Below are 72,089 nucleotides of genomic sequence, written 5' to 3'. Positions count from 1 at the left end.
AGCTAAAAATTGAGAAAAGCAAACGAGTTGCAAAGATGTTACATTAAGAGATATAGCACATTTTCTAAAAAGCAAATTTTAAAAACTGTATGTTAATCTTTGGTCAAACGAATCTTATGACAGTAAGTATGGCTATACTGTTGTTTCTAATTCTGTCTGTAATTTCCTCTTCCTGTTATATGTATTTATTGTGAAAAAACTTTTGTTGATACCATGATAGACACATTTATTTTTTTGTAATTCCTTTGTATTCACAAATTGATATAAGAATTAAAAAAAGAAGTGATACAAACCACGTATAAAAGCATAATTGTTTAAGGAATAATTTTATATACGCATATGCCCTTTATTTTCCTGAGCGAAATTTGACGGTCTTCAATGTAAAATTTAAAAAAAAACGTGTAAAAGTTCCGGCTGCTAAACTAGAGATACTACCCACGGAAAACATATAATTAAATTGAGTATGCAAACATGAATACACATAAAAAATATATAATACACCGATGAAAAACGAGCGCTCGGCTGTTCCAATAAAATACAGTTACAATATAACCGTACTCTAAATATGAACTGTACAATCGATGATAAAATGCAACTTTCGTGGAATGTAATCAAACTACAAGACTATAGTTCATTTACATTCTCCTGATTTTAATGCAGAACATTGTTTAAAATATACTTATTTAAACACGCATAGAAACAAATGTTACATTATCAAATTACAGTAACTAATCAATAAAACAGTCAACACATTTCTACAGTTGACATTCGATTGGTATATTGTTCCCAAAATGCATGCACCCTCCAGCAAAATGTTCTTATTGAAAATAATCCTGATTACAACTCTTGTTGTCGTGGTATCTACAACGAAAGCGCAGATTAGAAAAAAAATTCATGACACGGAACGTACGCTATCCGCAGGTAAATATCATTTCTAAAATATAAGGAAACAAAATTATTTGTTAAGTAAATAATTTATAATTTATAAAGATAAGATATATACGCAGTGCTTCATTACATATACTTAAGTTAAAATGACGGGTTTTAACTTGACGATAAAAAAAAAAACTGGAGTTGTAATATGTTTGATTGCAGTTAACGGTATATTAACAACTTGTTACAAAATTAAGTAATCGATAAAAATTACAGAATGTTTTGATAGAGAAAATCACATATTAAGCGACATAATGTATCAATTACATTAACATTTAACGTCTCCATCATACATACAGTGCACTTTTGTATGTTCCTTTTATATCCAATGTTCACTGGCATGTGTCCATTAAAATTGTGAGATGTATATTATTTCACCCATTACAACAGGTGTAATGCATTTAATTAAGAAAATATGTAATAAAAAATATATTGTGAAACCGCAAACTATCTACTAAATTATATCACAGAAAAATATTAAAACATTAAAACAATATTACAATTAGTATGCTTACTACACATAAAGAAACTATTTGTAAGAATATAATATATATAAGTTAAAATAGTTACATGTAACTTTGTCATTTTCGTATGTACAGTTTTTGTTTTCTTTAATTTCAACTTAAATGTATTATATACAACGTTTAATATAACGAAAGTGGCACATACTGAAGTCCCTGTTGAGTTTATGAAATAATTATTTTATATTATAATTTTCACAGGAAAGTTTAAGTATGGGCGAGGAAATATGATCAATAACTGGTGTCCAGGTAAGACAATTGTGTTAAGCTTCCATTTTAATCAATACATTTTCGATACTCATACTTCTCTTTAATTATCTTTTGATCGTTACTTTGATTTGGTTTTTAAATGTATTTACTATTTATGTATATTACTGATCCTTAATATCAATTCCTAAAATGTAAATTTTGGCATGCGCGAGGTCGCACCTATTTAAAACATGATTGATTTGTACGTGACAAGATGTGTGATTCGTTAGTTATAATATACTTCAGGGGTGGATCCAGGATTTTAAAAAAGGGGGGCGCAAAGTTTCATTTTTGAGGTAAAATTATCAAAATTATTGAAATATTCTTCTAGAAATGGTGCAATGTAGATATATCTTGCCAAGCAAAACGTGGTAAAATGAGCGAGAAATAACAGTTTCAAGCTGAAACCGCATAAATTCCCCCTGTCAATCTACAATCACCATAATTAACAAGAAAACTGTGAGCTTCTATTAATTCACTCCACAATAGCTCACCTGACCAATAAAACAAACAAAAAACTACTTCAGCCAGCGATTTTTGATTGCCTTTTCATAAATCTTTTTTATTATATTTTTCTTTTTTGGAGGTCGTGCCAAACTTTTTATATACGTTTTTTTCCGCAAACCACTTAAATCAGAATGAGATCATTACGAAGATATGTTTATATTCATTGGATATTATGTAGTACGAAAGTACGGGTTATGGCCTTGACCGTTTATGCATGCTTCGGCAAACTTTACAGGTTGCAAGTGAGAAACATATTGATACAGAGATATTAAATAATGATACAAATTAATAAACTAACCTGTCGCTTGAACCAGTATTTCTATCTTTAATTAAGAAAGAATCTAACCTGGACTGTTTTCTTGGCCGTGCAATGATAAAATAACCAACCCAACCGAGGGTAGGGCACTTTTACCTACTTCTTGGGAAAGTGAGGCAGGGCTGTTTTTTTAACTTCGAGTATCAACGAAATTGATTATAAAAACTACACTGTCCGAATTGTATTACTTTATAACTGCTAAAAGCCTATGATATGTGTCATCAAACGCAGTACCACGTTAGACACCTTTCTTGGAAGTTTTTATAGAAATTAATTATGAAAAACAGTAGGTCAGTTTGTTAGTAATCACGTTGATTCTGTAAACCTTTCTGTTTTATATACTTCTTTGAATGTTGAAACAGATGCAATGCGACGAACAACCCATGCTTTGCCAATTTAAGGGGGCGCACGCCTTATGCATTTTGCTGTGTTTTCTGTTACACTAATGTCCCATTAGGGTAAGAGTTTGATGCGCGTAAAATATTAAATCCCGCCATATTCTGTATATGCATCAGTCACGCTTTATTTGCGTTCATTAAATTATTATACCACGTTGCACGGTTTTGTTTAGTGTTTAATGTCGTATGGTTAAAAGCAGTTACTTATATCAATCTCATTTTGTTAATTTATGGATAGTGTGTCATTGACGATAAGAAAACATCATTTGTTTTACCTTATTTTATATAAATATTTACAAAGAAAACAAATGCAACTGCTTTAATTCAATCGAGCTATATATAAGCCTTTCGCATGCATCGTTTAAAAAAATTGCAAACAGGAATTAAGGTTTTGAGCCAAAAAGATTAAATTATCAAGTGGGTGAAATAAAAGGAAGCCAATAGGTATAATTTGTATTGCCTGATATAAATATTTTTTCAATATATTACAAAATACAATATATCATAAATAATTAAATACACAAATGAAAATACCTAAACATAGATATATAACCAAATCTTTTGGCAAACATCCGCCACTATGAATTTATAAACGGAAAAAAAAAATAACAAGGGAGGGAGGGTGGGTAATTTCAACGTAATATCAAATTCAAAAATGTAAAGAAAACACTTTGCAATAGTATAAATAAACAATTAACAACAAAGGAAAAGTTTATATCCAATAAAAAGAGCGAAATAATTTAGTGAGTAAATTTAATGCAAGAGTTTATACTAATGAAAATCTAGTTTGAACCAGTGTGATTACTGAGGTGTAAAATATAAATTTCACTGTTTTGCTAATTAAATAATTTAAATCTTAAATTAAACCAATCAATCATTCAATTTATATATGATTTTTATACACTCGCTGACGTCTGAACCTCATACTACTTGCTTTCAAAAACTTAAACATGCCCTACATTAACTTTTATACTTGGACAATATCTCATTGCTATACTAAAAACATTCTTATCAATGCAAAAAAGCCAAATTCCTGATGAATCTATCCAAGCGCTTGTAGTTGTTGATACTTCGACGGCCATTTTTCAACTGACAGACCGACTTCCGGCGATCGATAATATAGTTTGAATATGCGTGCCGTGTGCAAAACGAAACATCTCCTCTGACATGCCGTTATCGAATTACTATTTGTATATTTAATGCTTCTAATCTAAAAGAGTGTTCACTTTCGATATTTATATCATTTAAAATTGAATGTAAAAGTTTCTTCATTATGAAGAAAACTATCACATTATTAGATACATGTTCTGATTATTTTTTAAAATTGTACCTAGCTACTGCTTATATGTGATTTTTTAAACAGTTTAAATTCAAATAATTATTTTATGAAGATAAAACGCTTTAAACATGTTTTGTTTAAAATTTCACATGCATATATTTTCAAAAAGTAATACTAGTACATGTAATATGAATAAAGTAATTAGTTTTGGAAAATACACGACGAACTATCAAACCATTAAACTGTCAATACAATTAACCTTTTAGTTGCCAAACCTAAAGACTGTGGAGAGATAGACCCAGCACATTGTAAAAGTGGAGTTTATACAATCTTCCCACCAGGATTAAAACCATTTGACGTTTACTGTAAACTGACCAATCAAGGGAAAGCTTGGACAGTGAGTTAAAAAAAACCAGACAAAATGTTTGCTTTAAGAAATGCTTTAATCAATTTGAAAGTATACGTCTCCGATTCCAAACAATTATGACTATGTGTTTACTGGGGAATAACATACCATGACGTTAATGATTATATTTTCAATGATATCATCAAATATGTATAACATTCTGAAAAATATGAACAAATTTGATTGAATGCCTTCTTAGGTTCAACTAGTCAGTTAGTATACAATAGAAAAGATACATGTGTGTGCATTTACTCTACTTCATCTATAAAAGTATAACAGTGATTATCAAAAATAGCGGACAGAACATAATACCCCTGACCTGTAACTGTTATGATCTGGTATCAGTGACTTCTTCGAGAGATAATATACCAAGATTCTCAACAGACAAAATATAATCTATTGATTTGATAGGTACATATCACAAGTCGTTGGTATTTTATTTAGGTTATTCAAAGACGGTTCGATGGAAAAATAGATTTCTACAGAACATGGAAAGAATATGAGTTCGGGTTTGGTACTCTAAAAGGAGAACACTGGCTTGGTAAGTTCATACTGAAAACATGTAAAAAGTATTTTTTATCAACAATGTCCTCAAATTGTGTTTGGGTTTTACAAATACTATTGTTTAAAGATAGCTTAGAAAATATGTTATGGTAAAGTTGTCTCAAAATAGAATAAAATCTACAAAAACCGTCTTAAAAAGGTGTTAGACTTTATTACAAATCCTTTTCCTTTGTACACTGATATTTAAGTTTTCTTGCTCCTACATTGATTTTCTTCAATCTTTATTATTTATGTAAATACATTGAATATTGAAGGTTATTTGTTTAGCCTTATTATGTATCGTAAATATGCTTCATTTCTAGGTAATGACAAAATACATATTTTAACTTCCGGAGGCAACTCTGAATTAAGAATAGATCTTGAGGATTATGATGGAGAAGCCAGATACGCTTTATATAGGAAGTTTTCAGTTGGAGATTCTAAATCAAAATACAAACTGGCAATTAATGGTTATAGCGGAAATGCAGGTATGAATTTTCAATGAATGATATAACAGTTGTATTTATAGAACGCTTATAAGTATGCTTCCGTTTTTGGAACAAGTAATTGGTTTTCGAATGAAAAATTAAAACAGTAAAATCCTTTTTAATTTCACTTAAATGGGAGTAAAATTTTTCGTCTGCATAAAAATTTCATTTAAAGATCTTGACAAAATACCCGAAAAAAAACAGCAAAAAAAATAAAAAAAAACATAAAAAAAACACAAACAAAATCTGTTGGTTATTTACAACTTTTGTTGCAAGGCTCGAAAAATTTATCGAGCGCATTATTGCGCCTGTTTAATGTCAGGAGCCTCTGCTCATTGTTAGTCTCATTACGATTTTCAATTTCAGTTTCTTGTGTGTATTTCAGAGTTAAGTATGACGTCCATTATCACTGAACTAGTATACTTTTTTAAGGGATAAGTCGAAGAACGCCTTCGGGTTTCGGGAGTTTTTTGCTGTATTGAAGACCCATTGGTGGTCTGTGGCTGTTGTCTGCTGTTTGGTCGGGTTGTTGTCTCTTTGATACCTTCCCCATTTTCATTCTCAATTTTATAGATATTTATTCATTTCATAATCATGTTTTAATTAAATGTAAATATTTAAATATTTCAAAAGCCGTGTAATCTTTTAGTTTAAAACTGCATAGTTTTGTTTACCTTGTTTACGACATATGCTTGAAATGGAATAATACATTCATTCTTCATATTTTTTAAACGAGTGTTAAATGTTTACCTATGTAAACTGCAATGGTAACAACTCCAACTGTAAGACAATCTGTTTCCTACCTCCCATACTATTGTTATAGGATTTTGTTTTGATAGTTACGATTAACGTAACCATTTTTAAGTTTCGTTTCACAATTCCAACCTCGTAGGTGTTTACGTTGAAATGATTTCTCCTCTCTCCTCAAGCTGGATGGTCGTAGGTTTGAACCCTGACTGGGTCAAATCATAGACTTCAAAGTTGGTATTTAATATTGCTCCAAAAAGCACACGGCAACAAGGTGATCGGGTCGGAGACAAATTGTGTCCGTTATGTACAGTTACGTTTCACCCTGCGGAATTTATCCTATAACGGGTAGGTTAAAATCTGGGTAAGCGTATTGCTCTAATAATTTTTCTACATAAACATATTACATGAACATTGTTTCGTCCTGGATATGAATTTAACATGTTTAATATATCCTTGCACATGAAGCAGTATGCCATCATCATAACATGCACAATGCCTTGTTCTGCAAATCCATGTACTTTCGAGTTAATGTTTAAATGTTTTGCAGTCGAAACATCCAAACCAAACATGCATGAAGTAAAAGTAAAATAAACATACAATATGATGTGAAGACGATATTAAAGATTAAAATTTGTTCCCAGTTTTTGTTGGGGTTCGTGTTGCTTATTCTTTAGTTTTCTATGTTTTTTCATGTGTACTATTGTTTGTCTGTTTGTCTTTTTCATTTTTAGCCATGGCAACGTCAGTTTATTTTCGATTTACGAGTTTTATTGCCCCTCTGGTATCTTTCGTCCCTCTTTTACAGGAGATTGCTTACATGGTCAAAATAACATTCGTTTCTCGACTCACGACCAGGACAATGATCTTGAAAATGGCAACTGTGCGCTTTGGAGCAAAGGCGGAAACTGGTATACAAATTGTTATTCATCAAATATAAACGGAGCCTATCTTAAAGGCGAAACCAAACTCAAATATCAAGGGATGGTATGGCCTTGTTGGAGAGGATTCAGCTATTCGTTAAAATCGTCTACGTTAATGATACGTAGAACATAAATAAAACGTTATCTGATATATAAAAAACACGTGTTTCTTTGTCAATTTCAATTCCATACTTTTGATTTACACTATTCAGTTGCTTTGAACGTGCTTCTTTTCAGAAATGTCCTTTGCGGTCGTTGTTAGTCTAAAAACCAACCCGACCCCATTCATTGAGCGAGTGGTATACTACTATCACCTTGCCCGCTCATGACTTTGCTTTTGTGTGTAGAAAAGAGTTAATACTTGTTCAGATCCGACCTACGTAGTTATACAGGATAAGAAAAATCAAATTCTCTTTCTACTTTACGAAGCTTTGAAAAATGTTTATTTTATAGACTGGATAATTCGTTCCTTTTTACTTTTGTGTTACAGTAGGATGTGATAAGAAGTAAAATCACAAAAATACTGAACTCAGAGGAAAATCAATTCGGAAAGTCCATAATCACATGGCAAAATCAAATAACAAAACGCATCAAAAACGAATAGACAAGAACTGTCATATTCCTGACTTGGTACAGGCATTTTCAAATGTAGAAAATGGTGGATTAAACCTGGTTCTATAGCGCTTACCCTCTCTCTTTGATAACAGTCTCATCAAATTTTGTTATATTTACATGATGCGTTAAATAATTGATCTGATATTGTTTATAAGTTTTAATGTATTACATGCTTTTAGATCTGTAATCATTTCCTGTTTGGTTAGACCGTAATTGGATTTTTTTTGTAGTTATTGGGCGCTATGTTTTCTTCTTTCGTTATTAGACCAAAAATCTCCTGCATATAACATGTTTAACTAAGGTTCTTAAAAAAGTAAAATACAATATTTAGGAAATTTTCACACAAAAACATTTAATTTCTCGTCTCTCTTCTTTTTGGGATTCGAGCGTCACTGATGAGTCGTTTGTAGACGAAACCTACGTCTGGCGTATATACAAAATTTGTCCTGATATCTATGATGAGTTTATTCTCTTTGCCAATTGAATTGACACTTTTTACTTCATAAGAAAACAAAATGTATACAGTGAAACCTGTGTGGACCGAATCTTCCATAAACCGGAAATCTGTCGAAACCATTCACGATCTTAACCTGGTGTTGCCGAAATTTGCCATTCCAAAGCACAATCTAGTCCCCAATAGTTTTTATTGAGACAGAGTTCGCTGTTTCTCTATTGACGCCTTTCTAGAGTTGTTACAGAAAGGTATCAAAAATATCATTACAGTTTTTAAACAGAAACCATTTGTTTGGTTGATATATTTTAACGATTCTCAATTACAACACCCAGAAATAATAATGTTCTACGTTAATAAATTGTTTTTATGCGCCCTTGATAAGCATTGTGTTTTCTAGTCAGTACGTCCGTTCGTTCGGTGGTCCGTCTGTCCCGCTTCGGGTTAAATTTTTGGTCGAGGTTGTCTACGATAAGTTTAATTCCAATCAACTTGAAACTTATTACACATGTTCCCTATGATATGATCTTTCTAATTGTAATGCCAAATGTAAGTTGTTACCCCCATTTCCACTGTCCACTGAACATATAAAATGATAGCGTGAATGGGGCAACCGTGTACAAGGGACACATTCTTGTTTATTTCTTATACTGATAGTTAATTCTTTGTTAATTAAGTTTATTGCTCAAATCAATGATTCGAACCAACCCAAGGCATAAATTGAAAACAAAATATAACTGAACATGTACCATACGGATATAACAAAAACTAGAGGCTCTCAAGAGCCTGTGTCGCTCAGCTGACTCTACTTGGGTTTGTGTAAAAGATAAAAATCATAACAGGTACTTAAATAATGATTGAGGCCAAGTTTGGTATAAAATTGCATTCCATTTGGTTCTCTAAAGGAAGAAATGTGTCTGTATTTCTCAAAGGGTCCTATATGCATCTAAGTCCCCCGCTGGCAGTCACCTTGATGATTGATCGGCTACAAAGTAACAACAATTGGTCACCACCTCTCTTAATGAACATTCATGCTATTTTTAGTTTCATTTCATTCAGTGGTTCTAAAAAAGAAGACATTTGTATGTATTTCCCATAGGGTCCTATGTTAAACAAAGTCCCCCGCTGGTGGCCTTCTTGGATGATGGATTAGCTACAAAGTAACAAAACTTGGTCAGCACCTCATAAGGAACATTCATGCTATGTTTGGTTTCATTCCATTCAGTGGTTCTCTAAAAGAAGACATGTGTATGTATTTCCCATAGGTCCCCGTTGGATATAGACCATAAAATATTTCCATACACTAAATATAGTTGACCTATTGCATAAAGTATCAGAAACAAAAACCAAAACTTAAAAATTTAACTATAACCACTGAACCATAAAAACGAGGTCAAGGTCAGATGACACCTGCCAGCTAGACATGTACACATTACAATCATTCCATACACCAAATGTAGTAGACCTATTGCATACAGTATAAGAAAAACAGACAAAAACACAAAAACTTAACTATAACCACTGAACCATGAAAATGATGTCAAGGTCAGATGACACCTGCCAGTTGGACATGTACACCTTACAGTTTTTCCATACATCGAATATACTAGACCTATTGCTTAAAGTATCTGAGATATGGACTTGACCACCAAAACTTAACCTTGTTCCCCGATCCATGAAATGAGGTCGAGATCGAGGTTAAGTGAAAACTGTCTGACGGACACGAGGACGTTGCAAAGTACGCACATACCAAATATTGTTATCCTATTACTTATAATAAGGGAGAATTTAACATTACAAACTAGAGGCTCTGAAGACCATGTGTCGCTCACCTTGATTTATGTGCATATACAAAAATTTACAAAATTTATGAAAATTGTTAAAAATTGACTATAAAGGGCAATAACTCCTTAAGGGGTTAATTGATCATTTTGATCAAGTTTGACTTATTTGTAGGTTTTACTTTGCTGTACATTATTGCTGTTTACAGTTTATCTGTATCTATAATAATATTCAAGACAAAACCAAAAGCTGCTAAATTTTCTGAAAATTACCTATTCCGGGGCAGCAACCCAACAACGGGTTGCCTGATTGGTCTGAAAATTTCAGGGCAGATAGACTTTGACCTTATGAACAAATTTTTCTCTGTAAAATTTGCTTTAATTACTTTGGTTTCTGAGATTTCAACCAAAAACTGCATATTACCTTATGTACTATTTTAAGCCATGTCGGCCATCATGGTTCGCAGTCAGGGTCATCAGACTCATTTTTGAAACTACATACCCTAATAATGTTTGTGGACAAGTTTGGTTACATTTGTCTTAGTAGTTTCAGAGAAGATTTTTTAACAAGATAACAAAAAATGACAAAAAAATGACAAAAAATGACTATAAAGGGCAATAACTCCTTAAGGGGTCAACAAACCATTTTGGTCATGAGAGTGTTTTGTAGGTCTTACTTTGCTGCACATTATTGCTGTTTACAGTTTACCTCTATCTATAATAATATTCAAAATAATAAACGGCAAAATTTCCTTAAAATTACCAATTCTGGGGCAGCAACCCAACAACGGGTTGTCCAATTCATCTGAAAATTTCTGGCATAGATCTGGACCTGTTTAACAATTTTACCCCTTTCAGATTTGCTCTAAATACTTTGGTTTCAGAGATATAAGTTAAAATCTACATTTTCCCCCTATGTTCTATTTTTAGCCATGGCGGCCATCTTGGTTGGTTGGCCAAGTCACAGGACACATTTTTTAACAAGATACCCCAAAAATGATTGTGGCCAAGTTTAATTAAATTTGGCCCTGTAGTTTCAAAGGAGGAGATTTTTGTAAAAGTAAACGAGGACGGACCACGTAAACAGGACGACAACAGACCCCAAGTAATGAGAAAAGCTCACTTGGCCCTGTTGGCCAGGTGAGCTAAAAAGACATGTGACTGATCCCAACTTCGTGACATGAGGCAGATCTATACAAAGTATGAAGCTTCCAGGTCTTCCAACTTTTAAAATATAAAGATTTTAAGAAGTTATCTAAAGCCGCCGCCGAAACTGCCGCCTGATCACTATCCCTATATCGAGCTTTTTGAAACAAAAGTTGCAGGCTCAACAAAAATCTACATGGCGGTTTCTTTACAAGGCTAAGGGACAGTTTCCAAATGAGTGCAATCAATTTGAATTAAACAAAATACACCAATTTCAACAAGAGCAAATTGAAAAACATGACCTTTTCAAGTACGGCCTTTCCAGATATTATTAAGATTATAATGATAGTCAGTTGAAGACTAATTGGAATTTGCCATTGGGTTCTATGTAAAAATTAGTCATAATTAATAATAAACATTATTTTCTGTTTGGATAATGTCTCACTGTGAACTAGATATATAGGTCGCAATCCAACTATCTAAAGCAAGAAGAAGCACATATATGGATGATATGTATGTTTAACATTCAAAGGAAATATTTCTTGTTCAGATTTCAACATGTTCAACAGACTGGGAGATTCATACCTTTCTATCTCTGACTGATCTTAAAAACACATGGCTAGATAGAATAAGAAAAAAGTTTCTGAAAAAGGAAAAACTATCATTCTGCGTGAAAAAAGACAAAAAAAAAATTGTCAGGTTTTTGATAAACAACAGCTATGCTTATGTTATTGTTCATACTAAACATGATACAGATTTTGAAGTAGAATAAGTCTACCTAATTCAATTTTAAAATTTAGTCTAAAGAAAAGAAAATAAACCCATTAAAGTACATGTAATAGTATACTAAAGTTTTAAAAATCGGCAAAAATTACAAAACTAAAAACAGTTTAAATAATTTAAATGCAATAACTTCTCTAAGAAGATGTTTGACAATGCCTGTGTCAATGAACAGTTGGTAGATATTTATATTCTGTTAGAAATGTCCTTTTGTTTTTTTTCTTTATTTTCTTTTTTTTTTCGAAATATTAGAAACACCTTGTTCATTGGCAGACAGGATTATTTTATAATAAGGCACAATACGGATGATTATGGTGAGTTGGTTCTAATTGGCCCAGCTATTTCACAGGAGAGGATTTTTGTGAAAGTCAAGAGATAACTGACAAGGAAAGAATATAATGACATACTGCATGTGGTCAGGCAAGATGAACGAAAAGGGCATTTTTAATTTTAAAGACAAAGATAATTTACAACTTTTTTATTATCTGCCATTGAACAATCCTCCATATAAATATATAATTCTCTACTAACCCATAAATATCCACATCATTAAAAACATTTCTCTTTACAATGTTAACTCATATTTCTCTGTACATACGTACATTGACCTATAATGGTTAACTTTTTTAAATTGTTATTTGGATGGAGAGTTGTCTCATTGGCACTCACACCACATCTTCCTATATCTATATATATTTTTTTAAGTACCCCCCTCCCCCACTTTACAAACAAATTGTAAAAAGAAATAAATAATAATAATTAACAAGTTGTATCTAATGTAGATTGTGTGCCTGTATCAACATGACAAAACAAGATTATCTATTTTAAATATGAAGTGAAGATTTCTTTCTTTCTTAAAGGACAAATCCATTTCAAAGAATAAATTTTTACATTGCTTCTGATTATACTCATCTTTAAGATCAAATTCATTACATCAGATATTAAAAAAATCGACTTTATTTACGCAATTTTGAAAATCTTGATCTTTACAATATTTAAATTGACAGTTAAAATCAACATTTATTATCCAAATAACTAGAAAACAAAAAAATTAAAAATAAGTTGTGATACAGACTTCCCTAAGACATAAGGACTTTGAGGTGTCCAAGAACCAACATAATCACACATTTTTTGCCAATAATCATTAATTAAAATTTAAAATAAAAAATACAGTCCTAGATTTTCATGATTATCAAATAATCAAATTATCTAGAAATATTTTGTCTTGTCAAATAATCAAATAATCTTGTCATATCAAATAATCAAATAATAATCACTAAGTCTATACAAACAGCCAAGTATTCATATAATCAAAAACCCTTATGACAAGGCTTATACATAATAAATGATGCACCACATTGATAATTTTAACATGACAAAGAGCGAATAAAAGCATAAACATGAACACACTCAAACAAATATGACACATTGGAACTTTATTTTCATTTATTTTCATTAGAATAAAAGCAGCTTGTTAAAAGTTATATCTATAAGAATTTAAACCCAATTTACAAACGAGAGAAATTGCTAACAAATAATAAAGCAACAAACATAATGAATCACAAATGTCCAATGACCAAAAACTTAATTGTGTAATAATGAGTAGCAAAAAAAGGGAAAAAAACTCATCACAGATACCAGGAATAAAATTTAATATTTACGCCAGACACGTGATTAGTCTACAAAAGACTCATCAGTGATGCTCAAATCAAAAATGTTATAAAAGGCCAAAAAAAGTACGAAGTTGAGGACCAAAAATTCCTAAAAGTTTTGCAAAATACAGCTAAGGTAATCTATTCATGAGGTAAAAAAAGCCATAGTTTTTTTTCAAAAATTCAAAGTTTTGTTAACAGTTAATTCATAATTATAACATATCAATGATAACTCAAGTCAACACAGAAGTGCTGACTACTGGACTGGTGATACCCTCTGGGAAAGATTGATAAAAAGACAACAAATATTCTTGAAACAAGTCAAATTAAAAAGTTGAATTAAAATCAAATTTATTAATTAATAAAAGCATTCATATTCACTGATCTTCCAGCACTTCATGATTTTTTTTTAATTTTTTTTTTTCAATTAATAGGTTACTGTGAACTTTAAATTTATTAACGAATTTGTTTTTCAAACTTCCCTGAATGAAACAAAACTGTGTATTGTCAAAAAAAAATGTCAAACAAGGATTTTATTTATCAAATGAATGTAATAATTTTCTAAACATAAATTATTTTGAAGTCTACTGAAAAGGGGGGAAAAACAGCAAAACATTTTTTTTTTTTATATTCTAATTTGACCAACATTGTTTTAAAACCTTTAATATAATTTAATATTTTTTTCTAAGACTGACATTAATTGTGTATCAATCACCAATCTACAGTCTATATATATTTCACCCGTTTTCATTTAAAATTCTTATCTCAAATAATTGTTTATTGTTCTTGAATCTTAACGACAATTAACAATTACATGTATATAAGATAAAAAATATTTGGTGCAGTCAGCTCTTTTATTAGTTTAATTTTAACACTAATCATTACTAATTATTGCCATTTCAGAAAAATCTGCATACATATATATGCACAAGATATTATTATGTGAGTTCTTATTTTTGAGATACCCACCCAGTCACATTATTTGCATAAAAAACCTAGCAATATTTTCTTACAGTATCAAAATAAAAGTAAAATCATGTCTTGTAATATGGCTTCAATACATCAAGAATCTTGCTTTTAAACTGGCTATTTTTTGCTACTCCTAGGTCTTTCAGTCTTTGACAACTTAGCTGAGAATTGAATGGTCTAGAAGCTCCAGGTGAAGGCTTTTTGTCAGGTTGAATATGATCTGAAGGAAGACTGAAAACTTCTGCCATTACTAAAGCCATGTCATATTTAGTCATATTTTCATCACCACTCCAATGGTATACCCCTTTTATACTATTATCCTGTGAAAAAGAAAAAAAACAAATATTGAAACAAATTAAAAAGATTGATTGATTGATTGTTGGTTGCTTAACGTCCAGTGGCAAATATTTCATGCATATTCAGGACGAGAACAAGTTCACAATAAATACAATAGGTAGGTTGATACAATAGAGGCCATCTGGGATGATGGTCGGAGAAATTTGGACTGCCACCGGAAAAGGAGGGTATATTGGATAGGGACGGAAATTTTGCCTTGCAACAGGCCACCTACGGACCCCTCAAAGAGTTGTTGCAAGGGTTCTTAACGTGCAAAGAGCGTGGCACTCCCTTTACACGAGGCATCGGATTTAACGTCCCCCTTCTGACCGGACGTGACTGCGAACTTGATACATCCCGCACAGCCAAACTGACGCCCCACTTCGGCAAGCGTTTTACTGCCGGTCGGGAGAAGACCAAGTGACCATATTTCTATACCCCAGTCACCCTTGGGGAGTAAATTAAAAAGAAATCAGATATTATTTTAATGACAGTTCCATCTTGAATTGGTTTGTAATGTTTTTAATTACAATTTGTAGAGGTAAACAAGAAGGTTTCGAGTGTAAACTTTGTAAAAGTTATTATGGATTTGATTATATATATTATAATTTTTTGGACATGATTTCAAAATGGCCGCCTAGAGCCGCCATTTTGATTTTCTGAATTGGGTCCATAGCTATAAATATTAGTTATCACCTCAACTAACACTCTGCAACATTTTATGCTTTTACCACAATCTGAGCAATTGTTTCACAAATCGACTGGACTAATATTAGATAAAATTATGTGGTTTCATTGCCTAAGAGTCAACTATCTACCTGATTCAAAATCGAATGAATTTATGTCCTGTAACTAAAAGTTATTGTAATGCCCTCAACAATGAGTAAACTCATACAATAGAGTAAGCTATATATATATTAGAGGTCCTAATCATATATCACATGACAACATCAGTTCATCTCACATGACATATGTTTCTAGTATGACCTGTATTAGTAATATATATGCTACTGATAAACTTTTAGAAAGTACAAACAAAAACATTTCAGAGTATTGAAAATGTAAAAGAAACCTGTACAGAAATGCTTAAAAATCGCAAATTGCAAATTGAAAGACAATATTTAGAACCAGGTTTAATCCACCATTTTCTACATTTGAAAATGACTGTACCAAGTCAGGAATATAACAGTTCTTGTCCATTTGTTTTTGATGCGTTTTGTTATTTGATTGTGCCATGTGATTATGGACTTTCCGAATTGATTTTCCTCTGAGTTCAGTATTATTGTGATTTTACTTTTTAACATAAAACCTTTGTCCATCACTCCTGTGGAATTGATTATAAAAAAAATCACCACATTGTCATTACTATAATTATAGAAAATACTCTCACAATGAAAGAACCATAATGCCAAGTACAGTGTAATATTTTTTAACATTTAGACAAATAACATTAACTGATACAATGTTATGCCTTGCTCAAAGATGTTGTCTAACACCCAAATGTTTTCCCTTTTAACCCTGCCTATAGTGGATAGGTACTCTGTAGATAGGTACTCTGTCTATAGTGGATAGGTATCTGTCTATAGTGGATAGGTATTTAATGTATTCTCAAATGTATACCTGTTATCTAGAAAGTGTGCAGAAGTTTTTTTGGGGTTTTTGTTACCAGAGCCCCTTTATATGTACTGAAATAAACGCATAACCTCTCTCCTCTGTAGTGTATATCAAAATTGTGAATCAGTCAAAACACCAAGAACCAAATCAGTGAAAACATTTATCAAAATGTAACATTTGATGAAAACTGTGCAAGAAACAATGCCACTGTGAATTGTATTTCACCTCCAGCTGTGAGTTGTCCATTGTTGAAGCCATTTCCTTTCCTTCACAAGAATTTTCAGTATGAGAATCCATTCCCACTTGTTTATCACTTTTGGTTGTTTCCATTGTCTTCACAAAATATTCTTCTAACTGTTTCGCCATTTTATAAATCTCAGTATCTGGTTCACTGTATAGATAGCAGTTCTGATATAGAAGTCTCATGTCATCACTAAATTCATCTACTGATTTGTATAGACAACATTCCAAATTATTCTGAAAAAAAAACATGGTCAAAATATTAATGACAAATTAATGAATAAAAGATACGAGTTCTAAGGTCCACCCAATGGCACATAGTTTATCTATTCATGGTACAAGGGCAACAACTACTAAAAACTAAACACTTTTAGTTTGCATTTGTTTAATAAAACTTTTTATTAACACATCAAAAAACATGAAGGCTTCAAAAGAATTGAAATGTATTTTTCATTATAACTCATATTTCCAAGGAGCATAACCTGTTAAAAATGTTTGATCAGAACTTGTTTGAACACGTGAGAGCAATAACATTGAAATTTACACATAATCAATATTTTCAAGGGGCATAACTTGTTTAAAAGTAACTAATGGATACTGCTTGTTGAACTAGTACTCTTCAAGAACATTGATAATATAAACCTATGATATAAATTTCATAAAAATTTGGCAGGAATTGTTCACCATAGAGTGCTTATATGAGGCACTTTTCCACAAAATTATTATTTACAGGGGGTGTAACTCTTTTGAAAGTTATTTATCAGCACTGATTTTCAAATTCTTACAAGGCATTAACTAATATTAACCTATGTTTTAAGTTTTATAAAAATCTGGCAAAAATTATACAAATGAGAGTGCTTACAATGCAATTTTCAATATAATGAATGTGTCCATTTGGTAATAATTCTGATAAAATGATTTAATTGATTGGCACTGATTTCCAAACTCTTCAAAGACATTGCTAATTAATATAAGTATAATTTTGGGGCTCTTTATAGCTTGTTGATCGATGTGAGCCAAGGCTCCGTGTTGAAGGCCGTACATTGACCTATAATGGTTTACCTTTTTTTTAAATTGTTATTTGGATGGAGAGTTGTCTCATTAGCACTCATACCACATCTTCCTATATCTATGATATAAGTTTCATAAAAATTAAGAATGGTACACTTGAGAGTACTTACAGGACAAGACAAGCAGTTTAAAGTATACCATCATATATTATGTAGACAAGCATATAAAAACAAATTATGTTGTACAAAGCCTCAAAACTCTTTATTTCCCTATATCATGTATATTCTCATTAAAGCAGTTGCTTGTGATTATCACTCTCACCTTTATTGTACTGAGGTCCATTGGTTTCTTGACTAACTCAAAGTAATCATAGAGGCCTAATGCAATTGGGTCCACTGGTTGGTAGAATGGCCACATATAACTCTAAAATATACAACAAAATGTGTAACTAACTATTACCTCATTGCTAACAAAACACTATACTGAGAAAAAAAAATGAAAATGTTACAGATCTATTTTTTTTTTTTTTGTGAAAACATTGTTTAAGTGTAAAACAAATTATTGTGTGTTGAATTGCATAAGATTGTAAGAAAACATTAGAGATGGTATTCTTGAACTGAATTATGTAAGTTTACAACATTTTATCAATTAGAAAAATACAATATGATGCATAGGATTTTTTTTTTTATATATTTCATCATGTTCATATTTATTTTAAACATTTAGCAATAAAGTATCAGCTCTGTTTTAAACTTACTAACTTAATATGCAGAATTAGTACATTCTTTATAAATACAATGTATTTAAATTAATTAATTTAAAATCAAATTATTACCTGATTTTTTTCACTCATTAAGTCATCTACCAACTTCATACAGTTTTCCAAGTCTACATCTTGTATTTTGAGTTCAAACCTCTGATTCTAAAATAAATGTGTTTTGCTTAAAATGTCCTCTGAATTTCTGCTCCTGAGAAAGTGCTCCCTTTTCCAGTGTGCTATTTAGTGTATTGAAGTATCGCAGATCCTGGAAGATTCTTAACAGGTTGAAAAAGACTTGAGTAGACTTTAATGCTGATTCTCCAACTTTGATTGTGGCCCTGATAGTCTGATACCACTCTCATCTTTAACTGTGATTTGCGCACTGTAGCATGACATCCCCACATCCAACTGTGAGTTGTGCAATTTATCATGACATCTCCACCTCCACCTGTGATTTGTGCACTGTACCATGACATCTCCACCTCCACAAGTGATTTGTGCACTGTAGCATGACATCTCCACCTCCACCTGTGATTTGTGCACTGTAGCATGACATCTCCACCTCCACCTGTGATTTGTGCACTGTAGCATGATATCTCCACCTCCACTAGTGATTTGTGCACTGTAGCATGATATCTTCACCTCCACCTGTGATTTGTGCACTGTAGCATGACATCTCCACCTCCACCTGTGATTTGTGCACTGTACCATGACATCTCCACCTCCACTAGAGATTTGTGCACTGTAGCATGACATCTCAAACTCAACCTGTGGTTTGTGCTCTGTAGCATGACATCTCTACCTCAACCTGTGATTTGTGCACTGTAGCATGACATCTCCACTTCCACCTGTGATTTGTGCACTGTAGCATGACATCTCCACTTCCACCTGTGATTGGTGCCCTGAAGCATGACGTCTCCGCCCCCATAATTTGTGCACTGCAACATTAGGCTTCCATCTCCAAATGTGATTTGTGACATCTCCAAATATAACTGTGATATGTGCACTGTAGCATGACATCTCCACCCCTAACTCTGATTTGTGCACTGTATCATGACATCTCCAACTATGATTAATGCACTGCCACATGACGTCTTAACCTTTAACTGTGATTTGTGCACTGACATGACTGTAGTATGATGCATGTGAATTGATATAAGATATTGTCTTCAAACCAAAATTTTCACTACCCCTCTAGTATCAAATACTACCAACCAGTGGACCCAATAACTTGCTCCAATGATTCATAGACCAACATTTATCATACATTATACTATAAAATCTTTTTGGATTCTTACATTCATAAAATTTACTAAGTTGTATAAAATTTCTAAAACATCAGAAGTTTCACTATTGCAAATATGTGTGGCTCTAAATATTTAATCATACCATAAAATAAAGACATGAGAAATTTGAAGCCAGACACACTGCATTCCAAATTTGATTTAAAATCAAGAAAGAAATAGTTTTTTTTGTATGCAATTGATAAAATGTTACATAAATTTCTCAGAATGAATCAAACAACTTAAAATACTTGTAAGTCATGCCCCTCCAAGTAACACTTATTCAATTATTGATTATTAGTTGTGAAAATAGTCATAGAGGTTTAAATAAATAATGAACATTTAATGGTATTTTTGAACATAGTGTATATAATACCAATACCAAATTGTTTATTATATTGACATGTGTTTTATGACAATATACAATATTTCAATAAGCAGTTGTAATTACATGTATCAACACCCAGCCCTTTGGACCTTAAGGTCACATTAAACATTTATACATAAAAAATAATGATCAAAGTGTATAATTTAAAGAACTTACCACGATCTTTTTCTCTGCTAACTGTCTTATCACATAGGCTATGTCATCACAATGAGTTGGAAAACGTCTTTCATAATCTGACATAGGACATGGTTTAGATGAGTCTGTAACCTTATGAAATAGTGTAGTCACTGCACTCTCATCCAAGTACTCAATATCTCCATACAGAATAGGCACTCTTAATATTGAATTATCTACAAACGAAACACAATGATATAGGTTATTTCCCATTGTCACAAAATTAGAGTTGGAGTTACTGCCCTTTGCCCAATCTTTGATAAATTAGCCGCATCAACTTGCTTTACTAACCACTAGATTTTGGAAATTTCCAGAATGATTTTTATTTGAATAAGCCTTGGTTAAATCTATTTTGGATCTTCTATTGATCAAACTTAGCTGTACCACATTCAAAAAAAAAAAAATGGTTAGTCAAATACTATATTTAAAGCAAGCAGTTAGCCATGCAAGACTGACCTAGGGAAATAACTCCATCTTCTACTACATCAGTCAGAAACTGTAAAGGGACTATTGCACTAACCTAAGCATAGCATTATGTGTTACATATTTGTTTTTCGTTCATTGTTTTCTACAAAAATTAGCCCGTTAGTTCTCTCGTTTGAATTATTTTACATTATCATTTTGGGGCCTTTTATAGCTGACTATGCGGTCTAGGCTTTGCTAATATTTGTCCTATAGTTGTTTTAAAATTTCTGTGTCATTGTGGTCTCTTGTGGAGAGTTGTCTCATTTGCAATCATACCACATCTTCTTTTTTTACATATATATAGAAGAATATTGTATATTTGTCAACTCATTAATCCTAAAGATAACTTTTAATGATGAAATACTAGTTGGGTGTGTTATCCTTGGCTGCCATCTTTGATGGCCGACTGCTAGATTTTCTTTTTTTTCTACTAAACCAATTTTTAATATGTGGTTCTCTGAATCTTTTTAAATCTGACCAAATTTTAAACATATAAATTGGCAGTTTTTTTAAACTACATTGTTAAGCAATTTTTGCAAATATCAATCAATACCAATTTGGTTGGATACTATCTTCATTTTTAAAAACTATATTCAGGTCTTCTAAAACTAGCATGAAACCCAACTCCATGTAAAAAAGAGATATTTTTTCACAATTTTCTGACAGCATCAAATAACATATATTCATATAAAAGTAAAATGTCTACCTTGACTAACCTCCGTTGTGACCTTTTCACCTTCAAATTTACTTTGTCCATATTTGTTAAGTGGATTAGGTATAGCATCTTCTTTATATGGAGGTGACGACCCTTCAAACACGTAATCTGTACTAATATATAATACCCAGGCACCAACAGCAGCTAAAAAAATAAATGTTTTATTAATTAATATCAAAATAAATCAGCTAGAAACACTTAAGGTGGATCAGGATTTTTTCGACTGTGCATAATTTCACGCATGAATTATAATGCACACGAAAAGTATTTGTCGTAATTTGATATTATTTTTTACAATATTTTGATTGATAAGAAATGTTAAATCATTGTAGTTATGTCACTAAAAGAATATTTTCGTTATTATGTGTATCTTTGAAAGGCTCAAAATGACATTTCACCATTTTCCGGGTTTTGGGGCAAAATTTTGGTTTTAATGCAAAATATTTTATTTTTCTTATAGGTGACCTTTGTTTTTTATTTGCTCATAGCTTTTTATATTACAGTTTGGGACCAACTGTCATAGAACGTTTTTTTTATATTCCGATAAAAAAATGTCAACACCACTTTTTTCCCTATCATTCCATTGAAAAATAGTCCCTTTTACATACATGTATATTTAAAGTAAAATTTAGAGCTTAAATGGTCTGTGACCCCTTATTTTTTTGAACCAATTTGATTCATTTTCTGTAAAGAATTAAATAACAAAAATATGGCACTTCTGATAATAACTTTGAATAGGCCCGAGCCCCCTTAAAATTGCTACCAAACACTTTGACTAAAAGCAATTTGGCTCATTTAAATTTCATAAAATTTTGCAACAATATCTACTTTCACCCCTTGAGCATTAGGAGGAAAATCTTGTACCACAAACTTTTTCGGATAAATTTTGTTGGGTACAAAGCAGCTTGGCAAACATTAGTTTTGATCATTCATTGTCATTGAGAAGCTTTAAAATATTTCCACAATGTGATTAAAATATTTAGCTGAGACAGAAAGAGTTATCTCCCTGTTGTGCTATATCTTACTATTCTTTATAGTGAAAATCTTCTTACCTTTAAAAAGTATCAAGTTAATCTGATCAAATTTATATAAATTTTGTCAAGTTATTTAAATGAATTACTGTGGATTCATTATTTTCTGTGGATTTCATTGGTATAGATTAACAAGGAATTAAAATAATTCATTGAATTACAAAATTTCTGTAAGCTTGTATGCAGACTTTGGCAAAACCACAAAAAAAAAATCAACAAAATGTTTTCATCAATCCACTAAAATTGGTAACAAGGAAAACAAATGAATCTACAGCAATCAATAAAGAAATCCATTTACGAAGTAATTGAGTTTTCTCATGTGGGTTGTTATTGTTTATCAATGATTGCTTTATTCGCCATGCACTTCTTTCTAAAACTTTTGTAAATCAAGTTCAGAATTATTGTGTGCATTTCTTATTCGATTTTGTCATTTTAGACTAAAATGAAATTTTAATTTTTGCGATATTGAGAAAAATCCTATTTAATTCATATGAAAAATCTAAATGTGAGTTTAAATTATTGCTATTATAACGTACCCTGGTACATTTTTCACAATAAAAAAAAACTAGCCATTATTTCTGAATGAACAGTAATTCTTCAACTCACTCACTCACTCACAGTGTCTTAATTTGAGCATGATAAGTATGTACACATACACATATAAATTTGTTTTTATTTAGATTTGACCAATACGAAAAGATGTGGAATGAGTGCCAATGAGAAAACTCTCCATCCAAGTCATAATTAGTAATGTACAGCTTCAACAAAGAGCCTAAGCTGACACAGAACAGCTTGCTACAATCCTTATGTTCTAGACTAAGTATAAGTATTTTACAAAACTTTGATTTTCTTCTCCCCAGGTATAGTTTACCGTAGCCCTATTTTACACAACCTTTTGGAATTTTGGGTCCCAATGATCAATGCTCTTTAACCTTATACTTGTTTGACTTTCTTACTATTTTCATCTGAGCATCACTGGTGAGTCTTATGTAGACGAAATGCGTGTCTGGCGTATTAACTTATAATCCTGGTACCTGATACAGTACACACAGAGGATGTAATCTCATACTTCCTACACTGTGTAAAAACTTGGTGTCACACCAAGAAACTCCAGCAACACTCTACAAATTTTGGGAGGAAATTGGGAAAAATTTGGAGTAATTCCTCCCTTAAACTCCTAAATTGTTTATTACCTTGGTGTGGTTTCTCCCAACACCATGATTTTTATTGCTATGTTTACCTTTGAAGTGTGCCACTATTTGTTGACTACAATAAACATTTCTTTATGTTTCCTGTCATTAAATGACAGTCACAAAAATGATGAAAAGTGTGAGATTTGTTAAATTTAATCAGAGATATATTGTAATCTGATTTTATTAAAGAATCCTGCGCAACTTTATTTATTAAAACTATTCAGCATTTGTTCTGACAGTGTTGATTTTTCATACCTAAGAAACATAATTAAAACATACAAAATATCACGAGTGGAGTATAATTAATAGAAAATAAAGACATGTATTTTAATTGAATTTATTCAATTTTATTCTTATAAATTTAAATAATGAATGAAGATTATATAAATATAATGTGTATGAAATTAATCGCCATTATTTTATTGTATTCATTTTTTTTTGTATCATTACTATTATTTTTAAACCATGTATAATATATTTATATCTATATGACTGTTTAAACTGACTATTAATACAACTTATTGTCAATATCAAGATGCCATTCTTAATTATGAGATTATGAAAGAATGTAAATAATTTTCCAATCTAAAAATACTTTTTGTATATAATTTTTTTAAATCATTTCATTAACCTTTTTTATAGCTTTCAGAAATAAAACTAAATAGGAAATGATTGAAATAGGGAGAAGTGAGAGAATAGTTGACATGTAATTATGTGTCACTGTCATGACCAACCATGCAGTCATGCTTTGTTGATTTTTATTACTTTTACCTGCAATCAACAGGTCATAAAACCCTCCCAGATGGGAGTAACTACTTGGTGTTTTTGGGAGGGGAAATCTGTGTTTCACAGTGTGACACTGTGTTACACCAGAATCAGTATTGGGAGTATTAGATTACATCCTCTCTGTGTGTACTGTAACTATTTAGCTTTATGTGTATAAGAAAATATACCTGCATTCTGACAGATAACTTTGGTAGCTGATACATTCAGTTGTTGGGTTGCTTCTGGTTTCTTTTCTACAGCATCTGGCTTCCTTTCAGCAGCAGAATGTATAACTACTGATGGCTGTTATAATATATGAACTTACATTACAATATATAAAGTGCAAAAAATAAGGAGATGTGATATGATTGCCAATGAGAAAACAGTGAAACTTCTCATATTTTAAGACGTAAGGACCCTGGCAATATACAATGTGGACAATTTAAATGAAAAATAACAGCCTGATTTATGCTAAACACTAGTCTTTCAGATGTACAGAAGGACAAAGATCACACTTTATGAACATTCTGCTGTGGGGGGCACAAAAACACATTTACTTCCCATCTTAAAGTACTCACATGTATTATGACTAAGCATTTCACCTTTCATTTTAAACTACCAAAATGTATTCTAAATAAGTTGGTATTCAAAGCTATTTATAGGAACTATTTTATGGTAAATATGTACTATATATATGAATATTCAAGTTTGTTCAGTTTTGTCGGTACATATTATAATCCCCTTCCCTTTCATGAATGTGACCTACCACATTAGACTATTTACTGGATTTGTTATAACATGAGCAATACAACGGGTGTCACATGTGGAGTATGATCTGCTGGCAGTTGTTTTGAATATATACAGAATATATGTATGTGCTTAGTGATGTTACTTTAAAAGCAACAGTCATGACAGTGGAATTCAATAAAAGTTTACAGAAGACTTGCTTATAAAATTCATATGAAAAAATCTGCATCTACATCACACATTTTCACACGTTTTTTTACATGTCATTTCATGTCATGACATAATTTCTCATTGTCAGAGGTTGACATGTATGTTGCCCCTCTCGTATCTTTTATCCATATCTTTTACATATTCAAAAGTCTAACCAGATTTTTTTTTCAAAAAAAATCAACTCGCGCCAGTGCTAGGATCTGTCTCATATACTTGATATATACTTGCAGTGATGTAAGCCGGTTTTTGTATGCTTCGTGTTGAAAACAAGGCCTCACTGTGACAATGAGATGAAGAACAACAATGACAAATGAATGAAAGAGCTGTTCCTTTGTTTTTGTATGTTTTTTTTGCTCTTCATGTACTGATTTTATGTCATGGATGGATAGCCCATATCATTTGTTTTCTATTTATCCCTAATTAAACCTTTTTATGCAATTATTCCCAGGACCAACACACTTACATTGAACTCTTTCATCACAGTTTTAACTTCCTCATCTTTAGTAATGTCACACTTCCTTAACTTCCCTGTACACCTACTGAATGCCAAACCTAAAACTTCCCATGATCCCTCATTCACAAATTCCTTGTACACAGCTCGGCCCAATAATCCTGATGCTCCGGTGATTAAAACTTTCTTAGACATTACCTGAAAAGGTCAAAAATATTTATTTTAAAGTTATGAACAAGATACGTGTTTTTTGTTCACCATTTTAACCAAGATTACACAAAGTTTAAAAATATCATTAAAAGTTCTATTAACTTATAATGACTTGTCATTTTAAGGTTATGACTGACTTGCTTTTTTATCCATGATAAATACGTAGAATGGAAATGATGTTTCATAGTGCTCAAGTTTTCTATTGTATGAAATAGCTTAATGTTCTCTTACAACAGAATGACTTCTAAGCATGCTAGCTAAAGACAACTTGTAAACTATTAAAAAAAAAATGGAATTGAAACTTACAATAAATTTTCCCTCTATACAATGCTATATCTGTCTATAAAATGCTGTTAACATTTAAGTGGGACTGCAGACTGATTTGTATATACAATTTGGCTAATATGTACTAAAACTTTGAAATTCCACAGGTGAGAACCACACATTTTGGCCTTCATTCATTAAGATATGCTGGAGCTACACTATGGAATGAGTTGCCTGACACGATCCGTGCACAGACAAACCTAAACCAGTTTAAAAGTATGATCAACAACTGGAATGGCAACTCATGCAGGTGTGGCTCCTGCAGATCTTAATACCTTTATTTTATTTTGTGTTAAATGTTTGTTCCATGCAGCTTATAGAAATTAGTTTGCTTTATTTATTTCATTCTGCTTTGCATGTGCTTATGTTACAGTTTTAGTGCTTTGCTTGCATGTGCTATGCTTTTTATTTATGAACTTTTTACTTGCAATATAGCTATCATAATTTGTATGTCTCATATGTGTGTTTTATGTATCTTAATATGTGTGTTGTTATTGTTATTAATGTCGGCAAAAAGCTCTACAGAGCTTATGTTTGTATTTAATGTAACCCGACTTAAAATAAAATTTCTTATCTTATCTTATCTTATAAATATGTTTACTAATTCCCTGATTATATGTACTTATAAAATAGATGAAGGTATTATTAACAGGATGTCATTATCAAAAACTCCAGACACAGAGTTGATAAGATTAATTAATCTGGTTTAATTAGAAATAAATACATTGGACAACATAATCATGATAATAAAATATTTTTTTTATCATTTTCTTAGTACAAACACATGAATATAGTCCCCCTGTTATCTTAAAAGATTACCCTTAAAATATGCAAAAACACATACAAACTAGAGGACTCATTCAAGTGTGCAAAAATTGTCAGAACTACATGTTCTTGTGAATGAATATCTACACTACCTACATTTTGTAACTAAATGTACTTTAACAAAACATTGTACATGTTAATACTAAGGCAGCAACCATTTGATTTTCTGGGGGGGGCTATGGTTTTTTTTGAAAAAAAAAGTTTGTTTCCAGGTTTTGGTGAAAAAAATAATTTGTTTTGGACCCTGAGAAAAAAAAAAATGTTTGTTTCAGCCTTTAGTTGCCACTATATGTAATGCTAATATTGAAAGAAAAAAATTGTTTTCGGTTTGTTGCTTAAAAAAAATAAATTGTTCTTAGCCCCCCCCCCCCCTGAAAATCAAATGGCTGCTGCCTAATGACACCAGTGAACCTTGCAGAGATTCATATAACCTTTCCTTGCTTTTCATTTTTGGTTGCACCCACTTAAAATTTCAAATTTATCAACATCTGCCCCACTTCATGCACTTGCATTGCCATGATAAATTTGATCAATATGCAAAAAATAACTTTATAATTGGAAATTTTAAGATTGGAAAGAAAAAAACAATGTTATATATATACAACATGATATATATGCCTACATAGTTCAACAACAAGTACTTTTATTATTACCTACAAATGTTACGTATATATATGTGTATATACAACTCGTCTAAACATCAACCCAACAATGTTAGATCTGTAAATTTGCTTTCGCAAATTTTTGGTTCTTCCCTCGCCGGGATTCGAACCCATGCTACTGTGATATCGTGACACCAAATCGCCTGCACTGCAGCCGTCCCGCTAGACCACACGACCACCTGGGCTCTCAAAAAAAGAGCTTTCGGTGGCCATATGTTACCTTTCCACGTCAGTTTTAATCTAGCGGCGTACTACAGTACATGATATATAAGGCATGAAGATGTTATTGTATATATATAAGAAATCAATTTCTATATTAGCCATGATTTATTGCTATCTGACACGCTGTCAATGACTTTACACAAGAAGAATATATTTCAGAACTTACAAAGTCATTCAAATCTAATAAAATAACTTATATAAAGTATTAATCTGCAAATAAAACTATTTTTTATTACTAACCGGCATGTAAGCTGCAAACTTCTTACTGACCTCAACAGTTATAAAATAATAAATTTTGTAGACTTATAACCTTGACTTGTGTTCATGAAACAATAAAAAGATGACAATTTTATCTATAATCTATAATACTAGCAATCCAGGGCAGATTTTGTTTAAGGAGTTCCCTTAATAATCATGTAATTATCACATTCAATCATACATTTTGTACATGTCATATATAAGTATGTAGCTAAGAAAAAAATAAATAAATACAGGCCGTGAGGCTTAAAATCTTTATACTTGTGTTAATAAATTAGATATTAAAGATTTGACATTTTGATTATTTATCAATAATATCTGTTCAGTGTAAAGGGTGTATTGAATAGTTGGTGACCTACATTTATAATTGACTGTCAATGTATATTTAGAATTGTATGTATATTGTCATGATTAATGTAAAAATATGGTCAATAAGCAAGCTGTTGCTTAAAATCCTTGACATAAAAATATTTACTGCAAGAAAAACCTATCAGTACTTTTACTGATTTTATTTATCATTTCCTGAGTTTCAGATGTACATGTATCGTGTATGTTATAATGGGTATAGGCTCATTTTGATCAAATTCATTGTTTCAACCATGTCAACTGTATGTTATATATATAGGCCAATTTTGTTCAAAATCAATGCATTAGACATGTTAGACGTGCTATTGATAAAAAATACCATTCATGGTCGTATTAATATTATGAACACCTCAAGTTCACAAAAATTTTGCACCACAACACTCAATCAACTTAGGCCTTTTAAACATTTTTGGATTCAAGGAACATCACTAATGAGTCTTATGTTGTATGTAGACGAGACGAAACGGGCATCTGGCGTAAATATAAAATTTTAAGCCTGGTATCTATGATGAGTTTATTATCAGCAATAAATTGCATAGAAACTGATGAGAACAGTATCTTTTACTGGCTAAAAGACCTAAGGAAAGTTTTTGCAAGCTATATCAGACTTAAGTGCTCCTAAACCTGAAAAATTTAAATTTAAATCTTTTGTAACAAAGCAATTTAAAACTGGCTCAGTACTTTAAAGGGTGAAGCTGAATCCAAATCAATTCTAAGATATAAAAAAATTATCACCTTTTTATTGGTAAAATTATATAGTTTGGAATATCTTTGACAAAACAAAATCTGAAGTTCAGAAAGCTTTTTTTGAAACTAGTCTAAGAATAGTTTCAGGAACATTTATTAAGTTTGTACTCTTTATGAAAAAAATATCTATCATTTTCTTTTGAATTGTTCAAGTACTGTTTTCATGGATTTTCAAAACAAGAATAACATATTTTGAACCTGTCAAGGTCTTGACATGCTTGATGCTATTACAAATCCTTGGTTTTACTAATGAAAAGATATTATTTAAACCTACATGTATGTGTTTAAAATTTTGATAAAAACTGCAAAATCAGAATTTGTGACAAAACTTCGAATTTGACACTCAAATATGGACCATAATTTGATATTCGGCCTTTGGTTTCTGATTGTATCCTTTTTTATAAGTTCTAAAATTTTAACTTTTATTTTGTGGGTTGTGTTGGTGTTAGAATAGTATGAATGGAACAATTGAGTTTTTCGAGAAAAAATTAATACATTTTGATTCACCGTTTACGTGACAGGTAACCAAAAAGGAAACCAATCTTTATTTTCTTTATTTTGAACAATATAATTCAAAAGGCATAAATAAACACCATTACTAGTGTTACTTGCTTCATGTTAATATTTAAAATCTATTTTCAATGTTATATTAAAGTTTTTTTTAAATGTGACAGGAAACCATATGAATTAAACCGAAAGCATTTTTTTAGTTTTATTTTATTGCAAAATCTGCTTAAAATAATCTGAACAGTATACTTTTTCTTAAAATCCATCTTAAATGTAACAGTATTATAAAACTCCTAAATATGTGCTTGTTTTGAAAACAATTAGTACAATTTATTCAGAATTTCTATATTTTCTTCATTGATACAGGATACCATAATCGTTGTATCTTGATGTTTTGGCCAAAAAAATATATTTATATTTGGTTTTGAAATTCCAGCTATATAAAATTTATTCCAAATCATTGGCAATGTAAAATTCTTTAAATCCAGTAAAGAAAAAACTTTTAACTTGGAATTAAAATCTTTAAAATAGGCACCATGTGATATTTGTGACCTGTACACCATCTACATGGTTTCCACATTTTAACCTACTTTAGTGGGCTAAAATCAATAAAGTACTTCCTTTCAAGTCATGCCTGGTAAAAGTTTACTTTTCCTTTGACAAGTTTATTGCGTTTCTGAAAAGTGTTTGCAGAACATGAATAAAAAAAAATAATCATGATAATTAAAAATTGTGACAAAGTTACCAACTTTGTACATTCCAAGTGTAACGGTATATTAACATGCATTTTTCATTTAATTATCTTTATTCACCTATAATATCCAGTATTATTCCATATTGATAAAATATTAGTAGGGTTTTCTATATTAATGGGATTTTGAATAAATAAGCATATTCACCTGCGGAAAAAGGATATTCACCGCGCAAAACGTCGCGTGCTTTTAGGTGTATAATTTTGGTAAAAAAACGTTTGATGTACAATTGGTTTTAGTAAATATTTTCCATTACATTAATTTCTCTCGGAATATGGAATAAAACATTTACTGTCTTTTGTTTCGGTAAATATGTGGTTTTATTGACTTTTGAAAAACTGATATTCACTGAGGCCAACGTGGTTTTATTGACTTTTGAAAAACTGATATTCACTTCGGCCGTTGGCCTCAGTGAATATCAGTTTTTCAAAAGTCAATAAAACCACACATTTACCTCACCAAAAGACAGTAATTGTATAATATTTACTGCTGAAGTAAAATCAATCCAACGAACATCGGCACCATGATAAGAGACGTAATTTCGATTGAATTTTCCAAGGACCCTTTACATTGTTATTGGGAAACGTAGTGTGTTTAAACGTCGGTCAAATCTGAAATCGATTTTGTCAAGTCAATGGGCATTTATTTTCACACAAGATCGTATGTAACATTATGCACATAGGAAAAAAATAGACCCCCGGCGCAATCTCTTTGAAAATTGTATTTTCCTTTTTTAAACAAGTCGAAACAAGTCTACAGATTATGTTTGCTAACATCCCGTTGGAGACAAAAACAATGTTTGGAACTAGTATATCGTATGTCCGGCTGTAAGGGCGTGATCACATGTTAGTCACATGTTTCATGTATGACAATTCAAAAGAAAATGATTAGAACTTAAGGACAAAAACAATTTTATTAAATAACTGGACTTCTGTTTCGTGTGAAATGTAACGCATAACGATAACATCATTTTCTTACTTAATTATTACGAAAATCAAAACAAGAATGTAAAACATCTCTGATTTACCTGTTTGAACATCTCGCAAGAGTTCATATTTGCATATTGTTTTTAAGAATTCTATTACAAAAAAGCAGATTACATCATCTAAAATTTGCGTTACGAAATCGGACACAAAAGTCACGCCACTGTTCTTACATCTGCTACATAAATACTTATAGTACTCAGCATTTTCTTCTGACTATTCTTATTGATCGATGTTCTTTGTTATTTGAAAGCAAAAGTTACGAATTTGCCGGTGACGATTATCTACAAATCAGTCAGCGTTATGCTCTTTGGAAGCAAAAAGTAACGTGAGAAACGACACAAAAATAAGGTTGTAAAATCTTTGAAACATGTATATTTCAATTTTTTTCTAGGGAAGAGTAGCATACACTCATGACACTTGTATGTTGATAAAAATAATGGCATCTTTAGATGTAGTTACAACTTTTCTTTTCTTTTCTTTTGCTTACAGTAATTCACAATTTTATCACTTTTCTATAGTTATAGGGAACGAGCCCAATAGCAAATTATGGTCCATATATGTGAATTAAAAATCACTTATTTCAATAACTCCCCTAATATATAATGCTTTAAGTTGCATGATGATCGATCGAGGCAATAGTTGGTTGACAGTGTGATATAAGTAAATTTCAGTCCATATAATTTTTAAAAGTTTTATTATACATAAATGAGGGGGGTAGTAGGGGTCCAGATCACGAAATCCCAGGCTTAAAAACCCTAAATCCTGAGGTCCAGAATTTAAATAAATTTAAATCCAGACATCCTGCATGTCTAAGCTTGAATCATGCCAAGTTTTATTTGAATTGGTCAAGTTTTAGCAAATTTTGAATTTTTACTTTGGCATCTTCTCTGAATGATCTATTGGTATTGATTTGTCAAACTACATGAGAAGAATTATTTTCACTTTCATTTGATAGAAATTTTGTGAAAAAGTCACATGTCCTTAAATTCGAAAAAAAAGAAATCCTGGATCCCGATAGGATCAATTCCAAAATCCTGAGCTTAAAAACACATGATCCTGGAGTACTGGTAAAGGTCCTATATGTATCCCCCCTTATAAATTTCAGTAGGGTGTTTATTTGAAATTTGTAAAAAAAATTACTACTTGTATGTATATAATTTTACCATTGGACATAAAGTATGTGTATTTAATATATACAAATGTATATGTAATTACCAATACTTGGATTTTATCCTTGTGTTCCTTACAAAGTCCTTTTAACTCTAATGGTAAAACATATCTAAATGAGTTTTTTTATAATGATAATGTCATACAAACTGTCTCCAAATATTGCTACTTGGGAATAATGTTAAAGTGTAATGGCAAATTTAACTTAGCTGTATCCTTACTAATGGAAAAAGCTAGGAAAGCATGTTTTAAGATTAAAAAAACAATTGGATTGGATAATCCTTGTAAACTTTTAGAAAAATTATTTGATTCATTAGTAAGCCCCATATTGCTGTATTGTAGTGAGATTTGGGGTGTTTTTGATAATTCGGGAGACAATTCCATTTTGGAAAAATTCCATATGAAATTCATAAAAGAAATTCTAGGTGTTCATTGTAAAGCAATTAATGCTGCTTGTAGAGCTGAACTTTGCAGGCTACCGTTATGCTCAAAAATATCATTTTCTTGTATTAAGTTTTATGATCATATTTTAAGGTCTGAAAACGCACTTATATCCAAAGTTTTTCTGGCAACTGAAAAAAATAACCCCTGGACAAAGAAGCTTTATTCTATTTTTAACAATCTAGGATTTTCAAACCTAGCTGGGGGAAACTTTTCTATTAAACAATATCTACCAAGTATTAAACAACGAGTGATTGATCAGTGCACACAGGATCAATCATCGAAAATTCATGATTCATCAAAACTAAAATTTTACCAACAATTTCATAATTCAAAGCAGCGTAGTTCTTATGTTGATGTTCTAAGTAATAGATTAGAAAGGTCATCTCTGTGTAAAATTAGATTGAGTGCACACAATCTTGCAATTGAAAAGGGGTGATATCTAGGTTTAGCCACCGACGAACGAGTTTGTAATGTATGTAAATCAGGTGAGGTAGAAGATGAAAATCACTTTTTACTGAAATGTGAATTTTTTTCAAACTATAGATTTAACTTTAAAAATAAGATATTAAATATACTTCCTACATGTTGTAGTGAAAATCTGCTAAATATTAATAGTTGTATTAATAGTAATTCTTTAAAAGTCCTGAAAGTGACTAGTTCTTATATACATAAATGTCTGATGTATAGAAACGAGATTTTAGCTTCTCATTTATAACATATTTAAATACTAGTAAATGTATGCTGTATTCATTGTTGTAATGCACTGTAATATGGGCCTTTGCCAATTATTGTAATTGTGTTTGTGCCAATAAAATATTTGTATTTGTATTTGTACAAAGGAAGTTCATACTTTTTAGGCAGTGGCTATTTGACCGGCACCGGCTAAATAGCAAATTTAGCCGGCACTGAATAAAGCTGTTCATTGATGTGATTAGTCATGTTAGTCAATATGTAATTAGAGAATAAATAAGCTTATATAATTATAAATGATTTATCACAATATCAAGCATTAAAATACACTGAGTACAGTCAATTTTTTTTTATTGAAGATGTACATAAATAAATAATTTATAACTTTATAATATTGATTAAAAGCATGAAAACACATTTGTATATATACATTTTTAAATATATTTTTTTTCTAAAATATTTATAAAAAAGTTGATGCCAAATTCTGTGTAATATCTATGGTTTAAATATCCTGCCATGCTATAAAAATAATGTTATGTGAAACTTCGTACATCTTAAAAAAGACAATATCAAAAGTTGTTGCTATGAATTTCAAAAGGAAACATGTACATGATTTAAATCTGCAATTGTTACAAAACCAATTATTTGCCTTTGAAAGTTGTTTTAATCTAGCACAAGATAAATGTTGCCACTCCAAACAGGAACTACATATTACACTGGCTTCCTTTAGATCTGCATCATATGTGCATAGGGTTTCTTTTATTTCTCTTTATGAACGCTCTAAATAGCTTCCCATGCATCTTTTTGACAATACTTTTTGATTAAATAAATGTTTACAATTGAGTCCAAACAAGAGGCAGTTAAAAGTTCAGGTCTTGCTTCAACTAAAATGTTCCTCGGTTATTAAAATGTTGTTATTAGCAGCATTTTTTTCCCTTCTAAATCGCTTCCAACAAACCAGTCTAATAAAAGAAATCCGATTCCTTTGGATCTTTTCGTATACGAAATGGTCCACAATTGCTTTTTCAGGTACTCTTTTTTGGAAGACTGATGACAGTTTGTTGTAGTTGTCCATATAATTTCTCTATCACCACTCTCTTTCTTCGCCAATTTTACTTCAGACCGTAGTGAAAACTGTTTCATGATATATGCCCAAGCATATGGTGTCATCAACTCTTGATATTTATATTCAGGTGAATCATTCGAGAATGTATAACCGGGAGTTTTCCGTGTTATAGTGATTCAAAGACGGAATACCAATACTTTAAACTTTATTAGCAAGGTCCGGACAGTACCAGACCTAAGACCTAAACTGACCACAAAATGACATACACAAGCATATATAAAAAACAGTATCTATAGAAAAGGATTAGTGTCCAACGGATTCACTTGTCATGGTCAGAGTGATTTCCATCAAGACAAACATATATTTAACAATAGAATTAATTAAACACAAAGAAATATAAAAGGTTAGATAGACGGATTAACAAATTGTCACTTTAGCACTTAAAATATAATGTCTGATCTTAATTTATTTGTAATCGCAAATAGTCCAAATCTTCCTGGTTATAAATGCTGAAACAGTCCTCTTTTGAAATAAACCACTTGTTTTGAGGTCTCGTTCTGTTCGCAAAGAATTTAAGGCAATCAGAAAATGTTCAGCAAAATCTGGTAATGTGGAGTAATGATGTATCACAGATTTATAAATATTTTAGAAAAACATACATTTAGTAATGTTTATACAAATGTATTTTCATGCTTTTAATTAATATTATAAAGTTATAAATTATTTATTTATGAACAACTTCAATAATTTTTTTTTATTGTACTCCGTGTATTTTTATACGACCGCAAATTTTGAAAAAATTTTCGTCGTATATTGCTATCACGTTGGCGTCGTCGTCGTCGTCGTCCGAATACTTTTAGTTTTCGCACTCTAACTTTAGTAAAAGTTAATAGAAATCTATGAAATTTTAACACAAGATTTATGACCATAAAAGGAAGGTTGGTATTGATTTTGGGAGTTTTGGTCCCAACATTTTAGGAATTAGGGGCAAAAAAGGGCCTAAATAAGCATTTTCTTGGTTTTCGCACTATAACTTTAGTTTAAGTTAATAGAAATCTATGAAATTTTGACACAAGGTTGATGACCACAAAAGAAAGGTTGGGATTGATTTTGGGAGTTTTGGTTTCAACAGTTTAGGAATTAGGGGCCAAAAAAGGGCCCAAATAAGCATTATTCTGGGTTTTCGCACAATAACTTAAGTTTAAGTAAATAGAAATCAATGAAATTTAAACATAATGTTTATGACCACAAAAGGAAGATTGGTATTGATTTTGGGAGTTTAGGTCCCAACAGTTTAGGAATTAAGGGCCTAAAAGGGACCCAAATAAGCATTTTTCTTGGTTTTCGCACCATAACTTTAGTATAAGTTAATAGAAATGTATGAAATTTAAACACAAGGTTAATGACCATAAAAGGAAAGTTGGTATTGATTTTGGGAGTTTTGGTCCCAACAGTTTAGGAAAAAGGGGCCCAAAGGGTCCAAAATTAAACTTTGTTTGATTTCATCAAAATTGAATAATTGGGGTTCTTTGATATGCCGAATCTAACTGTGTATGTAGATTCTTAACTTTTGGTCCTGTTTTCAAATTGGTCTACATTAAGGTCCAAAGGGTCCAAAATTAAACTTAGTTTGATTTTAACAAAAATTGAATCCTTGGGGTTCTTTGATATGCTGAATCTAAAAATGAACCTAGATTTTTTATTATTGGCCCAGTTTTCAAGTTGGCCCAAATCGGGGTCCAAAATTAAACTTTTTTGATTTCATCAAAAATTGAATAAATGGGGTTCTTTGATATGCCAAATCTAACTGTGTATGTAGATTCGTCATTTTTGGTCCCGTTTTCAAATTGGCCTACATTAAGGTCCAAAGAGTCCAAAATTAAACTAAGTTTGATTTTAACAAAAATTAAATTCTTGGGCCTCTTTGATATGCTGAATCTAAACATGTACTTATATTTTTGATTATGGGCCCAGTTTTCAAGTTGGTCCAAATCAGGATCTAAAATTATCATATTAAGTATTGTGGAATAGCAAGTCTTTTCAATTGCACAGTATTGTGCAATGGCAAGAAATATCTAATTTCACAATATTGTGAAATAGCAATTTTTTTTTTAATTAGAGTTATCTTTCTTTGTCCAAAATAGTAAGCAAGAAATATCTTATTGCAAGATTTTTTTTTAATTGGAGTTATCTTTCTTTGTCCAGAATCAACTTAAATCTTTGTTATATGCAATATACAATGTATATTCACTTTTTACTACCAACTGATAAATTTAAATAATCTTTACCATTCAGTGATAACAAGCAGTTTTTTTACATCTTAATATTTTATGATGTATTTAAATGAGTAGTTATTGTTGCAAACTCCATTAGAATATTTTAATTGAGATTAGTTTTAGAATAAGGGAAAGGGGGATGTGATTAAAAAATTGGGTTCAATTTTTCTTATTTGAAATTTCATAAATAAAAAGAAAATTTCTTCAAACATTTTTTTGAGAGGATTAATATTGAACAGCATAGTGAATTGCTCTAAGAGAAAACAAAAAAAATAAGTTCATTAGAACACATTCATTCTGTGTCAGAAACCTATGCTGTGTCAACTATTTAATCACAATCCAAAGTTAGAGCTGAATCCAGCTTGAATGTTGTGTCCATACTTGCCCCAACCGTTCAGGGTTCAACCTCTGCGGTCGTATAAAGCTACGCCCTGCGAAGCATCTGGTTAATGCTTGAAATTATGTGATAAAATGATTTTAAATTATCATAAAGCTTATTTATTCTTTACTTATCACATCAATAAACAGTTTTATTCAGTGCCGGCTAAATAGCAAATTTGCTATTTTGCCGGTGCCGGCTAAATAGCAAATTTGCTATTTTGCCGGTGCCGGTCAAATAGCAAATTTGCTATTTAGCCGGTGCCGGTCAAATAGCCACTGCCTACTTCTTATACATATATAATGATATATATACAGAGACATATAATCTCTGATATATATATATATATATATAATATTCATACTAAGAGAGGAAGAAAAATTTACAGGCCGACTTTAATATGGACCGAGTTTTCATGGAGTCAAAAAAATAACAAGGACAAGGTGACTATATTTCTTTACACCAGTAACTCTTTGACAGTTTGGAGTGCTGGCAACTATGCTACAAGCAAGGACGTATGTTAGTTATACGTCCTTGGCTACAAGGTAAACACTTCTAAATTGAAATATATTCAGCTTTAAGTCCGTTTGATCAGTAAAATATCATTAAACCTTACAAACAAGTTGTTTACATTTGTAAATTCTGTCTACATGGGAGATAACCAAAATGACCAAGAAAAGGTGTAGTTAATAACCATAAACAAATGTTTTATATTCAAAGCTTGGGAAGTAACATTTTGTCAGTGAGTTTCTTAATGAGAAAACTGATTTCTGAAAAAGAGCATATATGTATAGCAGAGGGTCTGGGCGGGGTTTACAGAATAGAGAATAATGTAATGAAGTGTTATATATATGCGTAAAATGTATATGACTGCATTAATACAAGTTAGCCCTAACACCGGCAAAGGATGCCACGTGTGGAGCAGGATCTGCTTACCCTTCCGGAGCATCTGAGATCACCTGCAGCTTTTTGTAAGGTACGTATTAAGTCTAGTAGTTTTTATGCTGTGTCATGTGTACTAGCTATCATTTGTCTGTTTTCCTTTTTCATTTTTAGCCATGGCGTTGTCAGTTTATTTTCGATCTATGAGTTTGACTGTCTCTCTGGTATCTTTCGCCCCTATTTCATTATTGATATAAGAATGTTCTTTACCGTCAGTCGTCAAATAGTCATTTTCGGCTACCGTTATCGTCAAATTTGTAAAACTATTATATATCGGGATTCGTCAAAAACCGGTGTCAAATAATTATGTATTATATTTATTTGTCTTTGTGGTGCATTTTATAGCTGACTTTGCGTTTTTTTATGCCATGTAACCGTAGCTTCAATAATTATTGTTACATTCGTAATTAATCGGTTCCTTACCAAACAATGCATTCCGGCAATTAGTCTCCAATTCATGCCTTAAAGCAAATCTAGATTTTAAAAATCTACACTCAGTACCGAGAAAAATTCATTGAAAAACATCTCGGATATAAGTGCCACACTGCCCACACAACAAATATTTTTAATAAGAAAGAACGATTTGTAATAATTTATGAAGAACAAGATAAAACTCACAAATTATGTTTTATCACGACGCCGGCGAAAACAATGATTGCACCTGTCCTAAGACAAAAGCCTCTGACATATGCACGTCTTGTTTTTGTTTTTGTTTTTAATTGTGGTTCATTAATATGTATGTATTTCATAATTAAGTGTGACGTTCATTTTCAGTGAAGCCAGCCCTAGGTGCGGAATGTTCTCGCTTAGTTGCAGACCTAGGCCTAATGGTGGCATTCGAGTATTTCCTGCATGCCCTTTGGTCGTTTTTTATTTTTACTTAATCCCCATGCACTTTTCATTCTCGATTGACCACATGTTTTGATAATTACCACATTTATGAATTTAGGCAGCAACCGTTTGATTTTCGGGGGGGGGGGGGGGGGGGGGGGGGGGGGGAATGGCCATGGAATTTTCCCTGGACAACCCTTTTTTTTAGCCTTTGGCGAAAAACAATCTATTTTTTTTGTCGACAAGTCGAAAACAATTTTGTTCTTTCAATTTTAGCATTACATATAGTGGCAGCTGAGGTTTACACAAACAATTTTTTTTTCTCAGGGTCAAAAACAAATTATTTTTTTCTCCAAAAACTGGAAACAAACCGAAATCGAGTAAGCAAAATTGAGAAATCGAGAAATCGAGAAATCGGGAAATCGAGAAATCGAGAAATCAAGAAATCGAGAAATCGGGAAATAGGGATATCGATAAAACAAAAACGCTAAATCGAGAAATTCATTTCGCGTTTTCACGTTTTCGCTTTCGTGTTTTCGCGTTTTTGTTTTCTCGATTCCTCGATTTTCCTACTTCTCGATTTCTTGACTTTCCTATTTCTCGATTTCCGCATTTCTCGATTTCCCTATTTCCCGATTTCTCAATTTCTCGATTTCGTTTTCTCGATTTCTCGATTTCCAGATTTCCCGATTTCGCGTTTGCAAAGTGAAGGAAGAAAACACGAAAAGGCGAAAAGGCGAAATGGCCGCATCCGGCCACCATAATTTCTCGTTAATTCTACCGTCTTTCTTATGTTCTAATTTGTTAATACATTTTATCGGACCACAGATGAATTATCACGTTGTGATTGGTTTAAAGGCGCCGTCACGTGGTGACCCCCAGGCCCTATGAGACCGTATGGGGTTACTAAGTTTCATATGGGGTTTATGATGCGTTAATGGCGACGTCATCTATTAATGTTGTTGTGTTTCATTGCTTATTTTTCAACAAAACGCCGCAGAAACAGTCCAGCGTCCGATAAATTCGTTATACGGTTAACTACTGACCCCCTATGGATTGTACTAACCCTCTATGGTTCCGTATGGAGTCAGTAGTGAACCATATAACTTATATGATTCTACCGAACCCCAGCCTTCCTCCTCATCGATCCTTATTCACAGGCGTATTTTAGGCTATTTGTTTGTATTTTTTCCCCATATTTCTTTATTCTTTAAATTTTGGCAGTCCAAGATTTTCTGTTCCTTATTTTGTTTGCAAATTTTTCTGTTGTATTGTACATTATTCTCTATTCTGTAAACCCCGCACAGACCCTCTGCTATACATATATATATGCTCTTTTTTTGAAACTTTAAAGTATACATGTAAGTATTGCATGTTTGCATTTGGCATGTTTAGTCACATAGCGATAGACATATAATGTATCGCTGTAACATTTTGTAATACATGTTGATCGATTGATATATATATATATATACACTTATGTATATAACCAACCATAGTTTCATGCAATAAATTGATCTGTTCTGAAGTTATTTCACATCATGCGTGTATTATGTAACAAAGGGGCGCATATAGGGGTTTCGAAAAAGCACTCAATTTATTTCACATTCACAATTAAGAAATGTTTCTTCCCGTTTCTTTCTTTCTTTTTTACTCTGTTCGTTCTGTTCCGTTGCCATGATAAGATATGTATATGTACCATATACATATATGTACCCGTACAACTACGATTTCGCAAAGTAATTATGTTATCATAACATTTGTTGAACGTGTTGAACAATGCTATATATTAAATTGATGTACACTTTAAAAAATATAATTCTCAGAAAACTGTACATACATTGTACATAATACAGCAATAGATTAATCCGCTGATAAATTATTTCAATATTTGGAAAAAGATAACATACATGACACACATGAAATTGAGAATGGAAATGGGGAATGTGTCCACAATGGTCAAAAGACAACAACCCGACCATATAGAAGACACCAGCAGAAGGTCGCCAACAGGTCTTCAATGCAGCGAGAAATTCCCGCACCCGGAGCGTCCTTCAGCTGGCCCCTAAACAAATATATACTAGTTCAGTAATACTGAACACCATACTAAACTCAAAATTATACACAAGAAACTAAAATAAATAAAAAATAATACAAGACTAACAAAGGCCAGAGGCTTCTGACTTTGGGCAGGCGCATATATGCGGCGGGGTTAAACAAGTTTGTGAGATCTCAACTCTCCCCCTATACATCTAGCCAATGCAGAAAAGTAAACGCATAACAATACGCACATTAAAATTCAGTTCAAGAGAAGTCCGAGTCTGATGTCAGTAGATGTAACCAAAGAAAATAAACAAAATGACAATAATACACAAGTAACACCAGATACAAGCAGTTAACTGACATGCCAGCTCCAGACTTCAATTAAACTGATTGAAAGATTATGTCTTCATCATATGAATTTCAGGCACAATCCTTCCCGTGAGCGGTTTATGATCATACCATTATAACATATATGAGGAAAACATAACCCGTGTCATGCCAACAACTGTTTTTTTAAATAAATGTGTTTAGTTCCGATGCAAAGACCCTATAAGTGAATCAATATTAATGCCAAAATATGCAATCTTTAATGACCTGGCAACAGTATCGTACATGTAACTATATCACTTCGTAATAAGTCTATTTAAAGGTTTTGTTAGCTTCAGAGATGCATACTGACATGTTTGTGCTTTATAAAGAATATTTCCATAAAATATTGGATGTGAAATACCTGAACGTATAAGAAGTCTGCATGTTGTTACGAATGATGTCCTTATACCGATGATAAAATTTAGTAAATGTTTTGACTAGTTTGTGATATCGAAAACCCTGGTGTAATAATTTTTCAGTAATACTTTAATTTATCTCGTGAAAAATCTAAAACATTGTTACATACACGAGCGAATCGTACAGGTTGAGATATATAAACACTGTAAGATGGTGACAAGGGAACGTCACCATCTAAAAATGGATAATTAACGATAGGAAATAAGAAATCATCTCTTTTATCATATATTTTAGTATTGAGCTTTCCGTTAATGATATAGATATCAAGATCGAGGAAAGGGCAGTGGTCATTGTTAGTATTAGCTTTATTCAAAGTAAGTTCAACAGGATAAAATTCTTTACTATACATACTGAAGTCGTCATTATTGATACATATATATATATTAGAATATTATAATCATGCCTAATCAGACAAACATAAATCCGTTTCAGAAAAAGATACAATCCCTGGTGCATGTGTACACAGCTCTGCATTTCTATATCATTCTACACACATAACTCGTGATCATGTTTATGTTATCTAAATATCATAGTTGATATTAACAATAATAGATTTATAGATAAAAATAGAAAACCAAACGTGGGGTATCCATCCATGACACAAAATCAGTGTTTGCACGACAAAAAAAAACACACAATAAGAAAAGTACAGTAATTAAGTGACCTTCATTGCTACATTTTTTTTTGCATTTGGGAACATATAGTTGAAAGCCACCTCAATTATCCTGGGTTGGGACAACCCACATCCCCACCCCCTTTAAAATGGCTGGATCCGCTCCTGCGAATCGAGCATCAACCAAAAACTTGACTAATTTTAAAGCCCAGTCATACATATTTGAAATTGGACGCGTTGTGAACCTGATGAAACCAAACATCTGCCGAAACCGAACAAAATCTTACGTCCCGACCAAAGAGGTTTCTGTCTAAACGTGTTTCACTGTATTTATATGTCGTAGAACGGCATGATTCTGGTCAATTTAAGGATGTTTGCTTATCTTGTTTTTGGAATATATTCGGAATCCTTCGGATCAGTTTCATCCACAAAGAGCTAAAATACAAATTCTACCCCCTACTTTTAAGCAACCGTAGTAAATTTCAGATAATGACACTTTTCCTGCTTTGTCCAAACTAATTGTTCTTTTTATAACAATGGAAAGGATAACATATCTATTTATAATTATGTCTACGTAAATCTCTTATCTAACGCTAAAATTTGGTTGAATATATAGGGAATTACTGAAGCATGCCTTGAACCCCCCCCCCCCCCTTTTTCCCCCTTTTTTTTTATTTACAAAAAACACCTGGATCCGCCACAGATGTAATTTTATTGGCACACACGAATGCGTTAATCAATGCATTGTAATGTATTGTACACATAATAATGCCTTTGTATTTGTGTAAAGTTGATGACCTACAAATCATCTAATTATATCTTAATTAATTAATTATAAAATATAACATAACATTTTCAAACAACCGGGCCCTGAGCATAACTAATCGAGCTTGTACAATACTGTAAATATCGGTTAACATGGTTAATTAAACATGTTCAAAGGGTCTTAAAAGACACAATGCACATACACTATGCACAATATCGATTTAATAACCTAAATACTGGTTTTCAGAAAACGTATTGCATGTGCACACGGTTGTGTAAACTTAATGTATCATAACCGGATAATAAAATACGTAATCTATCAGGAAGTCATGTATGTATAATGCATTTATATTTCCTCTATTATATATTTGATCGTATTAATACAATATTCACATAAATATGCACTTTTCAATGTTCTCTTTTGCACTTATATTTGATATTCGACCAATTATTGTATTGACAATTTCGTCTGTCCTGGTATTACAGTGGCGGATACTGGCAGGGGTAGGGTTTCGTAGGTTGAACGGTGGAAAATAAAAACGAAATTACAGTAACAAACGACAACCACTGAATTACAGGCTCATGAGGCTCCTGACTTGGGACAGACACATATATATAAAATGTGGCGGGGTTAAAATGAAAGCGGTATCGCAACCCTACCCCTAACATGGGACAGTGGTGTAACCGTACAACATATATAACTAAAAATATCAGTCGATAAAACGAACTGTTAAAGTCAGTTGATAAAACGAACTATAAAAATCCGTAGATAAAACGAACTATATGAAAAACAATTGAAAAGGCATATCTTATCAGATAGATACAAATAGAAAAACACACACAACAGAATGTTAACTGCAATTGTAAATTTTGGATACTTTTACCGATTCCATGGTAACAGTGACCATTTTCCCATACAAATTGGCATATTATATGGTATAGATCCATATATTTTTATTGGGTTTGTTGTAATATTCTTAAAAAGAAATGCTGCTTTTCCTATATTGTAAATGTCAAATCTTGAATATGCCATACCCCGATTGTAAATGTGCACATGATATTGTATAATTTAATTAGGATTGTTCTATCTAATTCCTAGCTATAAGCAGGACAGAGAAATAAAGGAGGAGAAACGTAGAGAAAACATTGAATTTAACTGTCATGATTTTGCCGATGATAACACAGAAGCGTGCAAAAAAATAAATAAATACATAAAACTATATATGGTGTTATATATAATAGATATACATGTGTTAAGTATTTATGATATATCAATAACCGGTATATAGATCCACGCTGTACATGACACATGATCACATTGATACTTTGACAAACGGTACATTTATAAATCTGTTTGTCTTATAAGAAAGAAGATGTAGTATGATTGCCAATGTGACAACTCTCCACAAGAGACCAAAATGACACAGAAATTAACAACTTTAGTTCACCGTACGGCCTTCAACAATGAGCAAAGCCCATACCGTATTGTCAGCTTTAAAAAGCCCCATAATAACAATATAAAATAATTCAAACGATAAAACTAACGGCCTTATTCATATAAAAAAATGAACAAAATAACAAATATGTAACACATAAGTTTTTAACGATAACCACTTAATTACAGGCTCCTGACAGACACATACATACATAAGGTGGCGGGGTTAAATATTTTCGCGGGATAGTGGTATAACTGTATAACATAAGAACGAACTATTAAAATCTGTTGAAAAAGTCTTAACTCATCAGATGGACAAAAATACAAGTGGACGTAGCCGAGTACTTGTACATCCCAACAACAAAAAGACATACGGAACAGATCTCAGAGTACTCGCGGCGGTTAACTGACAGCTAGACCAAAGCAACTAACAACTAATAAAATAATCATGCATATTGCATTAACGATTGCGATTGGTTTTTTTTTTTGCAAAAGATTTTTTTGTCGCAGTTTTTGCTAGATATTTTTATGTCGCATTCAAGTTTTTTTTTATATGTATTTGTATTTAAAGCAAAGTGCATGAGATTTTGGTGAACATTTCTTTCAATGAAAATAGTTTAAATTGTAACTTTATTTTTTTTACAGATGAGTCAGAATTAAGGAGTATTAATGCAAATAGTGTAATATTTGAATATATTACAGGATGGACAGTACCATCGTACCAGGATTATTTGGACTAAATCTCAATCTGATGTATGTTTTAGACATCCAAATGATTGAAGATGAAATAGAAGCACTTACAACACGACTGAAAATTGAGCATAAGTGTGTACATAATGTTCTTAATAATATGATTTCTATTTTGAAAACAAAATTACCAAGATTGCGATGCTATGCGAGGAAAATCTTGAACATATTTTACGGGAAAATAAAAACAATTTAAACGCATTATCTGATCTAGAACAGATTTATAAGGGATTGCATAGAATATCAGACGCAGAAAGATGCAAAGAACGCATAGAAAAAATCCTTAATAGTACGCATGAAGACGACATAGTCAATAAAGCTGTTTGTCTTTTGGAACAAGGGTATGCCTTGGTGCACGATATGTCAGCTAATATTGAAAACATTGCAAGCAGCAAATTGACTGATGCACACAAACTTCTGCAGGCGGAACACCACAGAAGCGAAAAGGAACGAAGAACAATGCTCGAAAAATGTGTTTTTCACAACAAACAAGCTATCAGTAATTTAGAACAATCTATGCAATGCAGTAGAACAAACGAATACTTTCTTCGAAAAATTACAGCCCTTCAACAATTTGAAAGGGCCCAAATCATCTGCAGCAAATATCCATACAGAATAATATGGTCGTATTACATTGGCGAGGCATGGAATCGTCATGTGGATTCACTTCAGAGGCAAAAAACTGAACATAGAAAAAAAGATGTCTTGGATGCTTCATGTAAGGCGATTGAATTATTTTTAAATGTTGCAAACATGACAGATGACATTGATAAGAAAAGAACTTACATTTCAAGATCACTTGCACAAATAGGCAATATTTTAATAAAACGTCACAAGACACTTGAAAATAATCCCACAGATTTTGAGTTCTTTCAAGACGAGTTATTTGTAAAATATATCAAAGACCCAATGATACCATTAAAAAAAGCATACGACATGCAGAAATGTATGCCAGATTCATTTGTAATGAATAAATATGGACGTGCCTTATTCCATCTTTCAAAAGAGACAGATTCGCGTGTCAAACAACAGCGACTTCAGATGGCTATGGAAATACTTACTAGATCTATAGAATGTTTTACAATGAACTGGTTTGCTTATAGTACACGCATGCAAGTTGCCGAAAGTTTAGGAGATTTGCATTTAACGACAGACAGAGGATTATCTTGGCAATACTTTCAAGGAGCACTCAGCGATGGACATCAATGCTTTGAAACAAAGGGATCTGCAATTGATATGGAAATACTGGCAAGAATATGCCAGAAGATTGCAAAGTTTCCATCCACCAATAAATATGGCAGTCATACGGTTAAGAAAAAGGAGTTCCTTCACTACGCTCTTGATTATTTGCAGCACGGTATATCTTTATCAGGTCCAAGCGAATACAATATTGCCAAACGTATGGCCTCATGTTTATACGACTTAGACGAACTCGTCACAGCTACTGAGTGGATGAAACGGGCATTATCCTTATGTTCATATGTTAAGATATATGACTGTAAAATTACTTGTTTATATCTTCTGAAACGATACGGCATTGAAAGTAAGATTACTGGAGGTGACAAACCCTACTATCTTCTTCGAGAAATAATTTACATACTGCTCAAATGCAAAAAACAGCAGGCAAATACAGATGAAGTGTATGAATACATTATCAGGACCGACTACTCTGATCTGTGTACTCTGATAAACGATGTGGTCACGGTCAAACAATTGCTAAAACAAACCGGTCTCGATATAATTACGGAAATTTTGCAATGTGACATAGCAATAAGTAAATTAGACACAGGACAACAGAAGCAGCTTGCGCAATTCAAAGAACAAGTAACATCTGTCGTTCCACAAGACGATATTGAAATGGTTCTTGAAGAAGAGTTCGAACAATCTTCAGCACCTATTCCGATGTCTCTAGAGACTCAACAGGTACCAGAAGGATATCAATATAGTTTCTTTATATCTCATAGCAACATAGATAGTGACTGGGTTATCAATATGCTTCTTTTTGAATTAGAAAATAAATTTTCAGACGAAGACGAAGCTTTTAAAGGTAACTAATTATAGAATTATAAAGATATAAGAGCCTCGTAGTTTATCTACAGCTACTACTATTCTGCAGTAAAAAATGATGTTGTATGTTATACTATGCTCCTGTCAATGTGCGTGTTTTCCCGACCTGAATTGTGTTGAATTGATTACTTTCCTGTTAGAGGAAAACTATATAAAAAATATAATTATATACTCAGAATAAATGGTTGCTCCTTAAAGTACCAAAAAAAACCATTTAAACATTTACAAAAAAGACAATTATTATTTAACATGATCATGAATGGTTTTCTGTCGATAATAACTACAAAATATATATAATGATAAATGTTTTTGAGGTTTCTCAAAAAGAAAACAGTTATTTCCAATCCACGAATTCAAATATAGTACAAATATTCAATGCATGATCGACCGAACTAGACAACCGGATATGAACTACACATGCTACATGCAATTATCAGTGTTGTTTTGTAACTGGCTAGATATTTTCAATTCTTAAATTATTTTAAATAGTTTCGGTGTTTAATACATTGACATTTACATTTTTACAAGTAAGTGCTTGTCTACGAATTCTTGATGCGATTTTATGTAACGTCATCGACAATATATCAACAACATGAAATAGCAGTGATTCTTGACGTCAGAAGGAGAAAACTACCTTATTTATTTCCCATCTATAAATTGTCATATTCTATTTTCACTGAGAAACAATGGTATATCATCATGCTCCCAATGTAATAATCGTGTAAATCATTTTCAGGTTGTATTGCAGATCGGGATTTCGTCCCTGGAAAAACTATAATCAAGAACATCACGGAAGCAATTAACAAAAGCTGTAAGATAATTCTTGTGCTAACAAGAAATTTTGTTGCGAGCCCTTGGTGCGAGAATGAGATGGAAAGAGCATTAGTACGTCATATTAATGATAAAGATAGTTGTGTCATTCCTCTTTTATTGGAACCGTTGTCAGATGAGCAGTTTCCTGATTGTTTGAAAACTATAACATATTTAGATATGACAGATGAAAGTACTCGGATTCAAGAAATAAGCAGACTGAAGCGGGCTTTGTTGTATGTACCTGGTGACGATAGTATATACGTCAGAGGAGACAAGTGAATATTTAAGCTCAACATGCTCAAGACGTGCATGACAATTAACTGAAAATTTGTAAAAAAAAATCATAAAGATCGTCACACTGAACATATTGATGTTCTGCAAAAGGTGAAATCACAAAACTACTGAACTCAGAGGAAAATCAAATCGGAAAGTCTCTTATCATGGCAAAATTCAAATAGCAAAACACATAAAAAACGAATGGACAACAACCTAAGAAGCTAACAAAACCTTTAGATAGACTTATTAAGAAGGGATATTGTTACGATACTGTTGTCAGTTTATTAAATATTACATATTTTGGCGTTTATATTGATTCACTTATAGGGTCTTTGCATCGGAACTAAACACATTTATTTAAAAACCAGTTGTTAGCATGACACGGATAATGTGCGTGTCATATATGATGGGATGACACAAAACCCCTAACGGAAAGGATAGTGCCTGATATTAATATGATGAAAAAATAATATTTCAATCAGTTTAATTGAAGTCTGGAGCTGGTATGTCAGTTAACTGCTAGTAGTCTGTTGTTATTTATGTATTATTGTCATTTTGTTTATTTTTTTTCGTTACATCTTCTGATACCAGACTAGGATTTCTCTTGAACTGAATTTTAATATGCGTATTGTTATGAGTTTACTTTTCTACATTGGCTAAAGGTAAAGAGAAGGGTTGAGATCTCGTAAACATGTTAAACCCCGCCGCATTTTTGCGCCTGTTTCGGGTCAGGAGCCTCTAGCTTTTTTAGTCTTGTATTTTTTTAAATTTTAGTTTCTTGTGTACAATTTGTAGTTTAGTATGGCGTTCATTATCGCTGAACTAGTATATATATTTGTTGAGGGGCCAGCTGAAGGCCGCCGACGGGTACGGGAATTTCCCTCTGCATTGAAGACCTGTTGTCACTTTGACACATTCCCCATTTCCATTCTTAATTTTAACTGTTCAAGTTTGTTCAACTTTTAAGAAGTAGGCAAGAGAATGCTGTCGCGATTTTATTCTTTTATAACTTATAAATTGACCTCAGGCATAGATTACCTAATTAGCTGTATTTGGCAAAACTTTTAGGAACTTTGGTCCTCAATGCTCTTCAACTTCGTACTTTATTTGGCCTTTTTATTTTTATTTATGGATTCGAGCATCACTGATGAGTCTTTTGTAGACGAAACGCGAGTCTGGCGTATACTAAATTTAGTCCTGGTATCTATGATGTGTTTATTCACAGCTGACCATTGCAAATTTTATGTTTTCATTCATTTTATTTCCCGTTTCAGTTGTTTGGCTTGTATTGTACTGTTTCTTTAATAGATACAATAAATAATTAAAGGTTACATTTGTCATTTTTAAAAGAACAAAAATGAGGTCATAATTGGTTTTGATATTTCAATGATTCGTGAAACGACGCCAAATCAACATTCTATGATTTGCTTCTATTATAATTGAGAATAAACACGATTTTGAAAGACTTTTAAAATAACTTTGCAATTGCGAATTTCAATGTCCGAAAATTGATTCCTTTAATTCAGGGTTATTTGCTTAAATTAAAATTAAGGACGCTAACAATAATTAAACACAAACAATCAAATGCACATTCAGGGCACACGAGTTCAAACTCAATCATTTTAAGCTTAGATTATACCATATCATATTGAAACAATCACCCTTTTTGTAGAGGAAGCATGCGTTTGCAGTATTATCTGACAAGCTTTGAATCTTTGATATGTGATTACATTAGAACCATTTTCAAAAAGCCATGTTAATCTAGATTACAATCCAATATGTGTACTTTACGCTATCAACAATGATGTATACTTTTAAATGAGTCATCAAATGTCCGAACCACAGTATTCAGGTAAATTGACATATTCTAAGTATTCTACTAAAAAAAATTGTAAGAAGGACATTGTTACCAAAACAACATATTTTGGATAGTACACCTAGGCATTGTCTTTTAGATACAACTTAAATAATTTTGGTTAGGGTATCAAATACGTAAAACGTAGCACTGAACTACTATTTGATTTTGATTAATTAAAATAAGTGAAATTGCGGAAAATTTTCTATTTATCAATGTAATATGAGAACATTTCTTTAGTTTGCAATCTGTATTGGGATATTTTGACCTAATGCATATAATCTACTCTTTAAAGTGTCTTTGAAGCGGTATGATAAAACCGTACAGGTAAATCAAATATCATTGAATGAACTGATTATCATTTTTTGATCATATTGTTTGAAATCTCTAATTTTCAAATATTATATAAATAAGGTTGTGTTTGTGCTAAAACATGTAAAGCTGTTTGTGTCGGTGCTTAATGGTTATTTTCTTTCAACATGATTTGCATGAACGAATTGTTTTCGAGGGTATTTTCCTTTTAAAGGCCGGCGTTCTCGTGAAACCGTGTTAATTCCAAATGAGTGGAAATGTCCAATAGTATGTCATGTTCAACGTGGAATCGATGATTCATCTGACCCTTTTATTAATTACCTACATATGCATACGATATATATCAATATCAAACAACAGCCGCAATAGAAATCAATAGCTTTGCATGCAAGATGTATATATTGTTTTTTTTTATTGTTTTAAAATCAAGTTTTCCTGGTATTGTTGACGTCGATCAACAGAATGACGACCTTTGTAGTTCTTGTTGCATTCTTACAACTTGCAATAGTTGCAATTCTAGGGGAAAACAGATCGGTGGTCAGTATTACCGTGGAGAAACTGGAAGCAGTTAAATCACGACTAAAGGACCTAAGTGAGGCGATAAATGGCTTGGCTCATTCGGCAAATGATGGTTTGTATTCGTAAGACAAAAACTTCTATACACCTTTTCAATAATTGTGCACACCCAAAAAATGAAGTTGCATATAGGAATCATATAACGTGTGCTGTCTTTGACATGAAATCGGTCTTTTGAATTACTTTAACAATACGAAATGTAACAATTACTATGCAAATTGTCAACAGCTCGGCTACAAATAACTTTGGAAATTCGTTATGTGCTAACAGATCTCCGTGTGATAGCCATTCTCGTCTTTCGATCTCATGATTATTAAAACACTCTATAATTGTGCAAGTAATGTATCGGTCAAATACGATGACACAGATTATACATGTTATAGTTGGTCACAACAAGTAAAAACATATACAATCTCATAACGTTAATTATTAATGGTAACTCAAAACCCTGTGTGATTATATTGTTTTTCTGATTCTAAATGTTTTCTTCTTGACAATTGACTATTTATTTAACGAAGATAAGAAGTAAAAAAATATAACTCGGGAATGGGATGTTAAAGTGATAACTTATAACTGAGCTTTATTTGTTTTGTTTCTTTTTAAATTTATTGTAAAATGTATATTTTAGGTTACATTGGATGTTACGTGGATGACTGGTATCGGCATCTTGATTATAGAGTATCGAATGTGGGGAATACTATAACCTTAGCTAAATGTCGTGAACATTGTAAAGGATATAAATACACGGGCTTGCAGGTATATATGATTTTAAAACAAACTTGAAAAGTTCATGAACATGATAAATCAGATAGTTACGTAATTTAAAAAAGAAATTTGTGTTCGGCTTAAAATCTTTTTTTGTAAATACAACTGTAGATATTTAAATCTCAAACATGATTCAGGCATAGCTGATACATAAAAACAGATACCAAATAATATAGTTTATATAAAAATCGATTTAGTTTACCACTATGACGTCACTTTGTAGAATTGTAATCATTTAATTTTCCATATCCTTGATAAACGCTAATGTCTTCCTTTATATTTTGTTCAATTTACATGTATTAAATGCTATTTGTAGACATTACTTTTTGTTTTGCATTTCAGTATGGAACATATTGTCTTTGTGGAAATACATTAGAAAACAAAAAGTATCCAAAGGTAAAAGAATCAGATTGTAACATGCCTTGTGCTGTTGAACCAAATCGAATGTGTGGAGGTGGCTATAGAAACTCGATTTACTTAGGTAACTAAATCAAATGAATAGTTTGCATATCAATAATGAAATTTTGTAGATTTATATAATATGACTAAGGAATTAGAAATAACACTTTAGAAATTGTATGATTTTAAATGAGAAATAACTATCGATCAGAGACAAGTTATGTGGATGAAAGCGACACAAGATAACTATACAGCTTTTAATAACGAACAAAACCAATATCTTATGTAATATATTGTGTTTACCATATATAATATGTACATTTTTAAATGTATCTGCATTGATAAAATAATTTAGATAATTCAGTTCGGAACTAGTATAACAATATAGGTAATGACTGTTTTAGGCGTTCTGATTCCTTCGAAAACCAGTACGATGACTCAAAACTTATGTTTTTGTTAAATTATTTAAATTCTAATTAATATATATATATATTTGTTTTTCAGTTAAACCCTAAGCAAACCAAGAAATGAAGAAACTACACAAAGATCAGTATCATAATAAAGCGATAATACTTGAATCTTATTGTTTGTTGAAATTATTGCATGCTTTTAATATACAAGGATTGAGAAGATTAATGAAGTAATCTGATTGCTTGTTATTTTTTCTTCTTTTAATGGAGTCTCGTTGGTGCAGTAGAAATAAACGACCAAAATCAAGTTTTTTAGTTTAAACATATTTATTTATAGTGGATTGGGAAACAAGTTTTACAACTTATGTTAATCCCTTTCCACTTTGCGGGTGCGAGTGCTGCCTTGTAGCGGCATTAGCCTACTCTTTTTCGAAATCTACAAGGGTGTCTTTAACGTGCAAGAGATGTTGCTCTCTCTTAACACGGGCCAGCCTTTTATTGTCCCCGTCCGACGGACTATCATCGTTTCCTCAAGACCATACTCGCAAATGATGTCAAGGGAGAGCCGAAAATTGAGTTCCTGAAATTTTCATCCCAAACGGGAATCGAAACAAGTTTTTTGTATCATATATTGTTCTTTGACCCTTATATTGTATTTCTTTCATTTGTTTTATAGATACTTTATTGTCTGCTACGGATAACATCAATATTATCTTCACAGGGTGACAAATTAGTTACGTGATACCCATGCTACAGCAGTCTGCTTTAGGCAATTCACCCAAAATTAAATACTCATATATTTACTAATTTTTTTTTCAAAATTGTAAGAGTCAAATTATTGATGCACAATGTCAATTATGTATGGTTGTGTGTGTGTGTGTGTGTTTATCTTTTAAATGATTAAAACTTTCATTTTTTATTTCCTCTCATTCTGTATTTGATATATAGGTGAATCAATCGGACAAGACGATAAAGGGGTTGATGTATAGGTCAAGAGACAATAATTTTATAGTATTGTATGGTAGAATAATACTAAGATAAACTCATCACAGATACCAATATTAAATTGTGTATTTACGCCAGATGCTCGTTTTGTCTACAAAAGACTCATCAGTGACGCTCGAATCCCCAAAAAAGTATAAAAGGCTAAAAAAAGTACAAAGTTGAAAAGCATAGAGAACCAAAATTCCCAAAAGTTTTGCCTAATACCTTTTTGTAAAAGGTTAATTTACAGTTATGCCCATATCGATGATAATGCATGTCATCACAGAAATGCTGACTACTGGAAGAAACAACCACTATTTTAATTCAGTTGGCGTTTGATTCGGTTCCTCACAGTCAATTTTCAGCAAAACAATATGTCAGCTTTAACTCAGTGGAAACAAACATTTATGTCTGCAATTGATCTAGTAATGTTTTCCACTTTTATGTTGAAAGACCTATTGTATATGTTGTCACTATTTTTTTTTTGTCGTCCGCAAATCTGTTTCTTTGCGGTTTAAAATTGTATTGCAAGATATCTCTTCTAATCGTTGTATATGATATTGAACAGATATTGCGCTTTTGCAATTCACACTGTTTAACTTTTAAATGTCAGGGTCATTTCCCCAACCACTGTTTTTCTTGTGTTACCATCTCATTCGCAACCGTAAAGGAAATCGACAAAATTATCTTTCCTAATAGGTTGTTAATTCAATTTTAACCAAAGCGACACTGAGATTCCATACGATAATTATTTCCCCTTTTGTATTTTACATTAGTGATATATTAATGTAAAACACGAGGTGTAAGTACACTGTAGCAGAGCTCAATGTATTTTGATTTGAGGTTCTTTGTCCGCATAAAAAATAGTGTCAAGGTCATATGTTAGTGTCTTGTTCTAAATGTTTCAACCTCTCGGCAATGATCAAAGTCCATACCGCATATTCAGCTATAAAAGGCTCCGAAATGACAATGTAGAAGAATTCAAACGAGAAAACGTTTGGCCTTATATATGTACAAAAAAATGAACGAAAATAAATATGTAACACACAAACAAACGACAATCACCGAATAACAGGCTCCTGACCTATGTCAGGTACATTCATACAGAATAAACATAAATAAAAGCTGGGTACACAAAAACTGATGCAAAACGTTTGGGGTTTTGAAAAAAAAAAGTAAATTGTACAATCTGTCCAAAGCTATCGGATAATATCTTGCAGGATTTATAGCCCTGACCTTACATCGTTAAATTTAAGGCTTATTTGTTGTAGCGTTGTTCTGATACATGATAACGGCATGGGGTCTTTTACAAAGGTAAAGGTTCAATATGTTCTTTAAAAATATCAACCGGAAGTGACCTTATACAGACCGGATGTAGCAATGTTTACCCGTATTCACAGCATACAATTATATATACATTGCCACTTCCTTCGTCTGTTGAAACCTTTAAAAATTTTCACAGTACCGTTTTGTTTTTCGTAACATCACTACTAACCGTGTATGAAATAAGTATCGCCTCCTTATTACCCTATATGGAATATAAAGGGACGTAACTCCACTACTAACCGTGTATGAAATAAGCCCCGCCTCCCAACTAATCTAATATTAAATATACACGGTTTCCACGAGGACGCTTTTGACCAATCATATTCCTTGAAATGTATAGGAGGTAAGATAAAAACCCTTATCAACCATATGTTTTTTTAAATCAGTAAACAATGTTTCTTTAAAAAAGCGCAGAAGGTAACATTTTGTAGACACGAAATAGCTTACAATCTCAAATATTTCAAGTGCATGTGCTAATGTATCTGTTAAAATTGTGCGAACCTCACTTTGTATTCCATATCAATGTGGTTTGTAATGTTCAAAATTTTGCAGCAACATTAAAACTTATGATTTGTATACACTTCACACTACTTTTCCCCAATGTTCAATAAAAAGATCGACTTCTCATTTAAAACAGCCTTTTCTATAAAAATAATTATAATCGTAATATATACATTTCTTGTTTTGGTGTATAATAAATCTTATTTTGTGAAAATCCACACTAAATCTACCAGCAAATATACTGAAGATTATATTATTAGCATGCTGGACGTTTTGATCGACAATATATTTGTTGAGTTTGGGGGATTGATATTTCAACAGACAGTTAGCATTTCAATCGGTACTAATGGTACACCCCTACTGGCCCATTGTTTTTGTACTTGTAGTAGAATTCGTCCACAAATTTCTTAAAGACAAAAAAAAAGCACCTTGCAATTTTGTAAATTTTACTTTCAAATATATTGATGATGTCTGGTCCCTAAATAACGCGTATTTCAACCAGTAATTACATCTCATATATCCCAGTGAACTTGCAATTAAGGATACTTCTGATCCTTGGATTACTTCTTCTCACCTTGAAATTTTGCTCAATTTGGACCCAGATGGACGACTTGAAACTAAATTATATGACAAACGGGACGATTTCAACTTTCAATTATCAAGTTACCATTTCTCAGCAGTAAAATACCCTCTTCCCTATCGTATTGCATTTACATATTTCAGATAATACATTACGCTTTTGCATATTCGCGCTATACGGCCTTCATACAACGAGGTGTGTTCCTTACGCAGAAACTGCATCAACAAATTTATTAGAATATTAGAAGGAAAGATTTGAAAAGACACTCATCGAATTATATGGACACTATCACGACTCGGTTGAACCCTACGATGTGCCCATGTCTAAATAGCTAACGTCATTTTTTCCACGTCTAATATTGTGTTACCATCTTCATATGCGTCGTCTGTCTGCTAAGTACCGAACGTAACATATAATTTAATATGACTATTTTGTCGAGTGTATATTCGCATTGATAATAGACGCGTCGAGTTATTCACCATTGATGTTTTTTGTTATGATGTTTCATTTATATATCTGCTTTGATGTCATTTGGTGTTTTATCATTTAGGTTTTGATGCTATTTTTCTTTTCTTTATGTATGTAAAAGTAAAGACTTCAATCACCTAGTTTATTTATATGATATATATATGTTAAAATCACATGATTCATTTTTTTTTCACAGTTTGATTTAGAAGAAAGAATTGATTGTAAAATACAAATATATACACCGGTCCATTGCTAACACATTTATATTTACTTTGTTTCTGTCTTTTCAACATTGGTGTATAAATGGTAAAGTCCCGTCGTCAGAAATCTTTCATTTTATTTATACATTATATTATAAAATATGATATAAAAATCAATGTGAAATACCACTAGTCTTTTAGAATAACAAAATGATTTACCAAGTGTAAATTGCTTGTACATTTATTGATATCAGATTAAATTACAACATCAAAATTATTTACATATATGGCATATCACTTGTAAAATTGGTAAATTGCACGAAATTTCGTGTTGAGAATTAAAAAAAAAAAAAATATCTGTTTACATTTCAAATTATTCACAGATATGACATATCACTTGTACAAGTCGTGTATTGCACGAACTTCCGTGTTTAAAATTATTTGTTTTTTATCTGTTAACATTTCTAGTAAACAATTCAAGGCTAATGATTCAGTCTAGAAATCAACAAAAGGTCCTTTTTTATGAGATATCATTTATCTAGATATTAAGTATTGAGAAGGAAGCTAATGTTTTTATTTATCAGAAAGGTTCAAGACAAGTTAATATAGAAATTGAATTTTATATATTTTATCCATTTTTACTTCGAAGGTCTTTCAATATCAACATAAGTTTTTATTATTACATATTTATTCACCTAACTTGTCTGCATTACTATAACTTATTCTATATAAATATCTGAATAAGTTGATTAAATATTATTGACCTTCATGTTAATATTTCTAAATAAAAGAAGGGAGAACGAACCCAGGGCGAACATTTAATATAGGGCAAACGTATCAAGGGCGAACATTTAATATTAATTAGGGCGAACGTATCAAGGGCGAACATTTAATATTAATTAGGGCGAACGAACCCAGGGCGAACATTTAATATTAATTAGGGCGAACGTATCAAGGGCGAACATTTAATATTAATTAGGGCGAACAAACCCAGGGCGAACATTGAATATTAATTAGGGCGAACGGACACGATACTGTGATAATGAAACCAGGCAACTGTCGCATGTCGATAATTGTTTGACTTGTTTAAAAAAAAAGAAATATATAACAAGCCTGTAAACAAAAAAAAACCACCCAATATTACTAAGCTTTTATTGAGGTTTTTAACAGAAGTTTCAGATGTTTCTCCATCATATATCAACGGTTACATCAAATTTTGCAACGATCACGACAGCAGACATCCGAAATATAAAATAGAGAGCCTTGGGGATTTTTTTTACATTGGCTATTGCCGTGAACATTGAAAAGAATATACATACCTACACGTTGAGGTATATATCTCACAACCTAGTTTTGAGTTCATATTTTTAATTTGAAATAGACATTTGCGTTTAACTATAATAAAAAAAAACAAAAAAAAAACGTGATTTTTCATACTGTATGGTAGGTATTCATTTTTCTACATATAACATGTAACATGATCAAGGCACAGCTGAAACAAAAAAAAACTAATAATATATCATATATAAAATATGGACTTAGAAAACCATTGTTTTTATGGGCCAATTGTACATTATGAATATCTTACCGCTAAGACTTTATACTTGTCAAATACTGTTATACCGACATCATACTGTGTATAAGGTTTTGTTTATATAGTTACCTACAAACATGAGATATAAGAAGATGAGGTATGAGTGGTAATGAGATTACTTTCCATCCAAGTAACATTTTGTAAAAGTAAACCATTATCTAGAAAAGTTTTAAGGCAAGTTTTTATCACTCGATGAATAAAATTCAAATGTATTTTATGTAATAATATAGGGTTATTGCATGAATATTGGGGAATATTGTCCCGAGTAGAATTTTATAAGCACGAGCTTGCGAGTGCAATATATGTTCTACGAGGGACAATATTTCCCAATATTCATGCAATAACCCTTTTATTGTATAGCAATATAATATTTGACAGTAAAAATTGGTTTAAACTCAGATTTAAACGTTGATGACGTCATGAATTTCGAAGATTTATTGCACTAGTGCAAAATTAGAATTTATTGCACGCTAACTTTTGGTTACGTTCTGTGGGAAATATTATATTGCTATACAATAAAAAATCATATCAACATTAACCGGATTTTGCAAAAAGACAAAGCCTTCATATGGACCTTAGTTGACTGTAACATGATGATATACTGTGAGAGCAGGATTTTAAAATACTTATTATGCACAAAAGTGTAACCCTGTTGAAGTGCAGTTCGCTTACATTTGTTGATGAATGTGTATTTAATGATTGTCATTTATAAATTGGCCTTTTCCTTATTGACCCTTTATTTTTAATTTGCAAGTATTAGTCAATAACAAAATATAATCCTTAACTGCACAAATAACAACATATGTTTTAAACATGATAAATGTTTGAGATTAAGTGAAACATTTGATCTGTTTTTTTTAGTCAGTCAATTGTAGCCGGTTCTTTAAAAAGAAAAAAACTAAATGAACCTCGTAAAAGCGTAAAAAAAGGATTTAGAAAAAGGGGAAAAGAATACCAGAGGGATATTCAAACTCATAGATCGAACATAAACTGACAACGCCATGGCTAAAAAAAAAATATATAGGACAACAGACACAGTATAGAAAACTAACGACTAAGCAACACGATCCCCACCAAAACCTGGGCCGATCTCAGGTGCTCCGGAAGGGTTAGCAGATTCTGCTTCACATGTGGCACACGTCGTGTTGCTCATGTTATTAGGTAACTATACAAACGAACAAAACCTTATAAACAACATGTTGTCGGTATAACAGTACTTGACAAGTATAAAGCCTTAGCAGCGGTATAATGTTCTTAATGTATAGTTGGCCCATAAAAACAAATGTGTACTATAGTTCATTAAAAATGGACGTAACACTAAACTCCAAAACATATAAATGAACCGACCTAGAAAAGATTCTATATAGCCGTTAATAACAGGCAAGCTCCAGACATCAGTTTATCTGATTGAAAGATGATGTCGATCGTCATATGAAAATTGAGCTCAATCCCTTCCGTTAGGGGTTTATAGTATCATACCATAATCAAGTACATGAGAAGAACATAATTCGTATCATGTCAACAACTGGTTTTAGAATAAATGGTTTTTCTTACGTTTTAAAGATTCTATGAGTATATCAATGTTAATACCAAAATATAGCTATCTTAAATGACCTGACAAAAGTATCGTCCTCCTGGCTACATCCCTTTTGAATAAGGGAAATAGCATTCTTCTTCAATCTGATTTAAATATTTTTTTCCTATGTCTGTTTGTAGATTGACTTGTCCAGTATTTATAGCTGACCTGACCTGGGTTGTTTTGTGTATGCGTCTGTTTTGATTTGCTTGGTTTGTCATGAATGCATTTCCGAATACAGTGGTAGTAAATTAATTCTACAACTCATTGCATTAAAACAATTCTGATTCATTAACACATATCTTGGATGTTTCAAAGCAGCATTTTTGTATTTGGTGTTTCTATAGAATATTTTGAAACTTGAGTTTACATGGTTACTAAAGCCTGTACATTTGCACATACTACACAAGTAAAAAAGAAGTAAACATTATTTTATTGGTTGACTGTCAGTGATGTTTGTTAATATGTGAAATGTTGTCGCAAGTACTGGACAGGATAAAACTTTACTCATGCCAAGTATTTCTTTATTGGAAAAAATATGCACAATTAAAGTGCAAATCTCAAAAAGACTAATAGGAAAAAAATCAATGGTAATATTACACCTATACATCCTTCTTCAATAAATTCATTTGCATTTTGTATATCGTACAATGTAGTTTTGATCCAAAATTCCTGTTCACAAAGTAATCATGCACGTTGAACATAATATTATGCAATAGACAATCGCATATTATCGAACAATAATTCGCCAACTTTATTTATAAAACCATTACATAATGAATTATACAATGTTGACCCAGTAATAAATACAAGAAAATAAAGTATAAGTTTAGTTTAACAATAAACATAACAAGTTGGTACATTATAATCGTAAAGGATTATTTGCACCTGCTGCAACTTAAGTATCTAATAACCCACATATGAAAGTTAGTACAAACTGGTTTGAATTAATGACTTATAACTGAACAAAAGACTGATTTTAAGTTGTACATTGTAATGAATGACAAAACATTCAAGGAAGTTTTCCCCTGATGGTTACCTCTTTAACGGAACAGATACCAATATATCGTATGGAGAAGGTATGTAGGACTTTGCTTCAATCTTATCTTTTACACAATTTTGACTAATGTACCCCATTTTTTTACATTTTTACCTATTTTATCTGTCTGTTTTGCCCAAACATCGGTGTGTCAATATAATGCAACTTTACAAGTGAGAGGTTTGGCTAGCTATAGAAATACGTTTAATCCACCATTTGATACAAACGAAAACGCCTGTATCAATTTATGAATATGACAGTTGGTATCTATTCGGTCTGGGTGTTTGAGCTTTTGATATTGCCATTTGATGAGGTACTTTCCGTTTGAATTTTTCTGGGGGTTTGGTTTTGTCTTTACCAAAATTTAACTTTTAATTTCAATTAAAAAAAAATCACAAAAAAAGTACCAAACTAAAATGCAAACAAACCATTTTCGAATAAATATTTCACTTAAAGAAAGAAATGGACAAGTCTCAAATTAATGATTTAATCCCATTTCCGATAGCTTGAAAATAATAAAAAGAGTACTGAGATAATTGCATCGTTATGTCCCGGTATCTGATAATACCAAAATGCATGACATAATTTAGTTTTAAGTCTTTGAGGTAAATCATGTTTTTTCAAATAATCTTACAAACGAATCATCTGTCTAGATCTGTTCAAGCAAAACTAAGTTGAATTTCATTTACAAAAATGATGACAAAATGACATGTAAAATATGACGATTTAGTCATAAGTAATAAATTCATTAGATTAACCTGTTCTTTTTTGTATGTACATGATGCTTTAATGATGTAGTGTTTTTCAAAATGTCCTTTCTTTTGAATATTCTTTGTCATTTTGCAATTAAGAACATTACGAATTGCTTGGTGTATATGTGTCCTAAGTCAGGAATCTGATGTACATGTACAGTAGTTGTCGTTTGTTTATGTAATATATACGTGTTTCTTGTTTCTCGTTTTGTTTATATAGATTAGACCGTTGGTTTTCTCGTTTGAATGGTTTTACACTAGTAATTTTGGGGGCCCTTTATAGCTTGTTGTTCGGTGTGAGCCAAGGCTCCGTGTTGAAGGCCGTACTTTAACCTATAATGGTTTAATTTTTAAATTGTTATTTAGATGGAGAGTTGTCTCATTGGCACTCACACCACATCTTCCTATATCTATGTGTACCAGAATTGATTCAAACATTTTTTTCATATTTTCCCAAAATTTGCGGTTCAATATTTTATCAATTTTTAGGTGTGATTATTATTTTTTGTCGGAGTCGTTCCATTGTAACATAGATATAAAGGCATTGCTAACATTACCTACTACAGGCATATCGATGCTGATGTGTAAAATAGATATGATTTCCAAACGGTCATACTATACATCAGTAAAACGTATACAAAACCCCAAAAAGACGGACATTCTGTTTTAGATGAGAATAAAACAATCTTATTCTAATTTGATTATACAACTGCAAATATTTAGTTATTTATATGTTCAGCAAGTATATAACATTTTGAAGCTTTTCGACTTTTTCACAATGATGCCATTCTGTGTATTTTTCAGTACTCTCCACCGAGGTCCACAAATTTGATTGCAGGTTGTTCCATTCTAATTTTGATAACAGTGTATATCTTTGATACTGTGGTAATGCGTACTGACATATTTTACAAATTTGATACAAATGAAAGAATACATAGGATGTTCTTCAATAAGAATATGTTAACGAAAAAGAGGCTAGTTGATTCTATAAATTGTCGTGCACTGCTTACAGGAAATAAACATGAGATTAACAGGGCAAACAGTATGGAAAACGAATATCTAGACGCGTTATCGCCTATATTTTTTATCAGTCGGACACGTGACTGTGGGAAGTTTCTCCAAGACAGAGGCTACTTTACATCAACACTTTCCAACGAGGAAGAAGACTTTCCAATAGCTTACAGTGTGCTCATATACAAATCAATCAATCAATTCGAGAGATTACTTAAAAGTATTTATCGACCTCAGAACTTCTATTGTGTTCATGCTGATACAAAAATGTCCGATGTGCGCCGAAAGGCACTTGAATCAATAGTCAATTGTTTTGACAACGTATTCATGTCTTCTAAATCTTATGACGTTAAATGGGGTAAAATAACAGTATTGCAAGCTGACGTAATTTGCATGCAGGATTTACTGAGATATAAAAAATGGAAGTATTTTATAAATTTAACAGGACAAGATTTTCCATTAAAAACTAATATGGAAATTGTTAAAATTCTGAAAGCTTATAATGGTGCAAATGATGTCTCCATTTCTAACAATCAGTAAGTTAAATGTAGAATACAGCAAAACACTAAAACAATAGTACTGAACTCCTATGGAAATTGAAAGTTAAATGTAGAATACAGCAAAACAATAGATCAATAGTACTGAACTCCTATGGAAATTGAAAGTTAAATGTAGAATACAGCAAAACACTAGAACAATAGTACTGAACTCCTATGGAAATTGAAATTTATGTAGAATACAGCAAAATACTAGAACAATAGTACTGAACTTCTATGCAAATTGAAAGTTAAATGTAGAATACAGCAAAACACTAGAACAATAGTACTGAACTTCTATGCAAATTGAAAGTTAAATGTAGAATACAGCAAAAAACTAGAACAAAAGTACTGAACCTCTATGCAAATTGAAAAAGGGAAGTCCACCAAAAGTGACTAAAACAAACTTTTTCAATTAACGGTACATATAAAATGCCATATTCATCGGTACAGGCCTATTCCAAAAAACCGTGGAATAAATCTGCAATAAATAAATTCTCGATTAATCTTAATCTCAACACAACAGGTCTTGTTCTGTCTTGCATTTTTCATTCGAACTTGACGCCAATTTGATGACTCATTGAACAGTGTTAGTTTATTTTGATTCCCTGGATACTATAACTAATATTGTGCATATGATTATCAAACTAATATCATATCAGTCTAACCGAGTCTATACGAAGGTGACTTTATTTGCATGAATTTTTGAGCATAGTTTTGTAGATATTACTTCAAAACTGAAAATATTGCCATTGAAGACTTTGATTTTATCGTCCGAATATTTTAGGATCTACAATCCGAAAATGATCAACCATTGTGTTTAATATTACATTAACTACCGAATACAAATAATGTCTGTTGTGTTTAAATCATATACATGTCATAACATTATATTATTTCAGAGCAAAATATGTGCATCGATGGACAAATATTAAATCCTCCCTACCTGGCGTATTACCATACAAAGGAAGTTTACATATAACTGTTAACCGACAATTTGTGGAGTATGCCTGTACTAACAAAACAGCCACACAATTTTTGAAATGGTTGGTTGGAACAAAAATTCCAGACGAAAGTTTTTTCTCCACCCTCAACTTCAATTCGAATCTTGGAATTACAGGGTCGTTTCAAGGTATTTAATTAAGTACATATCTAAAATAACAAACATGAAAAAAGAACTAATAACAAACTAACATTTCGTATAACAGTGAAAATATTAAGGTTATCATATAATGATTTAATTTTGAATGTAACCTGTCGTCTAATTGGCTAAAAGGTTTTTTTCTCAGCTCTTGCACATAACTTTATCATGGTATAATAACGTCATCATTTTCCATGATATCCTCCTTGAAAGTAGAGTATAGAAATTAAATTATGAGGAAAGAATAAAATGTTTTTTTCTGTCTATTCCTAATAACTTCAAAAGTGTGGTGCACACTTTTTTATAAACCGTTACGCGGTTTATTCAGTGTGCACAACTTTTTTATGTTATTTCTTTATGGACAGAAACACAGTTATTCTCAATGCTGATGATGTGTACAACTCTGCAGTATACCACTTTTGATTATTTTGAAACATCTAATATAATACATACAACTGCATTCATAGAGATGACTTACATACGCTTTGCATGTTGCCAAATTCAATTGGCATTTGAATATTATAATTCAGTAAAGATCTTAATATAACATTTAGGAGCAACATATTCAATATTAATGTTCTCTCGATATCAACAATTATACTTTCAATTTTAACGTTTAACTTTTGAGATACAGACCAAATAGAAAAAAAATAATATATGACATCATCATCATCATTGAATGTTATCATGTTTTTAGATCAATGTTATTTATATGCCTTTTAATTCATTTTTGATAGGTGAGTTAAACAGAGCTATGGCACTGTATAAAAGCATGACTAGATATAAAATTTGGAAGACGGATAAAAGTTGTAATGGTCAATATGTACATGACATATGTATTCCAGCGGTGGAGGATCTGCCTAAAATTCATAGTCGTCCGGAGTTGTTTATCAACAAGGTTTACTGGGATTATGAACATTATGTTCTAGATTGTCTTGAAGAGTCTATTCAGAATAGAACTATCGATAATTTCCTTGGGAAGATTGATCTAAATATATCTTATTACTCTAGTTTATATTTTGTAAAGCATGCTTTGAGAGTTCACACTATATGACAAACCATTCTATCAGTTTTATTATTTAGTATTTTTCAATGTCTTTTCCAATCTATTCTAGATTGCCTGGAATAGTCTATTCGGAATAGAACTTTCAAAAATGTCATCGGGATGATTACTATATGTTTTACAATAACAAATTATATTTTAATATGTATTATTGGGTCACATGCGGATTGTACATTATACAATAACATAATAAAAATAGAGATAAAAACAATCCATACCCAGCAATTAAATTGGTTTAAGAGACACATATTCATGATATTTACAAAACATTTCACATTTAAATATATGTAAATTTAACATTTCCAAGAACTTGTTTTTTTGTATAATTTTAAAAAAATGTATCCTATTACTCTAGTTAGTATTTTGTAAAACATGCTTTGATAGTCCAGAATATATGACAAAACATTCTATAATTTTTTTTTCTAAGATTTGTCAATGTCGTATATTGACACAAGTTGTATTTGAATTGTCTTTTTTTTTTACTTAAAAAATATCGGCAGATATTTAGATTTTTTTTTAGACATTATGATATCAAAGTGTTAGAATTTATGATAGTATGTTGATGCCTAATTACCATTTTTATAAACAATATAAACAATATATGTGTACCTTCTGTGACCTACCGAGTTAGACTATTGACCGGATTTGTTATAACATAAGCAACACTACGGGTGCCCCATGTGGAGCAGGATCTTCTTATCCTTCCGGAACACCTGAGATCACCCAAAGTTTTTGATGATGTTCGTGTTGTTTAATCTTTAGTTTTCTATTTTGTGTTATGTGTGTTCTATTGTTTGTCTGTATGTCTCCTGTCATTTTTAGCCAGGCGTTGTCAGTTTATTTTCCAATTTTGATTTTGACTGTCCATCTGGTATCTTTTATCCCTCTTTCTGGCTATCCGAATACGAAACTACTGGGGAATGTATTCGAAATAAATTATGGTGGAATAGAATATTTAAAGTATTGGATTAAAATAGAAACATACTCTTCACCCCTATACAAAAAGTAAAAATGGATCAGAAATATGTTGGAAGCAGCTTTTAATTAATTAACAAAATCATTTGTAATATTTATGTTTATATCTTATTATATTCTAACACTTAATTGATCTTTCAAGTATAACTTTATTTTTTATAATGTGTGTCGAATACTGTAGTATGTTATTTCACATGTCTCATGAAAAATAGAATATTACAAAAAAAAACATATTTTTCATATTACTGTCTTTTCAACCCAGACCATATAATTGTTTGACGGCAAAAAAATCATAATAGATACCAGGATTAAAAACTTATATTTACGCCAGACGCAAGTTTCGTCTACAAAAGACTCATCAGTGACGCTCGAATCGAAAATCTTTAAAAGGCCAAATAAAGTACGAAGTTGAAGAGCATTGAGAACCATAATATTATTATATATTTAAATTCAAAATAAATATTCTTTGCTTTATCAATCAGGCACTGGATCAACTTAGAGCAACTAAAAGAATAAAAAGCAAGTTTAGTTTAATTAAAAGAGGCTGACAGAGTTAATTGAATTTCTGTTTTTTTTAACTATATATTTGATTCGAAAACAGGGCAGATCACACTTGTAAAAAATATCTATGTTACCAGTATTCTTTTGACAAACTGTATCAGAACAATGTGCTATTTCTGTTAAAGAAATAAACATTAGAGCATCAAGCAAATTTTTTTTTCTAAACGATAGATTTCCTTCATGTATATCGCGAAATTTACACCTCGAAAAAAAAACCCAGCTACAAAATGTATACGGTTTTTATACTTCAAAATAAAAACACGGAAAAGGTTATCAATTTCATCTAATCTAGAAATGTGAAGAAATGTGTTCAGTAGCAATAAAAGAGAAAGCTAAGATACCAAAGAAATATTCAAAATCATTAGCCGAAAATAATCTGACAACGACATGTGTTAAAAAAAAAGGAAACAATACCAGCAGATAACCAATAGTACGAGAACACAACATTAAAAACTAAAGACCGAACACTATGAACCCTATCAATATCTAGGGGTGATTTCAATGCTCAAGAGTTAGTAGATTCTTCTGCACATATACCGTCCGTCGTGTTGCTCTTGTTAGTACAAATCTGGTAATACGTCTAATTTGGAATGTCTCATTCGGCCAAAATGACAGGATTGTAGTTACTTTGTATAGACTGTGTTCACTGAATATTTATATTTCCATGTTTGACTGCAAAAAAAAAGAACTAATACAGATTTTGCAATAGTGTATAAATACACCAGAATGACTTCGTATTTTATCAGTGTAATATACTTTAAGCTTTGTCATTGTTTTTACATTTTTCTCAGATATTTATTCTAGTGAGATACGTAAAATAATAACTACTGATAATTTTTCTAATACTATTGCATTTATATTTCTAACAGCAATATTAGTCCTTCAAATTAATCTAGGTATCTAGGAAACTAAAACCAGATATGTATACAAATTCCACCCTTATGACAACAAGAGATGAATATTAGAAAAAAATGTAGTTACATCTAATCCACTATCAAGGGAGATAATCTATGCCAAATAAAAGATAAGTATTATAATCATTTGATGATTTGTATATGTGCCCCTTGTTGATTTGTGGAATTTCTCTAATTAGTTCCATGTTTTAATTCAGATAAAATTTATGGAACTTTTTCACATGAACATTGTTACTATGAAATATTCACATGAATTTCACTTAAAATAGATTTTTTTTAAAGTAAATTTACATTTTCAATGGAATACATGTCGTAAAAGGCAAATGCAAGGTATTAGATTTTAATAAACAATTTTTGATTTTTAATTTTGATTTTTTTTTGGTGAATTTCAAGTGAATATTTTAACCTAAAAATCATGTAAAAAATTTAACTTCACGTCAACAAAATTTGCCTGTGTCACACATGCGTAACACATGCGTTACACATGCGTTTTACTATACATGTGTTACACATGCGTTTTACTATACATGTGTTACACATGCAAATATCGCATGGGTCACATGTGTCATCCAACACATGCGTGACACATGTGTATTTCTGACGCATGTGATTCACATGCGTGTGTTACGCATGTGAACGCATGTGTATCACGCATGATTCCCATGCGTGGCAAGCAACATGTGTATAACGCATGCAATACACCTGTGACACATGCGTTTTAGGTACATGCGTGACACATGTGTGGCATTTTTGCCCTAGTACTGTTTCCTTTACACATCATTACAACTGTTATCTGTTACAATCATATTCATATGACAGAATTATCACTTTATATGCAGTAAATTCTTCATACGTTACTTTTGTATATTACATATTGATTAAGATATTAACCACATATCGTATAAGAAGAAAGATAACTGAGAGTTTTTTCTTACATTCACACGCATTCTCGGGTTACTTGAAATGATAAAGTACAGTATTATGTTGATGTCGATTTGAGGATGTTCTAAAACAAAAAGCTATCATGAATTGTTGATATACAAATACACGAATTAAAAAATTAAAAAAACAACAAAATAAAACCTTGTAGTTTACTTTATTCTACTTTCGAATGTAAGATGCTTATTTGTGTGTGTTACATCTATATATCTATATAAAAAGAAGACGCGATATGACTGCCAACAGATAATAACTCTAACGGAAACTAAATAACTATAGAAATGTAAAAAAAAAAAAAACAGAAGTAAATCAATTCAATCGAGAATAATAACTGTCTGATTCATATACAACACAATAAACGAAAAACAAATCTGAAAGACAGAAACCAACTCTAACAATTGATTACAGGCTGTACAGATACATAAATAATATAGCTGTGTTAAACATTTATCAAACCATCCTCTAATTATGATACTTTTTAATAACCGCGAAATATATTAATTTTCTTTTTTCAAAACTTGTAAATTGACAACTGTTCGGACACAAATTATTTAGGCATGATAATAAACTTGAAATCAAAAATTCTAATAGATTACATACAAACATCGGAATAATTCCTTTAAAAAGAAATCCAAAAACAAAAAAATAAGAATTAAGAGTAATACATATTAATCCATACCTTGCTATGCTTTACCACCGTCTCGCGGGTGTGCGTTTACAACATTAATATGGACCTTACATTTTGTATGTATCGTGATTAAGGAAGAACATGCGTTAGGCAGATCAATAAGTTCGATTATTAACCAATCGCTTTGCTTTTAATTGACATAAACAAATATATGTTTTTATCTATCAATTAATATGAATATATACGTTTTTCCAAAGGCCAACTAAGAAGGTTACGATTTCTGCGTGTCCTATTACCGAGTGCCATGGTTATAGGCTATACATGCATGTTATATATGTCAAATTTGATGTAAAGAAAGTCCCTTTCGTAAGCACTATAAACCCTTTTTGTGGTTCTATAGATATAGACGAACACAAGTTATCCTGATTCTGTAAGTAGGACAAACATAATATTTTTCGATATAATTTTGAATACTTATTAAAATATTATCATGCATTTAAATATATGGTATGTGTTGAGGCAAACAGCAGTTCAAATGTAAGTAACTGTGTATATTCGTAGACAAATAATGGATAAAAAAACTATGATGCAATGATCTTGATTTTGAAAAAAATGTATAGATGATTTTTCTACTCTTTACACTACACTTCCACACTATCTTATTAAATAAAAGTTTTCCTATGCAATTAAATGGACGTTTGGTAAAGCTGAATGCAAATATATTTGCTGCAACTCCTTTAAAGCCTTCTTCTCTAATGAAAAAGGTAAATATGCTAGATATACTTACTTGAGGTGTTATGAGATGATTGAAGCTGCTAAATTTCTCCTTGATAATATTTATGTACGTTTCGGCAACAAAGTTTATCGACAGGTAGTAGGTATCCCCATGGGCACTCATTGTGTTCCTTTAATAGCAGACTTGTTTTTGTACTGTTACGAATCACTACGACTTAACTTAGTAAAGACCCGTCGAAATTGCATTTAAGGAGGCTCGAGGGTATAAAAATGTCAGAAAAAATTAAACATTTGTTTTTCATTAAAAAAAATATTTGTTACCTTTTGTTGATGTTACTTTATCATATAGTACAAAAATCATTCAGAACAATCCATTCGTATTGGCCCCAGATGACTTTTAAAATTTATACATCATCGAAAAAGTTCCAAATTATCTCCCTTTGGTGGAAAAATGTCATTTTTTTGCTTTAAAATTGAAATATCTTTTTCAACTCATCGGTGACCTATATTTTTTAATATTATTTCCTTATAAGCTGTACTTAAACTAAATTATTGTAAAATTTGAACGATTTCTGTAATAAATTTCTTTTTTTATTTCGATATTAACTTTATTTTTTCTATTACTTCAACAGAAAAAAACAACTTTTACAAAAATGTATGCTTCTTTCAAAGGCAGATTGTGAGCGCAAATGAACGGTGACCCCACTTTTTTATTTTATTTTTCCATTAACTATAAGATAAAGTTCATTTGTAGAAAAATATAGAAAAATCCTATATAAATGATTTAGACCCGCGAACCCCCTTAATTGATAAATTCAACAACACTTACCGTTATGTTGATGATATTTTTTCGTTAAATAATCGAATTTTCTCAACATGTTCAATATACTGCTGAAATTTACCCCAAGGAACTAACTTTAAATAAATCAAATGACTTCGGTAATAACTATCCTTTCCTGGATT

At 31.5% G+C, this 72,089-nt stretch overlaps 3 protein-coding genes and 1 pseudogene across 11 annotated transcripts; 3 read left to right on the top strand and 1 right to left on the bottom strand.

Moving 5' to 3' along the window:
- The first annotated feature begins 787 nt into the window (after window positions 1–787).
- LOC134697037 (ficolin-2-like) lies at window positions 788–7,447 on the top strand. Its single transcript, XM_063559056.1, has 6 exons — window positions 788–921; window positions 1,656–1,703; window positions 4,470–4,600; window positions 5,054–5,150; window positions 5,476–5,640; window positions 7,196–7,447. The coding sequence occupies exons 1-6, from the start codon at window positions 792–794 to the stop codon at window positions 7,441–7,443; spliced, it is 819 nt and encodes a 272-aa protein (XP_063415126.1). The 5' UTR covers window positions 788–791; the 3' UTR covers window positions 7,444–7,447.
- A 5,099-nt stretch (window positions 7,448–12,546) lies between these two features.
- On the bottom strand, window positions 12,547–38,651 carry LOC134697208 (methionine adenosyltransferase 2 subunit beta-like). Of its 6 annotated transcripts, none has more exons than XM_063559327.1 (6): window positions 38,600–38,651; window positions 26,100–26,285; window positions 24,868–24,982; window positions 21,682–21,834; window positions 20,493–20,686; window positions 12,547–15,024 (listed from the first exon to the last, which is right to left on the bottom strand). In XM_063559327.1, the coding sequence occupies exons 2-6, from the start codon at window positions 26,280–26,282 to the stop codon at window positions 14,770–14,772; spliced, it is 900 nt and encodes a 299-aa protein (XP_063415397.1). In that variant the 5' UTR covers window positions 26,283–26,285; window positions 38,600–38,651; the 3' UTR covers window positions 12,547–14,769. The 6 variants fall into 6 exon arrangements, with proteins under 6 accessions (XP_063415397.1, XP_063415398.1, XP_063415395.1 ...); XM_063559328.1 differs by having other exon boundaries at window positions 38,585–38,633; XM_063559325.1 differs by having other exon boundaries at window positions 38,430–38,609.
- On the top strand, window positions 33,094–34,272 carry LOC134698083 (uncharacterized; annotated as a pseudogene).
- On the top strand, window positions 38,440–53,814 carry LOC134697207 (sialate:O-sulfotransferase 2-like). 4 transcript variants are annotated; one of them, XM_063559323.1, is made up of 5 exons: window positions 38,444–38,513; window positions 51,974–52,084; window positions 52,658–52,785; window positions 53,137–53,275; window positions 53,698–53,814. In XM_063559323.1, exons 1-5 carry the CDS (start codon window positions 38,486–38,488, stop codon window positions 53,706–53,708), a joined length of 417 nt encoding a protein of 138 aa, XP_063415393.1. In that variant the 5' UTR covers window positions 38,444–38,485; the 3' UTR covers window positions 53,709–53,814. The 4 variants fall into 4 exon arrangements, with proteins under 4 accessions (XP_063415390.1, XP_063415393.1, XP_063415391.1 ...); XM_063559322.1 differs by lacking the exon at window positions 38,444–38,513 and having other exon boundaries at window positions 50,858–52,084; XM_063559320.1 differs by lacking the exons at window positions 51,974–52,084; window positions 52,658–52,785; window positions 53,137–53,275; window positions 53,698–53,814 and adding exons at window positions 46,029–48,177; window positions 48,934–49,309 and having other exon boundaries at window positions 38,440–38,513.
- The last annotated feature ends 18,275 nt before the right edge of the window (window positions 53,815–72,089 follow it).

This window comes from Mytilus trossulus, chromosome 14 (genome assembly GCF_036588685.1).
Source record: "Mytilus trossulus isolate FHL-02 chromosome 14, PNRI_Mtr1.1.1.hap1, whole genome shotgun sequence".
NCBI classification, from domain to species: domain Eukaryota; kingdom Metazoa; phylum Mollusca; class Bivalvia; order Mytilida; family Mytilidae; genus Mytilus; species Mytilus trossulus.
Note: the sequence above shows the minus strand (reverse complement) of the source record. Positions and strands in the feature narration are given on the sequence as shown.

What these genes read in the sequence shown, in the direction of transcription:
- LOC134697037 (XM_063559056.1), top strand. Translation starts at nt 792, where the DNA reads ATGCATGCACCCTCCAGCAAAATGTTCTTATTGAAAATAATCCTGATT. An exon ending in GGAACGTACGCTATCCGCAG is followed by an intron (nt 922 to 1,655) that starts GTAAATATCATT and finishes TAATTTTCACAG; the next exon opens with GAAAGTTTAAGTATGGGCGA. An exon ending in AAAAGGAGAACACTGGCTTG is followed by an intron (nt 5,151 to 5,475) that starts GTAAGTTCATAC and finishes CTTCATTTCTAG; the next exon opens with GTAATGACAAAATACATATT.
- LOC134697208 (XM_063559324.1), bottom strand. An exon ending in AGTTATCTGTCAGAATGCAG is followed by an intron (nt 21,835 to 24,867) that starts GTATATTTTCTT and finishes TTATTTTTTTAG; the next exon opens with CTGCTGTTGGTGCCTGGGTA. An exon ending in TAGCAGAGAAAAAGATCGTG is followed by an intron (nt 15,025 to 20,492) that starts GTAAGTTCTTTA and finishes TCTTTTTCACAG; the next exon opens with GATAATAGTATAAAAGGGGT.
- LOC134697207 (XM_063559320.1), top strand. Translation starts at nt 46,272, where the DNA reads ATGCTATGCGAGGAAAATCTTGAACATATTTTACGGGAAAATAAAAAC. An exon ending in CGAAGACGAAGCTTTTAAAG is followed by an intron (nt 48,178 to 48,933) that starts GTAACTAATTAT and finishes AATCATTTTCAG; the next exon opens with GTTGTATTGCAGATCGGGAT.